General features: G+C 44.6%; 3 protein-coding genes and 1 pseudogene across 3 annotated transcripts; 2 read left to right on the top strand and 2 right to left on the bottom strand.

The window, feature by feature from the left end:
* Positions 1–9,642: 9,642 nt before the first annotated feature.
* On the bottom strand, positions 9,643–14,015 carry LOC136454749 (uncharacterized; annotated as a pseudogene).
* A 4,229-nt stretch (positions 14,016–18,244) lies between these two features.
* On the top strand, positions 18,245–22,078 carry LOC136452315 (mitochondrial carrier protein CoAc1). Its single transcript, XM_066452932.1, has 7 exons — positions 18,245–19,401; positions 19,494–19,579; positions 19,665–19,875; positions 20,170–20,299; positions 20,750–20,934; positions 21,024–21,155; positions 21,690–22,078. Exons 1-7 carry the CDS (start codon positions 19,051–19,053, stop codon positions 21,792–21,794), a joined length of 1,200 nt encoding a protein of 399 aa, XP_066309029.1. The 5' UTR covers positions 18,245–19,050; the 3' UTR covers positions 21,795–22,078.
* Positions 22,079–22,335: 257 nt separating this feature from the next.
* On the bottom strand, positions 22,336–27,516 carry LOC136452316 (DEK domain-containing chromatin-associated protein 4-like). Its single transcript, XM_066452933.1, has 5 exons — positions 27,383–27,516; positions 26,692–26,817; positions 25,970–26,110; positions 23,067–23,261; positions 22,336–22,972 (listed from the first exon to the last, which is right to left on the bottom strand). Exons 2-5 carry the CDS (start codon positions 26,792–26,794, stop codon positions 22,611–22,613), a joined length of 801 nt encoding a protein of 266 aa, XP_066309030.1. The 5' UTR covers positions 26,795–26,817; positions 27,383–27,516; the 3' UTR covers positions 22,336–22,610.
* Positions 27,517–33,663: 6,147 nt separating this feature from the next.
* LOC136452317 (uncharacterized) lies at positions 33,664–35,936 on the top strand. The gene is made up of 3 exons (XM_066452934.1): positions 33,664–34,024; positions 35,341–35,440; positions 35,674–35,936. The coding sequence occupies exons 1-3, from the start codon at positions 33,778–33,780 to the stop codon at positions 35,744–35,746; spliced, it is 420 nt and encodes a 139-aa protein (XP_066309031.1). The 5' UTR covers positions 33,664–33,777; the 3' UTR covers positions 35,747–35,936.
* The last annotated feature ends 35,959 nt before the right edge of the window (positions 35,937–71,895 follow it).

A 71,895-nucleotide genomic window follows, 5' to 3' on the forward strand; every position in this document is an offset into this window, starting at 1 on the left:
TTGATCAGTAATTTAAGGTGGAACTTGCTGGTTGTAACAACCTAGGTTTTCATGCATCCAATAATATGAGCTTTTTAAAAAATTTCCTGCAATGTGTGAAGCATGTAGTCGCTAGGTCAAACCTAAGTCAAACCTAGGAGAGTTTAACCAATAAATTGTTGCACTGATATAGAATTGATTGTAGGATTGTGCCGTTGTTCTTGAGTTGGGTTTTGAGTTTGAGTTTTGTTTAGAGTTGGAGTGCACAAATCCATAGCAAATTTCCTCTCAATCTCTTTTAAATCCATCTCATAACCTTTTGAATCACTCTCAAATTCCATGGATCAAAATTCATAAAAGGAAAAATCCTTTTTCCTTTTTCCTACTCATCTAACCCAGCTAGCCCACCATTTCCCCTCCTCTTTTTCCTAGCGGCCCAAGCGGCCAGGCCAAGCCTAGCTCACAGCTACAACCTAGCCAGCCTAGCACCCCTCCTCCTTTTCCCATGGCCCAAGCCACCACTAGGCCCACATCTGTGGCCCATGTCGCTTCCTGCAGCAGCTCGCACCAAGCCTAGTAGCCTCATAGGCCCCACTCACATGCGCATAGAAGTCATAACCTAGCTTGCCCCTTTGGCATGTTTGCGTAGCTTTGCTGAGGCCAACAGCGCTGGCCCCCGTAGGCCCAAGCACCAACCCCCATAGGCCCATCCATGCCCCTGCATCCTGAACCCTAGGACGCTTGTGACCGCACACCACCGCCACTGCCTAATGCGAAGCCACACCTCAGGGCCTCAACATTTGTACCACATGTTGTAGGATAGCCACCACGTGTCCCACCACTGGAACAGACACTGAATATTCCCGTTGTTTCCTCTAAACCCTAGCAGCACCTCCTATAAATGTAGTCGTAGTTGATGCCCTCCTCGTTTTCTCCTATAGCCACTGCCACCATTGCTCTCCCTACTTCCCCTTCGTAGTGCCGAGCCCTAGCAAGCCATGGCCACTGCTCCACCCATCGCTATCGACAACCACAGAGTCATAGCCATGCCACCACACCACCTCCCCTATGAGCCACCTCGCCACTCTATGGGCTCGCCATGACCATGTCATCCACCACCACCTTGATGCAGTGCCTTGACATTGAGCACCTCCAACAGACCAACCCTAGAAACCTCAATGCTGACTGCACCCAATCGTTCCACCACCATGAGCTGCCTCTGCCACACCACCGCGACACCAGACTCCCTCACTAGCAACGCACCTTCCTTTTCGCCAACCAAGTCACATCCATTGCCCTTCTTCGCCGAGCTATGAAGCCCTCACCATGACCTACCTCGTCAAGCTAGAACACACCACGCTCTGCCTAACCATAGCCTCACCAAGGCTGAGCCATGCCACCCACCTTAAGCTCCTTCTCATGCTTCCCTGCTGAGCTAGTCACCACTAATGCCATGCTCTGCCTCAACCTCACCACGTCCACCATGATGTCGCACTTCCCTATCCATGAGCACCTCACAGCACCGGACCTAGAGTATCTTGATCCTATCCCCATGCCAAGCCACGATGCTAGGCAGCCAGAGCTCCACCTCACTGTGCCTTCCTCTTCCTAATCGAGCAGCGAAGCATGACCATGACCTGGAGCAGCAGCACCCCTGTAGTGCCCTACTCCTCCCCGTCCTAGCCTCCGGCAATAGCCACCGCCGTCCACCGATGAGAGGTTTGGTTTTGGTGAATTGATGAAACCCTTAGTGCTAACCTAGTTTATCAAAGTGATCATGAGATAGGTAGCATATTTCAAGTGGTGAAACAAATAAAGACTATGACATGATGATGATGGTGATGCCATGGTGATGATCAAGTGCTTGGACTTGAAAAGAAGAAAGAGAAAAACAAAAGGCTCAAGGCAAAGGTATAAATGGTAGGAGTCAATTTGTTTTGGTGATCAAGATACTTAGTGAGTGTGATCACATTTAGGATCGATAGCCGTACTATTAAGAGGGGTGAAACTCGTATCGAAATGCGGTTATCAAAGTGCCACTAGATGCTTTAACTCATTGCATATGCATTTAGGATCTAGTGGAGTACTAACACCTTTGAAAATATTTGTGAAAATATGCTAACACATGTGCACAAGGTGATACACTTGGTGGTTGGCACATTTGAGCAAGGGTTAGGAACTTCACCAGCAGAGTGTCCGCCCATAGAGTGTGGACAGTCTGACGGTGTCACCGGCGCCCTATATAGAAAAGACAGAGGTCACTGTAAGTTACCGGACGCTGGCCTCAGTTGGACTAGCGTGCCCGATCAGTAGAAGCTGCAAAGACACTGACGTTAGTCTCCGATCGGATGCTGGGTCACTTAGTGACCGAATGCTGGAGGGTTATGTCTGGTCCTGCTGACGTGGTAGCACATAGGGGAGACACCGTGTGACTGGATGCTGGGTGAGTCTGGTCGAGCATGACCGGACGCTTCCGGTCGTGATTTTGCATGAATGGAACCTTACTGGAAACGACCGGACGCTGAGGCCCAGCGTCTGGTCACTTTGCAGCAGCGCATCCGGTCATCACTTGACCGTTGAGATCAAGCGGCTCTAGTTGAACGCAGAGGGACATGTGGCATGCATCACATGACCGAACGCTGGGGTCCAGTGTCCGGTCACCCCATGTTGTGCCCAGTGAAGGGGTACAACGGCTCTATTTCATAGGGCTTCTATTTAAGCCCCATAGCTGGCTCAAGCCCACTCTCTTGGCCATTTGCATTGACATAGCAACCTTGTGAGCTTAGCAAAAGCCCTTCCACTCATCTCCATCATTGATTCATCATCTTTGTGAGATTGGGAGAGAATCCAAGTGCATTGCTTGAGTGATTGCATCTAGAGGCACTTGGTGTTCGTGTTTTGCTACGGGATTCGCTTGTTGCTCTTGGTGGTTGCCACCACCTAGATAGCTTGGAGCAATGGAGGAGGATTGGCATGAGTTGGTGATTGTTCGTGGCCATCTCCAATGATTGTGGGGGGTTTGTACCTTCCCCAGCAGAGCGCTAAAAGGTAACTCTAGTGGATTGTTTGTTCCATAGAGTTACCTCACTTGTGGGTAGGTTCTTGTGGTGTCCAATTGTGTGGACAAGGTTCGTGCAACACCTCTTAGCCGCCGAACCACCAAGTGTTGGTCGACACAACAGGAATGTAGCGTGTTAGCAAGCACATGAACCTCTAGAGAAAATTGGTTGTCTCTTGCCCTTTGGTATTCTTCCGATGATTGATAAAGTATTCATCTTGTGATTGGTTCACTTCTCTACACGGCGGTATAATCACCTCACTTACTCATTTACATTTTCACAAACTAGCTATAACAACCTCAAAAGTGTAGCTAGAATTAAGAGCTTGCTTTGTGGATTAAGTTCATCTAGTGGAGCTCTTTAGTGTAGCAATTGTGAGAGCTCTTAGTAAGTAGTGACCTACTAAATTGTGTGCCTAATGATCATAACAACTAGAATTGGTGGATAGGTGGCTTGCAACCCTTGTAGAGTTAGAGCAAGTTTTCATTTCGCTATTTGTTATACTAATCAAATTGCTCTAGTCGGATTGTAGATTTTTAAATAGGCTCTTCACCCCCCCTCTAGCCATATTAGGATCTTTCAAGTGGTATTAGAGCCATGGTCACCATTTGATTGAAGGCTTAACAACCTCGGTGTCAAATTATGGCTCAAGTTGTGTTCAACCATGTGGGGGGTAAACCACCGTTCTTTGATGGCACATGATATGATTATTGGAAGAGAAAGATGAGGATGTATCTTGGTTCAATCAATGATCAAGTATGGGATGTGACCGAGAATGATTATGCTATCATTGATCCCGACAATCCCACCAACCTAGACAAGACCAACAAGCAATGCAATACAATGGCTCTCAACACTATATACAATGCCATTGATTCCAAGGTGTTTGAGCAAATCAAGGATTGTGAAAGAGCTAATGAGGTATGGAGGCGATTGGAGGAAACAAATGAGGGCACACCGACGGTGAAGAGTGCCAAGTTGTACATCCTCAAGGATAAGTTGACAAGCTTCAAGATGAAGGATGATGAGAGCATTCTGGAGATGTTCCATCGGTTGCAATTAATTATCAATGACTTGAAGGCTTTGGGAGAGAAGATCAAGGATGATGATGTCTCTCATCAGTTCTTGATGTGCCTACCTCCAAGATTTGAGATGTTGAGATTGCTTATCATAAGAGGAGGATTGAAGGAGATTACCCCTAACTAAGTACTAGGTGATGTCATGACACAAGAGACATACCATATGGAAAGGAAAGGGGTTGACAAGGATGATAAGAAGGAAGACAAAGACAAGAAGAAGAAGAGTGTAGCATTCAAGGCTAGCTCATCATCCAAGAACAAGGGCAAGTCCAAGAAAGAATCAAGTGATGATGAGGATCTTAGTGACTGATGATGAAGCCATGGATCTATTTGTGCACAAGATGGGTAAATTCATGAAAAAGAAGGGCTATGGTGCAAGAAAGAGAAGATATCACACCAAAAGCAAAGAATATGTGAGAAGATGCTACAATTGCAAGAGCCCCAATCACATTGTAGAGGATTATCCCTACAATAGTGACAATGATGAGGATGAGAAGAAGAAGCACAAGAAGGACAAGAAAGAAAAGAAGGAAAAGAAGAAGAAGAGGATGACCTTTCAAAAGAAGAAGAAGGGTGGAGGCTATGTGGTCACTTGGGATAGTGATGGCTCTTTAGATAGTGATGACTCTAGTGATGATGGCAAGCAATCTATCAAGAAAGCACTAGCAAGCATCGCCATCAACAACAAACCCTCCATCTTCAACACTCCATCGACATGCCTCATGGCAAAGCCTACCAAGGTAAAATATGATGTGAGTGATGATGATCAATGTGAAAGTGATGCTTGTAGGAGTGATGATGAGGAGGAGGAGTACTCTAAGGAGCTTATGGACATGTGTGAGCAAGTGCATACTTGCTTTGAGATGAAGAGAAAGGAGTACAAGGAATTGAACAAGAAAGTCAAATTTCTTGAGCAATCCCTTGATGAGCTCAATGCCACTCATGAGAGGCTCATGGAAGCCCATGAGAAGCTTAGCAAAGCTCACTCTAAGCTTGAGAAAGCTCACTCCTCCCTCATCGAGCAAGTCAAGAAGGAGGAGGCCAAGAAAGAGCAAGTGATCATGTCTTGTGATATGGGACTAACATGTGATCTTATTGATGAATCTTTTTATAAGCCCATTGTAGTTGCTCCCACTAACACTTCTTGTAGCACTACTACTTCTACTTCACCTTTGAGTGATGGTCTCACTTGTGATGCCTCACTAATGGTAGAAAATGAGACCCTCCAGAAGAAGGTGAATGAGCTCACTCGTGCCTTAGGCAATGTCTATGGTGGAGATGCCCGCTTGCTAAAGTGCTTGGGTAGCCAAAGGTTTTCTCTCAACAAAGAGGGATTAGGCTACATCCCCAAGAAAGGCAAGGCGGCCTTTGTCACTCCTAAAGTTAGCTTTGTGAAGGGCAATGGTCAGTTTTGCAATAGATGCAAGAAAGTTGGGCATGTAGAGCAATATTGCAAGATTAACAAGAACAAGCTACCTAATGTATCCTCAATTAAATTTGATTTTTGTTACATACTTTTTAAGGGTGCCAATGGTGTGAAGGCTAAGTTTATTGGTATACCAATTGTGGGCCCAAAGAAGAAGGACATTAGGGTACCAAAGACCATGGTAACTAACCTACAAGGACCCAAGACAGAGGTCACTGTAAGTGACTGGACGCTGGCCTCGGTTGGACCGGTGCGTCCGGTCAGTAGAAGCTGCAAAGACGCTGGCGTCGGTCTTTGACCGGATGTTGGGTCACTTAGTGACCAGACACTGGAGGGTTGTGTCCGGTCCTGCTGATGTGGTAGCGCACAGGGGAGACATCATGTGACCGGACGCTAGGTGAGCCCGGTCGAGCATGACCGAACGCGTCCTGTCATGATTTTGCGTGAATGGAACCTTACTGGAAACGACCAGACGCTGAGGCCCAGCGTCCGGTCACTTCGTAGCAGCGCATCTGGTCATCACTTGACCGTTGAGATCGGGTGGCTCCGGTTGAATGCAGAGGGACACGTGGAATGCATCGCGTGACCGGACACTAGGGTCTAGCGCCCGGTCGATTTGACCAGAGCATCCGGTCACCCCGTGTTGTGCCCAGTGAAGGGATACAATGGATCTATTTCATGGGGGCTTCTATTTAAGCCCCATGGCCAGCTCAAGCTCACTCTCTTGGCCATTTGCATTGACATAGCAACCTTGTGAGCTTAGCAAAAGCCCTCCCACTCATCTCCATCATTGATTCATCATCTTTATGAGATTGGGAGAGAATCCAAGTGCATTGCTTGAGTGATTGCATCTAGAGGCACTTGATGTTTGTGTTTTGCTGCGGGCACTGTGCTTAGTATTCTCCTTTAATTTATCTTTATATGCGTGTAATTAATTCCCAGGCACACACATATGGTTTGTATCCAATTTTGTCTTTAAGATTGGGTATGACATACTTATTAAATTTTCTCCTCTAATTTTTTGTCCCACCTACCACTAGAATAGTAGAGAGTTAATTCCGTCCCACATTTTTAACTTCCAAAAAAACTCCACTCGTGTCCTCCGTATTTTGTGTATGACCTGGACGCATGACTTATACTCCTAGACAAGTTAGAACAACTCACGTCTAGTGATGATGGACACGGAGCGTGATTTCAATACATATTAGGTTGCATTCTACGTATCCCATACATGAACCGCGCTGATATAAGTTAGATCTAACTCGCATCTAGCAATGATACGGAGTTTGATTCCATTACACATCTAATGATGATACGTGGTCCGATTTATATACATATTTGGTTTCGTTGCAACCAACGGACATGTTTGCTAGTAATATTAAAATTGTGCAAGCAAATATTGTGAATGTACTTAGAGATTCAGCTCTAAAGTGGTTTTTTAGACGAAGAGTTTATAGATCGATTTAGGTAAAAGACGTTTAACAATGAGTTTCCAAACAATCGGTTTTAAGTTGTAATTAGTTTCAGTTCATGTGCTTATCAAAAATCTTGCTTTGTAAAAAGCGATCTTTGTTTTATGCTCACATAAACAAACAACATTTTTAGTGGTTAGATTAGAAGAAAAGTTAATCTAATGAAACTGTTTTCCTAATCTATGTAGGAGTATCAAGCATCCTCTGGAAATTTATAACAAAATTTATATATAGCAAATTGTAAATCTATATCTAATATATTAAAAAACCAAAAAATTTCTCCGTCTATTTTATCGTCTACTCTACTCGGATAGTGGAGACTTATAACAACTCGTGTCTAGCGGTGATAAATACAGAATCTTGTTCCAATAGTCACGGTCTACATATCTCTGCTCATAATATTGGGTCCATTACGATGCTACTAGAATCTATTACCTAATAATAAAGATCTAAAATTTCTTCACTGTTTTTTGTTTGACATTTTTTGGTTTGGCCCTCTAACTAATTTTGTGAATGAAAGTCTTAATTTGTGTGCACACATGTCCTATTTAATATGAAATAGATAGGGCTTATTGAGAGGTAAATTGAATAGGAATCCTAATCTAAATAGATTTCTCTATTTAAAATGTACTCCTCTTTTCTAATTTAATTGCGTGGTTTTTTTTCCAAAATCTGGAATAGTATAAGAGTCCAGGTGGAGTCCATCGCTATTTCTTTTCTATTTCTACTCATTTCTTTCCTACTAGGTAAATGCACGTACGTTGCAATGAGAACACATAATACCACGATAATATATGTATGAGCGTGTGTTATACTGTTATCTAAAATAGATACGGTAATCATAATGTTCCAATCAATATTACATAAGTCTTCATGAAAGATAGATAGTTAAAATATAACTCTAAATTTGAATGCAAAACTAAAACATCAACTTCAATTGTCGCATCACTTCATGCCTACGATACGCGAAAGATAAGCTTGCACTTCTTTAGGAATCAAGTGCTATGGAAAGATAATCATAACAAGTTTATGTTTCACAATATGTGTTTTAGAATCTATTCTACAATTAAGAATCTAATCTCTTAATAGTTCGACTAAGAGAACGTGCTTTGCACGAATACCAAGCTGCAGTTGGTCACCAATCAATGATGATCTAGAAGATTTTCTAGTTCAAGATGCGGCGTCTGACTTCTTGTAGCTGAAGCATGCAGATGGCTGAAGCTGTAGTTAGAAGTATCCTGCATATAAGTTGTTTGTTAATTTTTAAAGTTAAAGTACCATTTGATATCCTAAAAAAATATGTATCGACGTGTGATGCATTACCTCTTTTATGGAGTTAGAACATCTTTATATATGATATTCTTTGTGAATATATCCTTTGTCACTTTCTTCTTCCCATTCCCTTTCCCTTTCGCTTTCCCCTTGTTCACGTCCTTCTCAGCAGCCGATATGGCTAGGATCCTAATGTTCGATCTTGCCGTAGCTTTTGATAGCGCCACATACAATTGGCCATGCGAGAACACTGGTTTTGGCAAGTATACCCTGATGTTAGGGATAGTCTGCCCCTGCGACTTGTTAACGGTCATCGCGAAGCTGAGCCGGATAGGGAACTGCTCTCACTTAAATTGGAAAGGGAACATCTCATCGTCTGACGAGCATAAGGGTATACGAGGCGGAAAAACCCGCTTTCTAGCGTATTGTCCCAACACAATTTCTGCGTCTATGGTATTCTTTTGAAACCCCCATATGATAAACCTGGTACCATTACAAAGTCTATTTGCAGGGTCAATGTTCCTAAGCAATATAACCGGACAACCAATCTTCAGCTTCAACACATGTGGAGGTAGACCATTGGGTGTCAAAGTGTTAAGGAATTCCTCAGGGTAGTAGTTGTGCAGATCATCCACCGCACAGTCAAAACTATGGTACACCATCTCTTTCCCGTGGAAATGACCTATCATCTTCATATTAATCATATCAACCTAGTCGTTCCGCGTAGATAAGATCGCTCGAGAGGTGATATAATCTTTGCTTGACATATTTGCATTGAGGTTAGGGAATATGCAGTCAATTAGAGTATCAAGGTCACTATCTTCCCCAGTGTGCGGTATGCATATATCATGAGGAAGACGGATTTCATCATCAACAGTCACCTCCTTAGATCCTCCACCGATGCGCAACAAGTAGTCTGCAAACCATGGGTCGCTCTTTGCCCTCATGTTGCGCACCAGTTTTAGATATCGCATGGAATCCCAAAGGTACGACATACGCAGCGAGGCACCAACCACCTGAGCCCTCGACCCTCTCCAAACAATGGGAAGAACCTATCTGAAATCTCCACCGAACACCACGGTCTTCCCACCGAATGATAGCTCTGGTTGGTCCATTATATCACGGAGACTGTTGTCCAGCGCCTCGACAGACTACCTCTTTGTCATGCTAGCCTCGTCCCAAATAATGAGAGATGATGCTCGAACCAGCTAGGTAGTACCACTCTATTTTGTAAAGGTACAAAAGGCCCCATTATCAATGGTGAGGGGAATCTTGAAGTGCGAGTGGGAGGTTCTACCACCAGGCATTATTGAGGCTATGACACCAGATGTAGTTGTTGCCACAGCAATCTTTTTCTAACTACGTATAGTAGCGACAAGTGCTCTATATAGATAAGTCTTTCCGATCCCGCTAGGACCATCCACAAAGAAGAGACCCCCATCCTTGGTATCAACCGAGGACATGATCTCATCGTATGTAGCCCGCTGCTCCTCGTTAAGGGTGTCTGACAGAGCCACACCATCCTCGTTAGCCTCAATGCTAGCCTCCTCAAAAATCTCTCTAGGAATATCATGAGAGGCATCATATGTGTCGTCGATATCAGAAAGTGGGTACATCTTTATATCCTTCTGCATTGACTATAGCAATTTTTGAATATCCATGAGGACCATCTGCTCTACCATGAAGATGCATTGACTGTAGCAATTTTTGAATATCCATGAGGACATTGCCTCCTTGTGTTTCTCCCACAGTCCAAACACATCACTAGGCTCACAAAATACCAATATTGTTGCAAAGAGCCTTTACAGCGCATATGGCATCATCCACCCGATTGCCTCAGCGAAACTCTCGTTCAGCATGTTGTCCTCTTCGATTAAGCCCCTTCTTTCTACAGCTTCATGGAAGGTCGATAGGATTTTGCCATCCATGGTCCTTAGACACTCAAAGGAGGTTGCACCTACCATGTGATTTAGGAGAACCCTAAGATAGTAACACTCCCCCTCGACTGGATTGGCAGACATAATTCTTCCAATCTGTCGTAATGTATGATGACGCACATTATTTTGCCAAACTTTTCCCTATGCTTGCCACGTATAGAACTCAGGAAAGTCCTGGTACAATATACCTCGAGCTATTTCATCTGTCCTGTTCTTCTCGAAGTATGTTGTAAGCATTGACTTGTCAGCACCTGGACAATCAAGCACTCGTCGAATCCCCTGGCGCCAGTGAAATGACACCATGTGCATGTTTGGAAGATGTAGTTGTAAGGACAAAACAAAAGGGTACCTATCACTCAAATCAAACCCGTATATCCTCCACAAGGCTTCTAGGGGGGTTACCCATCTAGCATCTCTGTACTGCTTGATCTCATCAATGTTCCCTTCGCTATCCTCCTTGTTAGCCTCTCTCATAGCCACAGACGCCTGGTCATGACCCATGTAAATGTACTTAAACTGATACTTAATAGCCTTGATGCTCCCACATGCCTCAACATTAATGTGGTAGTTGAATAGACAGAGGAGATACAGGTTGTAAGGCATGACCCATCTGTTGTCAAGCTTGTGTCCATGAACTTTTTCTTTTTGGCCATATTCACGCCATCTGTAAACTAGATATGAATCCTTGCCTTGTACTGTGACATCGTAGAAAGGTCTAGGGTAATAGTTCTTGTAGGAATCACGACCCTTTGTGCATGGACAATCATGATTAAGCAGTCCGCAAGGGCCATGCATCATATGTTTGGTAACCATCTTGTACAAGACTAGGTACTTCTTCTTGTTCAGGAGCTCAGCTGAGATGAGGCGATCATACTGCTCTGGACACATGATCTTGTACTTCAAATCCATGATTAGCAAAAAATGTGCATGCAAACCCATCTTTTGGAACTCCACAACATAAACATGTGCTCGCACCTTTCCAAGGATATCATTTTTTAGTAGTCTATCCTTCAGCTCTTGTAGTTTTGCTCTAAAGACCCAAACAACGAGATCTGGACGATCCTATGGTGTCTGGCCAAGGTAGAGTTCACGCTTGATCTCATCCTAGTTTGGGTTACATGTCATACCAAACCTCCATACCAGAGCCATGGCGTCCATGTACCAATGCCTCATGTCACGTGGGCCTCCAATAAATGATGAAGGCATCACTGTCCGTTTTCCAACAGCTTCTGCTCTACCTTCACCGGCATGTAGGCTATTAACCAATCCTTGGTAGAGGTCGGCCCTAATATCATCTTGATGGTTGCATATATATAATCTAATTGAGAACTCTTAATCTTGATGTACGTGTCGACTACAAACTGCTAGAATAGACGCTTGTCATACAGTATGGGGTTAAATATTCCTAGACGCATCTAAAACTTGTAGCAGTAGTAGTCACGCGTAGACATGCATAGTCTACTAGGGGAGTCTACAAAAAATAGCCATGAATTAGAGTTGTTTGTAGAATAACCATTGAGGTACATGTATGCAAAGTATTTAAATAAGAAGAATAACAAACCTATTTCTTCTTCTGACCCACTATGAGCCTTCTGTAGGGCACGATACTCGATGACTTCTTCCATACTAACTCCTTTCTTTGGAATATCCATGTGCCACCCAAGCTCACCATTAGGGAAGAATAGAGGGTATGAAAGAGCATCATAGCATCCATGATATGAGCGGATGTCGTGTCTGCTTCTATCTTTCCCATGTAGGACAACACTATTCTAGAACTGACTAAGGAGTTCGCTTCCCTCGATCCAAACAACAACCACCTCTGAAGTTGATGGTACATTATATGTTCTCTGGTCTAGCCTCTGGTCAAGGTTTAGTTTGACATGATAGTCCTTGAGGTGGTGAGCCTGGCCCACACTCCTAAGATGTTGTCGAGTATGGGTTGTCACGAAGGATGGCCACAAGCCTCTTAATGACCTCCTTGTCTTTTTGGCACTTCTCTTCACGACATCGTCGTTAGCGGTGCTCAAGGCTTGGATCATCGTCGTAGAAATAAAGCTTGAGATGTCTTGGCTCCTTACCCTCTTCTCTACCAAATGACCTTATGTTGTGATAGATCTGGCCATGTGCACGAAAGATGTATATGCCACTGTTCTTCTAGCTTGCAGTAGTGATGTCGAGGTGACAATATAGAGAAGTGAAAGAGAAATGGCCATTGAAAAACCTAATGTTGTTACGAAAGTGCCTAGCATCTACGTCATTACTTGACCAAAGCCTCATCAGCTCATTAGATATGTTCAGTTCATTGAGCTCGACCTTTCCGCCGCAACAACAGAACCCACGTGGTTCATGCTCAAACCTTTTCGCATCACAGTGCTTGCAATTTGCAACAGGTTTTAACATATGGGTATCTGTAGGCATGTTACTATACACCTCATCGTATCAGTCAGGTACTTTAGGGACAAAAGTCGTGTCTTCCTCAAGGTCATTGTCTTGGACATCATCATCATCTTCCTCTTCTGAAATAACATTTAAGCCGTAATAGTTTAGATAAAGTAGTAGAAGATTTGATTTATATTCAGTCTTTCATACAAATACCTTGTTCGGCAAATAGGTATCCCTCATCCTCTTCATCATCTTCTTCAAATATATCTCCCTCATCATCATCTATGGCCATCAAAGATACGTGAGTTAGTAGAACTACGGGTAAAAATAAATAAAGGAGTTCAAATAGTTTATAGAATGTTACAAAATAGTGTAAATTACCATTGTCATCAAATAGTGGTGTCATCGGTGCATCTGATGCAGGTTGAGGGCTAGGTCCTATCCTTTCTGATAATCATGTAATGACCATGGTTGACTTGGTATAATATGGTATACAATATAGGTCACCTAAATGGGGTCATGAGGCATTAGTATTTACCGTTGTTGGTCAGGACTGATTGAGGCAAGGGTGTGTTATCATTCGGGTATTCTTTAGCCATGCATTCACAATCATCAAACAGTGGTGCCGTCGGTGTGGATGATGTAGCCTGAATTTTGGGTCCTGCCCTTTCTGTTAATCACGAAATTACCATGGATCGGTTAGGTATAATATGGTATATAGGTCCCCTAAATGGGATAATGAGGCATCAGTATATACCATTGTTGGTCACGACTGATTGAGTCAAGGGTGTGTTAGCACCCACTCGGTCTTCAGCCATGCAGTTACCATCTTTATTAGATGCCCTTGTGTTTGAGCCAATGCGACGCTCAAACATCATGTTACGACGCGTTAACAACGCATGTCTTTGTCCAGATGGAACATGTGATCTTTGTGTCATATGGCCAGACAGCAACTCATCGCATCCTTCATCATCGGCCTCCTCATGAGGTGGAGGAATATAAAGAGGTGTTGCACTAGACTCTAGGATAACCCAATTAATGGATTTCACCATGGATCTATGAGCTCCAGATGCGCTTACAGTGGGCCACACAAGTTCAGGAACAAATAACGGGTTCTCCATGGCGATAGAATCCCGGTGTAGGGTGTCCTTTTGCACCTCCCTTCGTCTTTTATTACCCGCTACTTTGACCTCCTTTCGCCCAGGCGCTCTATAACTTTTTCATTGCTGTTCACGTCTAGCCTCCCTCTATTCTGGTGTCATATTTACAAATCGTTCCCTAAAGTACTGTTGACGAGATTTATCTAAAGTAGCAGGGGTACCACAATCATGACTCAAATTGGTGTCCACACAGTCTTTTATACATGGTATTTTATTCAAGTCAATGATGCTACTATTATCTACACTCATCACCGAGCATTCACCTACATAAGAAATTTTGTTCATTATTATGAGGTGACACCATTATCCTAGACAACGCATGCACGCGCGCGCGCGCGCGCGCGCGCACACACACACACACACACACACACACATATATATATATATATATATATATATATATATATATATATATATATATATATATATATATATATATATATATATATTGCAATGTTGTGTTCTCCTTACCAATTCACACAGGTTGGTACGACTGGTTAATATGAAGCCAATCATTATTCTCGGTGTCAACTGTGTTTTCAATGTCGGTTGCAATGTCACCATCTACAAACAAGTTGCATGCTATTTTAGATTATTAATATTAAACGCACGGGCATTACAGGTAGTGTGATATAATAAAGCTAAGAATGCCACCTATAGATAGTTTCTCGTTTTTAGAATTGGCTTTTTTCTTGTGATATGCTTCACGTCGCTTTCTATTAATTTCGCTCCGTTGTTCTTCAGTCATTGTCGTACGATGCTCCACAAGCCTTACTCTGTCCCTTTGCCTTTTAAGTTCCCGAGGATCGAAGACTTGTGTAAGTGTATTTGATCCACTTTCAACGCCTGCTTTTTTAGAAGACAGACTTAACATCATTAATTATCAGATGTTAAAATTTTCACATACATATACACATCGACATCAGTATTTACCTTCATTTATCTAGTTTGACAAGTCTCTCAATGGCATGCGACAACTGTGATTTTCATTAGTCTCCATGCAGGAAAGAGGTCTAAAAATACATGAAGACAGTTTTTTAAAGAAAATAGTCTTTTAGATATAGAAATAATGATCTTCTAAAAATGTGATCGGTTCTTATAGTTGTAAATAATAAACTGTGAAACCAAAGCGGCTATAAATTATTTCATGCTAGCAAGTTAAACAAAATGATGACATATTTTCTTAAACGATAAACAAAATGATGATATACCCTATTTTGCTAATTTAGAAATAATATTTTATGCATGTACCTATGCACTCATATGTACATGTAATCTGAGAATTGTCTAATACTCATAGGTTTAATATTGTACCTCTACACATTTGAAACACGTAATTTCTGATTTCGGTTAGATTGAAAGAAAGTTGGTAAAAGTATAAATATGTGCAGTTATTACATTAAAATGGTCAAAAGATGAATGGATCATATATCGAGAACATTTTTTATCTTCAGGATAAACTCCCTCTGTTTATTAGGTTTAGGAGGGTTAGGGGCAGAGAATCGAACTTCCTTGTCTTCGAAACAAAGTAACTTTAGCACCTAAAAAATTTGACAAAAATTTGAGGTTCTAAACAACACCATAGAGTTTAAACCTACCCATCCCTAACCATAGAAAAGCATGGCTAAATCTTTTGTTTTTTAGAGGTGGTTGCAACAGCCGGGGTAGATGAGTTATATTAACAACTACCAATTTGTCAGTGATCACAAGTTTGAATTAAAATCAATTTCAGTCGAGAAGACTTATTGCAGTCATTGGAGCATTTCCCTAAGGGGAGGCCTCAATAACTAGTTTCCCATCGTGCTTCGATCATTAGGTGTTGTCTGTGGCCGCTATCCTAACGGACCTATTAAGATGACACGAGCGATCCGTATTTGCATATCATCAAGGCAACTCTATGAACTTGCAAGTAAATAGCAACAGGTGTTCACGAAAAAAAGTTTTGTTCCACTTAGTTTTTTCATGCCCAATACCTATGTACGAGCAAATTTTGTGGGCAAAAGAAATGAAATGTGGTTTGCATGGCAGGATGAGGACTGAATTAGCGATCATCAGGTAGTGCAAAAAGCTCAAAATTCCAACCAAAATGGATGGACTAAAATCAAACAAACTCACTGCAAATTACCTAAATAGCACGACATATGTTCTTGTTCAAATAAATAAGCTCACTCTGAACTATCCAAAATGCACTAAATCTAAAGCATTGCCATATTGCAGAGATAGAAAAAGAAAGAAAAGAAGCACATTTAGCTTCCAGTTGAGTAGTTGACCATGGTGTAATGAAAAATATAATTATAAACATTATGGTCTCGATAATCGATCATGTAAAGGGAGACTATTCTAGTTTCATAAACATCCTCAGAAAATTGTCAACAACTAACAGGATGTTTATTAGAATGTCCACATAAAAAATAAAACCTGACAGGGCCATGAACCATGGATCGGCAGTGTGGTGTGTGAGCGGTCCACCATGGACCGAGCCATGCAGAAGGGTATGGGTCCTTGAATTTCCAATATATTTCCTCTTTTATTCTTCTAAAGGAAAACAGCAAGAAAGTGTGGACATGTCATCCTGAGATCATCAAGCTAACAAGCTAGGAACGCTCGTGCAAAGCAGAGCACGGAATAGAGCACGACCGGTGCTCGGCGGCCATTTCCCAGCAACGCGAGCTTGTAGTTGCGCAGTGTGCCTTGCGCACGCGCGTGCGTGGAGAAGGAGCGCAGGTGTGCAGGGAAGCTCACCTGTGGCTTACCAAGGGCGGAGGAGTAAGGCCGGGACTGGTTGTTCCCCCGGAGCGAGCTCACGCCTGGCAATGGCGATGCGGCGTAGGAGTTCACGGGCGTGATAGTTGTGCTACCCAGCTGGTAGTGGTCGGCTGGTGGTTCACGCTAAGGAGCTCGGTCGCTCGCCATGATCATCGATCTATTGTAGGCTCCGCGGACTGCAAGTGGTGAGATCAGCGATCTGTTGCAACGGACATCGGAGCAGCGTCCTGATTCCGCGTGCCTGGCGTGTGTCAGCGGCAGTGGAGACCTGAGCCCGTGGCGGCGCAAAGCAGCAGCGTCAGTGGGGAGGGCGTGGCGCCACGGAGACTTGAGCGGGGCGATTCGGTGATGGCTCCGCTGGTTGTCGTCGTCCGTGTGCTTCTGCTAGGATTAGTCGTGGTCGTCTTCGCCCACGTGTTGCTGTTAGGATTTGGGTTTGGGTGTTCCGTTTCGCATAGCTGGAAGGGAAGACAAATGGGGATAAAGGGTCCTTGTGATGTACCTGGTGGTTGCTCATTGCTAGCTTGGTGTCGTGACAGGGTATGCCAGCGTCAGCGGGCAGGACGGCGAGGCGACGGGCGCTCTAGCGGTGTTGAGGCGATGGGGACAAGACGGGGTGTCAGACGGGGTCGGTATGGGGCAGGACGTGGACAAGGCGCGATTGAACGATGGCATTGATTGGCGAACGACGTGTGCGATGGCGAAGGTGGCGCGAGGGCCAGGCACGAGAAGATGAGGACACGGTGCCGTGCGACTGTAGAGTGCCAGGGAGGTCACGGTGCAGGTGACGGTGCGGTCTCTTGTGATTGGCGGCGTGGGGTGATCGCGGAATTATTCACGATTGTTACGGGAATTGATTTTTACCTTCCTAATTTGTTGCGGCTGTTATGGGGATTGAGCTAATCGCATAGAGCGAGTGCGCGTTGTCTTCCTAATCTGATCACATGGAGCAGCTTTGGTGTCGCACCTGTGGACAAAATAGTTATAAATGTTCTAGTCGTAGAGATAGAGATACACTTACGAGTGGACCCAAGGAGTCGTGATTGAGTCCGTAACTATTCTTTTTTCTATTCTATGCTGCTGTTCTCTTTTTATATTGTTTTTCCACTCGGGTTAGTTTTTGTCTTTCTTTAAAAAAAAATTTGCAGCACATCTAATCTGATTTTTGTTCCGCTTTTTTTTACCCGCGCTGTTTTTTATTGTTCGTGTCCCTTTTATCGGTCGGTCGCTTGGGTCTGATTTTATATTTCTTTTAGTTTTTTCCACCCAAATATTTCAATCAGCATTTGCCTGTGGGTCTGATTTTGTATTTCAAAGTTTTTTCCAACATGAATTTTTTCATTACATTCTAATATATACCTCATATTAAAGAATGAAGGGATTTTTCCATCCTATTTTTTTCCTTCTCAAACTGTTCTCGAACCCCATGTATCGTACGTGACATATGCTTATGACCGACTCATATGAGTTAGACGTGCCTCCAATGTGATTTAGACTTATAAACCGTACTCATATGATTTTGAACAACCTATAATTTCATTCTTAGACGTATTGATTTGTGTTGTGAGGCATGGACACGTTTCCTAGTAAAATACTATAAAATAGAGTAGAATTACGTGGTGTAAACCAGACACTACGGGACGGCGCACGGTGCTATCACCGTTTCGCACGTGGTGCTCAACTCTTGAGCTCTTGGCTTTCCATTGCCATCGCCAGCAGGAGGCTGCTGCAGCAGACCAACCGCCAATCGTGTGACGCCACCACCGCCGCCGCCCCCTTGACTCTTCCTCCTCGGGAAAGCACATCACCTGATCAACCTCAACCCTCCCCTTCCGGCAATCCCGCTAGAGCAGACGCCACACGAGTCGCTATTCTTCCACGGGTCCGGCCGGATCCAATCCGCGGCCGCCCAGCCGCCGCCACGGCTCCTCGATCGGGGTCTTCCTCCCCCTTCGCCTTTCGCCCCCCGCAAATCCCGCGCGATTGATGAGTATTTTTCTCCCCGTCCCTTGGAGCGACTCGGTGGATGCGAGGGACCTGCCCGCGCTCGACCCGCCTTCGCCCCTATCTCGCCGCCTCGCCGCCCGGCGGGCAGGCTCCTGCTCTCACCTTCCGTCCCCGGAGCTAGCCGCAGGCCCATGGGCTAGCGAGTCGCCGTTCGCCCTCCTGCGATCGCGAGCGGAGGGGCGGCCTGCGGGATCCGCCCGTCACCTCCTCGCGCTTTCGGAATAATCCAAATAACTCCTTGGTCTCGATTTCGGAGTTGCTGGCCTGCGTGTAAATCGGTTCCTGCTGATGCGAGTGTTGTGCTTTCCAGTAACAAGAGTGTACAGTTGTTGTTGCGTCTTGGGGATGTGAATCCTGTCCTGGGTGGGGATCCAGCTCACGCTAGATTTTCCCCCCTTTTGCCTTTCACTTTTTTCACTCGGGAGGGGAAAGATTGGTTTCCTGGGTGACTAACATCCGATCGCCGTGCAGGATTCTACCTTATCTTCTAATTTCTATTTCCGTACTCTTAATGCAAGTAGTGGGGAGGCAAAGTAAAGATTGTATTGCCGGTTTTGGGGACGTATTCTTGGGGATATTCCACCCTGTACAAAGATATCCCTTACCCTTAATTAGTTTGATGCTCAAATCAGTAGTGGTAGGGAGTGCACATATGACAAATCCTGATTATACTCAGCCCGTTCGGGAGATGGGTTCCTCACAAGAATCCACCTTCTCCTCGGCCTCAGCGGCTGCACAAGTGAATGCTTCCACTCTGGACTTGCTCCCGGTCTATGCCAAGGAGCTTATCGCCGGCGGCGCTGCTGGTGCATTTGCAAAGACTGCGGTAGCACCACTGGAGAGGGTCAAGATCTTATTGCAGGTCCCAGGCTGCCCATTCTATCAATTTCAGTATTTGTGGTGACTGTGTTGATGTTTAGCTCACTTGCTGCACATTTTCTGTTTGCTTTGTAGACAAGAACTGAAGGTTTCCAGTCCCTTGGGATCCTCCAGTCCTTGAGGAAGCTGTGGCAATACGAGGGAATTCGAGGCTTCTACAAGTGAGTACCATGGCAGAAATGCCTCAAGCTTTTTTACTTCTGAATTAAGTATAGTGATCTGAATTCACTGTTATTATCCACGCAGAGGGAACGGTGCAAGCGTGCTTCGGATTGTTCCATATGCAGCATTACATTACATGACATATGAGCAGTATAGGTGCTGGATATTGAACAATTTTGCTCCATCAATAGGTACAGGGCCTGTCGTTGATCTTTTAGCTGGCTCTGCTGCTGGTGGTACTGCAGTTTTGTGTACATACCCATTAGACTTGGCTAGGACCAAGCTGGCATACCAGGTATTGTACTACCTTGTTCACTGATGCATTTTTTTTTCATTTTGTTCCTTTGATTATAGTGAAGTCTCCATCAATAGATGTATGGCTGGAACAACTCTCTGAGCAAATATTAGTTGTTTATTTTTTTTCATTTTGTTCCTTTGATTGTAGTGAAGAGTCTCCATCAATAGATGTATTGCTGGAACAACTCTCTGAGCAAATATTAGTTGTTTACGCCATGTCGGCTTTTGATGTATTGTTATTACCAATGTTGGCTCAAGGCTGTAACACTAATTTCTTCACGGTTGCTCCAAGGTTTCAAATGTTGGCCAGCTTGGCAATGCTTTCAGAAATTCTGGTCAACAACAAACATATAATGGCATAAAAGATGTCTTCAAGACTGTCTACAAGGAAGGAGGCGCACGATCTTTATATCGTGGAGTAGGTATGTTCTTATCCTCAGTCTCATTTCATTCGCTTAGATTTGTAGTATCGTTTATGGCTCATCAGTGTGAGGCTAGCAATTTATTGCGTTTCTTTCCAGCATTGCCATGCCCGCTAATGTTCCACACTTGCACACCTTTGTTTCTAATGTAACATGATGCTAAGTATCAATTTAGGTTGATACCAAATATGCATATTCAGTTCTTTCTTGGTTTTTCCTGAAAACATGATGGCATTACTGTTAGTTACTTTAAATCCTAAGTACTGGTTCCATAGGTGACCAGAAACACTATTGCCAGGGCTTAAACATATTAGTTTAACATGAGTTACCATATGAATATCCTAAAATTTTTAGTTTAAATTACATTACTTGAGATTGTCTGTATTATTTATTTAGATTATATTATTACAACAAGAGAGGAGGGTTCAAGATTCTTTTAATCAATTACAGGCCCAACTCTTATTGGTATTCTTCCATACGCTGGCTTAAAATTTTACATATATGAAGATCTGAAATCTCAAGTTCCAGAAGATTACAAGAATTCTGTTATATTGAAGCTCTCTTGCGGAGCTTTAGCTGGTCTATTTGGACAAACCCTCACTTATCCACTGGATGTCGTCCGAAGACAAATGCAGGTACAATTCTTGTATTCCATGCATTGATAATCTGCTAAATCTCATCTGCGATGCCTACGGTCACCACTCACAAGACTTTCTGTCTTCAGGTTCAGAGCAAGCAGACTCAAAATTCAAGTGATGGTTTCCGTATAAGAGGAACTTTCCAGGGTCTCTTGTTGATCATTCGGTGCCAAGGTTGGAGACAACTCTTCGCTGGTCTGAGCCTTAACTATGTCAAGGTAATAAGCCAGGACAAAATTAAAGAAAGACAAATTTTGAAAAATGAGAATCAGTATTGCAAAATATGCGTCATGGAAAAATAACTTGGTATATTGGGTTGCTCTTTGTTTTCCTTTGCTTAGTTACAATTATTACTCATGTTGTGTTGCTCCTTGTTTTCTTTTGCCTAGTTCCAATTACTCCCTGCTTTCGTTAATATAAGCCATATAGTTTTTAGCACCAATATTAACGCACGGCTTGGGGAAGGATGTGAGACCGAGGAAAAAAAGGAAAATCAGGCCATCTTCTCTCTCCCAATCAGATTGCTTCCTAAATCTAAGGGATTGGTTGGGGCATGTGCTATGTACGGTGAGAAGGTTTCCAAACTAATCGGCGTGGGAGTTGATACGTACCTATATTTTGGAATTTTCTTTAGAAATCTATATGGCTTATATTAAGGAACGGAGGGAGTATTAGACATCTACAACTGGGATGTTCATTTTTTACAATAATGTCAATATCAAGTTTTATTTCTTGACACATGGACTTTTCAGGTTGTCCCTTCAGTAGCTATCGGTTTCACAACATATGACATGATGAAGACATTGCTAGGGGTTCCTCCACGAGAGAGAGTCCATGTGTCAGGTGGTAACAAATGAAGCAATGTTGGCCATCCTTGTGTTATGACTGATGAACTGAAGAAACTCTAGGCTGTGGCACTGTTGTTCTTGTTATGAATCCTATTGCTATCACCCTATGTTGCATATGATGGAGAGTATTGTATATTGGTCAAATAGTTCTGTGTCTGTAACATTCGGTCGAGTTGCTTGTACATCCATTATGCTACCTGTAATTGGTAAACATGAATGCAATGACGGTACCAGAGATTGCCCTACATTAACTATACAAGATTAGTAGTGCCCTTATTGGAGATTCTGGTGTTTATGTCAGAATATCAAATGTGCCTGAAGATGTTTTATATATCAAATGTTAGCAAAGACGAAGATGAAGCCTTGATGGTTTCTATCAATAGAATCCCCAACGCTTCATTGGGGACTACTTATTGACCCCTTTTCTTAGTAAAAATCGACTCTTCTCATGCAACTTGATTACAAATAGAACCAACCTAAAAAAATGGAAAATTGATGCCTGAGTTGGGCTAAAATTTTGTTCAGCATTAGCAAAATTGGTTCTCACATGTTTATACACACACTCACTGTATTATCTTAAGCAAAAATAAACCAATTGTTCACATAAATTTAATCAATCCACAAGGGTGACAATAATTACATCAAGTAAAATGTAGCCATTGCCCCGTCATCACAGAAGATAGTAAAAACCACTAGAGATTTTTCTTAAGAGAACACAGCCGCAGACTGTACACCACCCAGGCACCCACAATCCCATGCACTCCCCATGTAATTTCCAAGTCCAAGATCACAAAACGAGAAATCACAAGCTGGACCTGCAATCAGTTAATCTTTCTTCTTGTTGCCCGGGGAGCAGAACCTCTCAAACAGCATGGCGAAGAACCCAGCGAAATCGAGCCGCTTCTTCGGGTCATCTTTCTCCACCTCCCCCCTGTTTGTTTCTTCAGGTTTGTCTCCTTCAGCTGAAGTTTCAGCAGCAGCAGCAGTCTCAACTGGAATTTCAGTTTCAGCTTCAGCTGCTGGGGCTGTCTGCTGCAAAGCTGCGGCGACAGCCTGAATCTCTTCTACGGCTTTCTCCAACACATTAGGTTCTTCAGTCTTGTCAGCAGAGGCACCCTCGTCGACGCTCTGCGCTGCCTCACCTTCTTCTGCCTTCTCTTCAGACTCAGGTTCTTTATCTTTCGATCCTGTTCAAGGTAAGGATGATGCAAATGTTTAACGATCAGGCTGTGGATGGGCAGGAGTCACCAATGAAATCCCCAGAAACAATGCATGTTTTACCATGTCTCCGCAGATGGAGAGCGTCAGCAAGGCTCTTCACCTCGTTCTTGACCTTTTCCACCACTTCTGGGTGGCTCTTCACCTTGTCCATCACTGCACTGACCTTTTCCATCACTTCTGGGTGGCTCTTCACCTTGTCCATCACTGCACTGAAAGCATCCATGTCCTTGTTTCCCTGTTCTTCGCTTCCTTGCTCTACAATATCGACATGCATGATTCTTCTCAGAGAAAATAATTTGGTTTCAAGAGAGAAAGAAATAGAAGAAAAAAGGGGATCTAATTTAGATTGTTCATTCAGAGGCATACAGAAGTTTGGGTTCAATAGTTTCTTACAGGTCAGCAAATGGGGCGGGCGCAGTTCAATTCAAGCATCACCACAAGAAATACTGATAGGATTGTACTAATAATGATGATAATTTATGGTGACCTAGATCCACTAGTTAATTACACTTTCTCCACCTTCGAATAAACCCCTTGTTACTGTATGCATCCAGCATACCCCGATTAGTGCAGAATTATCAGTAACTCAAACGAAAAACAGTGGGGCGAAATTACCCGCTGACTGATCAACTTAGACAGGAAAGGATTCTTCTAGACAATAGACATGATGCCAAATCCCCATACAAAAACATTCAGACAAACGGTGAAAGAAACGAAGAAAGAGTAAAACCTGCGATCCTAGGTATTGGCTGAATCGAAACATAGAGTGAAGAAGAGACCCTTACAAGCTGAACCGGACTGCAGATTTGCTGAAGGGCAGTGAAGAAATAAGCAAATAAATGGGGAAAGCTTAACTGACGAAAACTGAGAGGGGAAGTGCCTTTCAGTGTGAAGCTTTAGAACCGTGGGGTATATGGCTCTAACTGAGCCCCTTGATATGGGCTAATGACAAATGTCAAGCTAATGTTTTATGTATTATATACACAGATAAAGCTTAACTGGAGCACCATGGTAGGACACAGTGCAGGAGAGTGACAGCGAAATGGACGCAGGCAAACTGCAGGCATTCATAGTGGTTGGTCGAGGATGATCCTGCATCGTGGATTGCAAGGCGTAGCAGCCTGTGTCATACAGAGTGTGACCCCGTTCGCGTGTCCTTAAACCCGGCTTAATCCGCTTCTTTTTTCATCCGGAACAATGTTTTCCTCTCACAGATTCATCCAGATTCCTCCAAAATTCAAATTTCCTGTCACTTGCTCCAGCTGGGCCAATCAAACCCTACTTTATTTATTCTCAAACAGTGCTTTAATTTTATTCCCTATACTTGCCTGCATTGATCCTGGAAGCGATATATACTAGGAAATAACAATTGGATTCTTTGTTGTCTAGCTTTAGTTTGTGAATTCTGGTTGGACAAATGGCGTTGGATTATGGGATTTGGTTTGTCTGGTACGCATGTATTAGGCTCAACTAATAACGATCTCGCACATGCAGGTCCACTAAGAGGACAAACGAACATGGTGCTTGAGCTGTAACTGTCTTTCCAAAAAATTCAGATAATTGCTGTATTCATCTCACAATGATCTCTGATAGGATAGTTTCCTTGCTTCTTCTTTTTTTAAGATTATTAGGAATGGTTCATGCCAAAAAAAAAAATCTGAAAAATGGTATCTGGTACACCTTCAATCAGACAATCACACATGCCCAACATCCTAACAGAATCATTGCGTACAGAAAGCTGCTTTTACTTGGAAGTAAAGCAAGAAAGCCTATAGGCCAGGAGACATAATCCAAGGAGGGTAGTCCGCTTCAAAAATGAAGTATGAAAATTGAAATGTTCACTAAGCACAAGGCATTTTTTCTGTACCATTTTCCAACTTTTATTTACCCTGATAATTACATTGCTTAGCACATCATCTAGAATATGGCTTGGCATCATTAGAGAAAAGTTGGCTTATTTTCAACATCATGTGTGATTTTTCTTCAAAAGGACGTCAAAAACTTTGCCGCAAGTTTTATTACAAGGATAAATAAGAAAGCACAAGTCCTCGCCTAGTTTTTTGAGTGAAAATCAGATCCAAAGAAAACCACATGATTAGGGTACAATCACCAAACAACTCCGGTACCAAGACCTACCCAAACAACATCGAGTGTGATATTTCTGTTGCAGAAGTGCAGATGGTTTGTTTCACTGTCATGATACAAATCGACCTACTCCAAGATCATGACTAAAATCAAATTGAACCTTCTCCATGCGCCATGTGTTACATCACTGTTTTCTCAATCACATAGCCCGTGGGTATTTCCTCTAAAAAAGAATCATATCCGAGAAGGATAGCTCACCTAATTAGAACAGGTTCCAATTGCTTAATAGTCCAGATGCATCCATGTTCAAATAACATTTAGAGTGGCATCCTAAGTATGTTAGGATAAACATTGGTCCCTGTTTTCTATTATATATATAAAGGGCAGACTCAATGCCAGAGGCTCCCACATGAGTGTGGTCTGGGGAAGGGAAAAACCGAGGCAAGCCTTCCCCCGCAAAATCTGCGAAGAGACTGATTCGAACCCGCGACCTAGTGACTTAGTGAAACAGCTCCCACCACTGCACCAAGTCTGCCCTTCTTTCTATTATATATATACAATGTATAATCGCAGTTTATTGCATAAGTGTTACTTATGGTCTTATGGATGCCCATACTGAAGAAAACATTTTTTGGTAGCATGTAGGGATTGATTGACTTTATATATAACTTTATGATCTAATTTGGACCGTGAAAAAAATATATCAAATGCAAACGTTGAACTGCACTAACAAAAAATGCAGACAAAAGTTACTTTTCCTGAAACAAAACATCACGAGGACCGTGTGATCAACTCAATGCAAGAAGATTGATGGAATGTTGCAATTTGCAGCCTCTTTTTGTTTTCATTTGAAGCCACTCTAAATGAGTGCAGCTTACCTAGTTCCTTTGAACGGCTGGCGTCAGAGTGACTTCCGAGTTCTTCTTTCCCTTTCTCAAGGAGGCCTGAGCCCTTGTGCAAGATCGTTTCAATGCCTGACTTCACATCCCCTTGAAGCTTCTCAGTCGCCATTTTGGCATCTATAGATTAATCCCAAAGGTCAGGGAGCAGGAAAAACATTAAAAGTACATCGTGGTTACCTGTCTAATATTAGATATTAGGGCTTAAGACAACAAATGTGCAAGCAATATGCAAGGCACGATCTGGTATTACATTTAAATTCAGCTCTGAAACCTTCCGGCAAATAGATCGAATTACTTCTCTTTGTGCTTTCCAGAATCTAGTATATCTGCCACTTATCAGAACTAGCAGTTCTATACATTTTCTTGACTTTGACCAAAACGTGTGCCATGAAAACGTAAACCTTTGAGGTCCATATCAAGGCAATTTCAAAGCCATTTAGGTGGGCAATTGTAAGTGTATCTGCAACGATCAACCATCTATTTGCCGTGTTATTATCTAATAACGACAGCTTGAAATCCAAACCATTTGGACTTTGTGTTAATCACTAATCAGTGAGCATGCTACTAGTTACTTCGTATCATGGCAAGTACATGAGAGATGCTGAAATAACTCCCTATTTTACTTCTGAAGCTAGCAGATAGCATTTCTTCAATCTGCATACAAAACTTTAGGCTAAACATGAGGGCAAATAGCTAACCGTTCTTGGCTGACTGGAGGTCCTTCCCACTGCCATGTTTTCCCTTCTTCTGCGATCCTTCAGAGCCTTTGACTTTCTTTGAGTTCTTCCTCTGAAAGAACATCTTGTCCCGTCCCTACTCTTACACTGCGATAATATAATCACATGTAATTAAGGAAGAAGCTTAAGCAGTCTACCACGGAAGATTCGAGGAGGGTAAATGCAAATTTCAGCTACTTTTGAAAACAATCTGCCATATCAGTATCTTCTGCCTCATCAGAGGCTGTTTATACTTGACTTACATGTTCTAATTCGTGGTGTTTGGCACAAAAAAAAGGGCCATGGTGAACCATAAATGGCTTTCTAGAGGATGATCCTTGTTGTCCAACCCTCGGACATACATTAACCCGCTCGTTGGCATAGAAATCCAATAGCAAATCCAAACAAAATGTGTTGGAGCTTGTTGGCAGCAAAGGGATAAGAGCATAATCACGCAAGGTAGCAGCAGGAGAGAAGATCTAACGCAGTGAATGAATAAGAACAACCTTATGTCGACTAAACTAGTTTCTAATTAACAAGAACAACCTACTTCAATGACGATCTGCTGACAAAATTAACACCATTCAAGTACACAGCTACATAGCTACCTACCAAAAGGAATGATAGATAGCAGAAGCATGCATGTAAAGCATCGGATGTGCTTGCATCTTACCTATCTTCCTTGAAATGAAGAGTAGAGTTGTTTCAATAGAAAGAATTGTAGAGGAGGAGGAGAACAAGCGTATTCAGGGGTAGTGGGGGACATGTCATGCAACGTGGCCCTGCTTTTATGGAACCAATCTCTTAGTCGCTGCCACAATTTAAGCATGTCTTCTATAGTTGGCCTCCGCCCTCCGGTAACCCAATCCGCAACCATTAGCTTCCAATTTTTAATTTTTTATTCTGTTTTTCTTCTGTTCAATTTATTTTACTGCGCATTAAATTTCGTTATTGGCCGAACAACAGAAAAACAAATAAAACTATCGGTTTCTGTCCTTCCGATACGGCACTAGTAGTAGACATATATATCTTCTTGGGTTTGACTTAACCAGCGCAATGACGACACATATGCTTCTCCGAGAAGAGGTTGTTGCAAGAAGAAAGGTACAAATTGCAGGCATGAATAATACTAAAATTGAGTAACTAGTTTTAAACTGGATCTGAAGTGTTAGACAAGGAGTAGGGAGCCTCCTTGGCCTTTCTTGTACACTTTCTATTGCTTATTGCAGCAGCACAGCTTAATGCAAACTCAACACACAATACCAAACATTGCCATCCATGTTTCCGAAAGTTTGTTATGCCTTATTTATTCAATCTCCCTACATCAACTAATGATACTTGGAGACTTGCCACGATATTTAAACTCAGCTAGCCTTTTCATCTTTCAGATGAGAGGTAACACATCAAGGAAACTTTTGTCCTCTTTCTAGAAACAAGTTAACTCAGTATCTGAATTTTGTAGATAAGAAATTGAGCCTTGCGAGATTTGTAAAATATGTTTGTTGAGAACAGTCTTTGACTCTTTGTTCACCAAAGTAGTTCGTTTGGGTGGTGGGATGCAACCCCTCTAGTTGTATGATTTTTGGGCTTCATTTCCGCTAAAAACTAGGTCATTTCTTGATTTTATTTTTCTTCTAATAAATTTTATAGAAAAGCTTTTATCTAGCATCTCCAAGAGATTAGCCAAAAAGACTAGCCAAATTTACTGATTTAGCTACTCTTTAAAATAGATTTGACACAAAAATACTAGAGTACTCCAACAGACTCTGTAAAACCAAGAGTCTAGATGGCTAGTGAGGTATGCTATCCAAAAGTAGAGAGCGAATGAGGTTTGATGGAGAGCTACTAAATTTGAAGAGTCATTTACAGAGACTCTTGGAGACATTTTTTCCATTAATAATAGTCAAATTTACCTTTAGAAAATGATTTGACTAATCTCTTGAAGATGCTCTTAGAAAAAAGAATATGCAAGTTTTTTACCGTCAAATATGAACCGTTTGTAAATAGAGAAGCTGGAAGCGTATACTACTATACTATCTTTTCTTTTTGGCAGAATATGGTTAGAAGCAAATCCTCTCACATACACACAAGTGCATTTAATTAGCCATTTACCCTTATGAGCACGCGCATGCACAGCCTACCCTATGATCATCCGGCGGTGGGTCATAAGATTGATGAGAGTCACCGGCTTCGTGCCACTAAATAATAGCACCATTTCTTTCAAAACATAAATCATAAAAATACAAATACTCGTGCCAAATCTAGGTGGACATATTACCTAACCAACTGAGTTCAATTTAGTTAGATTATACTATTATAAAATGAAGACTCTTTTTGGAGCCTCCATATTAATACTCATTTCTTTCAAAACTAAATCATAACAATACGAGTACTCATGCAAGTTTAAAACTTGAACCTAGATGAACAGATTACCTAACCAACTGAGTTCAATTTAGTTAAATTATACTACTACTAAATGAAGACTCCTTTTTGGAGCCTCCCTATTAATCCATAGAAAAATACACCATATGGTAGTAGTTGAAGAATCTATTTCGAGCCTACACATTACTCCCTCTGTCCTATAATATAATATAGTGCACTCTAGAAATTTTTAGATAAATTAAGAGAGAACGTAAAAGACACATGGGACGCTATCATCAACTTAATCAATGGTGATTGGTTGATAAATAGAAAGTATTTAATGCAAAACTGATTTTTGTCTTCTAGAATCCCTTATATTTAAAGACAAATTTTGAATGCTAGAATGCACTATATCACGTGACTGAGTGAGTAATACTCATGGGATGTGCTAAAAAGGACTGATCATAAATGTCATCACAAAAACATAAACATCCACTCATAGGTTCGATATTTTACAAAAGAATTATATTACTACACTCAATTCTTTAATAGTGGATTTTTCACATCTTGTGTCGGTGTAGAAAGTGATCAACACGTAAATATTTATAGTTTTACCGTACGTTGTGATCGGATGTGGCCTAGCACTCAATGACACAGGGTTTATACTGGTTCAGGCAACGTGCCCTACGTCCAGTTTGAGTCGGTTGATGACTTTATTCCTGAGCCTAGGTGCTCAAAGTTTGTTGTGGAGTTACAAACGAAAAGGAGTAAGATGGGGGTGCAAGAGGTCCGGTCGGACTCCGGATTGAAGGGCCGAGAGTGACGAGAGCTCCTACGTGCACTAAGTATTTGAGCGTGTGCTCTGTGTAGCTTTAGAGTGTCTAAAGCTAGCAGAGAGTGAATCAATCGTTGGTTGTTCGAATCGTTCGTGAGTCCTTGGAGTCCTCTGAAATCGATCCTCCTTGTTGTGAGAGAGCGCATCCTCTTTTATAGATGAAGGGGACGGCCTTACAAGCGAAAGAGAGAGAGAGTACGTATGCTACTAAGTTTTGTCGCCCACGCCGTTGGGTACAAGATGATGGTAGGCGCCTACAATACTGTTTGTGTTAGACGCATATGGAAGGTTTTACCGCATTCACCAAGTATGGCAAATGACGGCGCCCACAACACTGTCGATGCCCAGAGGCATGTGGGGGTTTTACCTTGTTCGTCTGGTATGGGAATTGATGGCGCCCACAACACTGTAGGGCAAACATCGACGCCCACAACACTGCTTGGGTTCTGTCATGCCTGAAAGGTGGCAAGGCACCCTTCTGACATGTCCTGTCGGTACTGTGCTGCAGGTGTACAGGGTACGGTTCTTGGTATTACGGTTGACTGGAGCGCCCTTCCTTACTTGCTCTGCCTGTTTCCTGGGTCCTCACTGAGCGGGCGTCCCCGATCGGTTGGTCCCAGTCGGCTCCGACTGTGCCAGTCGGATAAGAGCCATAAGCAGAGGTTCGGCGCATCCCCGGTCAGAGAGGCGGATCGGAGTCGGAAACGAGCGACGTTCCTCCTTGGCCAGGCCTTCCGGTCGGAGAGGTGGGTCGGAGTCGGAAGCGAGCGTTGTTCCTCCTCGGCCAGGCCTTCCGGTCGGAGAGGTGGGCTGAAGTCGGAAGCGAGGCCTTCCGGTCAGAGATTGGATCGTCCTTATGGCCTATCGTTAGGCTTTTGGGCTGGCCCAGGAGTTGCACGTCGTTCGCAATCATCGTCTGCTGGGCCGAGCTTTTGCTGAGAAGCAGGTCCATGAGGGACCCCGGATTTATGAACCCGACATCTTGAGTATTGTGTTGCATGTAAAAATGCATGTTTTTGCTGTTCTAGTATTTAGGAGTATAACGTACGACCTATAACCCATATTTTCAATAAAATACAAAAATAGAGTTTTGCATACGTGGTACAATAATACACCCTGGAGTTTCAACTTAACATATACATAGAACAAAATTGGAGTAGCTAGTATATTCAAACTTGGAAAGCCATAATAGATTGCACAAATAAATGAATTGCATCTAGATTGCAACAACAGTCACGGCAAATGGATTGCAACAACGGTTGGAATAACTCTAGCTAATATTTCAACTAAACATAGATTGGAGAATCACGAAGATGCGATTCAAAAAGAACACCATGGCCCTATTTGGAGGAGCTTCTGGCAGCTTTTGCTTCTCCAGATAGCCCGAAAAGCTAGAAGATCGCCAAACATTGTAGCTTCTTCAAGCTGACAAAAGCTCCAAAAGCTACACTTTTTACTAAAAGTAAAGAAGCTCCACTCACCCTCAGACCAGCTTCGGATAGCTTCTCTAGTAGGTGCTTTTAGAAAAAGCTCTAGCTCCCTCAGACAGGGCCTATAAATATGGATGGAAAATCATATATAGTAATTGGTAACTGAAGTTTATCAAAATTGAGATCAAAGAGCATATGTATGGGTATTGTATAAGATAATGAACAGAGAGAGAGAGAGAGAGAGAGAGAGAGAGAGAGAGAGAGAGAGAGAGAGAGAGAGAGAGAGAGAGAGAGAGAGAGAGAGCAAAGGTATTGCCATTTAGAGTAGTTGCAAGTCCTAATTTTATCCATATAACTTCTAATGTTTATGTCTCATAAGATTTTAGCCAATACAGAGATGTGAGCTAGTCATCCATTTAACATATCACGAAATATAAAAAATCAAAATCCCTCTCCTTTCATATATCCGCAGGAATATGTTTGGGGATTTAGGCCATGCATTTATGAAGGACAAATACGAACATTCCTATATTTTTCTTAAGGAGAACATTCTTTATACTTTTCTATCTCAACAATTCACTTTGTACTCTCAACCCTGTTTTTTTTTTTAAAAAATATTTGCTTATTCTACTTCCTAGACTATCTAAATTAGATCAATTTAATCCAAAATTATTTTGCTTATATTTGTACAAGTTAGGTTTTATGTTCAAAGTATATAAGATGCCATCATAACATATAGCAATTAATTTTAGATTATTTTCTTTACTTTTTTATGAATTTTCATATTTTGAGGGTTATATTATTATTTTGTAGATACTCCCAACTATGCAAACAATCATGAATAAAGTTCCTAATTATTTCACAACACCGGGAATAATGGTAGCTATAATTCTGCAGAAGCTTGAACATTAAACATAAGTTGTATGACTAAAAACAAAAAGAAAAAATCATTAGGTTATAATTCAGTTGGACCAGTTAATTAAATACTAGTCTAAATTAAAGCAATTAAATAAGTCGAGTTTGATATGAGGGTTGCGTGGACATATTGAATAGTTTTGGGTAGTAGTAAAATTATTTCCCCTTTTGTTCTTTTTTTTTGGAGCAGCCTTTTGTTCGATCAGTTAGCCCGTGCTGTAGCCAGCTTATGGCATCGCTTGACCACGGCTATTGATGATTTAGCTTCATGCATCTGCCTGCACAGCATGACAGTACAAATCGGTTACTGCTGATTATATTAATACCCAACCGGAGGCGTCTTCACTGGCTCTTTCAGGCATTGAATTGAACCAGCATTTGCAGGTCATCGAGGGCATGTTTTGTATCAAGGATGGGATTGGCAGCGACGTCCATCCCTGGCCAGGTTGTAGTTCATTTTTCCCCGTCCATGTGGCCAAATCGGGGCGGCTGTTTGGGCTGCCGAAGTTTGGTCGGGTGCCAAGTTTGGCAGAGTGTATGAGCCTGATTGGTTGATGGCTAAATTTTGATTCAAAATTTAGTCAAGCCAAGATTGCCGCCATTTAGTTTGGTATCAAAATTTGCCAACAACTTACAATTGTCAAATATTTTTGTTCAAGTTTCAATAATTTCTCCTGCCAAATCTTTGACATATGGTAAATTTAGTAACCAACAAAACAGACCCTATATGTTGAAACCAAACGTGTCCTAAATCTAAAGGCAAAAAACGAGCCTGCATGGAGAGAAAAGAAAAACACTGCCTATCACATAATTGCTAGTTGAAAAGACCCACTGATTTTTGTTTTTGTTTTTGTTTTAAACTTTTGTAGACCTCGTGTGTCCTAATAATATATAGAGATCAGAAGCACTTTTAAAAAGTTGTATCAAACCATCTTGAATTTTAATAAAATCATTGCCTATTGCGGGAAAGAAAAAAAATCATCCCTTACGGACTTTATCCATCCACCACATGATGAGAAGCTAGGTAATCCTGTGAGTAACCATTATTTGCATCATTATTCATGTGACGAACTAAACCATTGCAAGTTGAAGATGATGGTTGACGGGCATGGTAATCCTGTGAGTAACAGATGTTGCACGTGACGTGGTAGCTATTTAAACGGATAATCATCAGATAGGAGTGTACCGTATCCATGAAGCTTCTTGGATGCACGTTTCCGGAATATGCCGTGCCTCCACGCACGTTGACCGTTAACACCGTCCACGATCAAGTCAGCAGCACGCCAGCTGGCAGGCCCCGCACGGCCGCACCAACATCTCGTGCCCCGCCGACGAATTTTGCACTGCCTGGAGGCTCTCTCAGCAAAACGCCACAAGCAAAGAAACCCGATCGTCTGTCGCTTGAAACGGGCCTTGTCAGCATCGTCGTTCGGCCCATTCGAGGCCCACAGCGTTCAGCATAGCTCGCCGCCCCCAAGTGCGGCGAACGGAGCACTGTGAGGAGGCTAGGGTTTAAGGTACTCGGCGATGGCGTCGGCGGCGAAGACACTGGCGCGGGCTGGATCATCCCTCTTCGGCCGCATCCTCGCGTCCCCGTCCCCTTCCATACTCCGCGCCGGGCTGCCGCTCGCCAGGCTGCAGCCGCACGTCCCGCCGCCGGCACCGGCGGGGGTGGACGCTTACGAGGCGGAGACCGTCGCCAGGCTGAGCTCGCTCCCCGGCGAGATCTCCTTCCCCTGCGGCCTCCCGTCGCTCCGCTTCTTCATCGAAGACGGTACCGCTTCTCTCTCTCTCTCACACACACGCACTCATGAATGAATTGGGCCGCGATGGAGTTTTACAGTTGGGCTCGGATCGCTAGTTACTGCTTGGTTCAGAAATGGGGAAAAGGGGGGGACTGGGAGCAATGTTGCCATAGCGTACATTGTATATAGAGATTGTTGCGTGTGACCTCTTGAAACTCGCATGATTTCTGATCTACTGCGCAATTTCTGTGATTTGCAGTTATACCATTACACTGTTAACCCTTGCTTTGTGCGGGATTGGGAAGAATTGCCATGATTTCGCACAGTATGCTTCATTCGTTCATTCCGGGGACATTGTTTTCTGAAATCTCATGGTTGTCTTCCTCAATGGCGATGTGCTACTATTACCTGTGTTATACTGTTATGTGTCAGCGCTTGTTTTATTAGCTAGTTGTAGCTCGAGGGGGTCTGCAGATGTTCCCTGACTTTCATGTCCTCTAGTAACTCTAAGTGGTGCTGTATTGCTGCAATATTCTGAAGAAGCACAAAAGTGATGATTTGTGGATGTGTCTGGCCCATTAATGAGTGTGTGCTTGACAAATAAATCTTTAGTGCCTGTGCTGTCTTTATGATTCACAAGCGTTAGGGCTTCAAAATCTGTGTTGTTTGGTTTGTGTTGAAAGTTAACAATTGGTTGATCAACCTTGAGAAAAGCCATGTATGTAGTGTGATTGATACTCTTATGCATAGAAGAGCACGTTGCTTGCAATACATTATGCACTATTTAATGTCCCCTGTATGCCCTTTTCTACCTTGAATAGGTAGTAGAATCCAAAGCTTGATACGCTGCATTATTGTGTGTGTGATCATTTGAAAGCCTAAAACTGAGATTGCGTGGAGCTTGGGGAGGTCTCCCACTTATAAACATATGATTTCTATTAAGTCCTACATTTGGTAGAAAGTGCACTAGAAATACTCAACTACACATGTTTCTTTTTGCTATCCTAAGATTGTTTACTTGCATGGTGCCAAATGGTGACCGTGGCTTGTTCCATCTGCTGCTGATTGTCCTGAAATTGGGTAGAAAGTGTCTGACAAGTGACAAATACTCAAGTACATGCGGAGTTCATCTTGCTGTTCCTGGATTGTTTACTTGCATGGTCCCAAACAGTTACTATTCCTTGCTACGTCTGATGCTGAAAATATTCATAGTTATTAGGTGAATGATACAGTCTTGGTTATGACTTGTAGGCTTTTGATTATGACTTCGGAGCTAGGATCAAATTATTATTTTTGTGAGTTTGATGTCTTTGCTAATCCGTTGCTTGTGTTCTGCTATTTGTAGTTGAGGATCCTGTTGCTAATGACCCCCTTCAGTTGCTTCCGAAAAGAACTTACCAGCCCAGTACCATCAAGCGGAAAAGAACCCATGGATTTCTTACACGGTCTGTCTCTCTAGCTTCCCTTAACCTGTTATTCAGTTCAACCGGGTGCTACTATTTTGCTTCCCTCATCCCTCATCCAGAAAGGAAGATGGGTTTCAAGTTGGAATTATCAAGTTTTGTATATGCGTTTCCGTTCATGTTCACTTTTCGCACCTCATTTAGATTAGGAAATTAGTTTACCTGGCATGATCGTGGTTCAGTGCCCTGATGTCCTTGTCACATTGGTTCTGTAGTAAATCGACCAAGGGTGGGCGCAAGGTGATTGCCCGGAGAATCGCCAAAGGCAGGCACAGAATTTCAGTTTAGCAACCCTGGATGTTTTCTGTACCACAGATTCGTATTGTGTTCGTTGTATGAACACCTAGTAGCTTTTATTATGCTTACTGCCGAAGGTGAGCCCCGCACAAGCAGCAGACTATGTATGGATTTTGATTGTGAAACAACTCTTCCGTGAAATAAACAAGTCAAAGAACTGGGAATTTTGCGCGGCGAATGAGTTCAGTTTGAGCAGCTGCGTGCTGCGGTTGCTGCATTTGTTTGTTTGTAATTGTTATTACCACGTATAAGATGTGTGCGTGATACGCCTGATGAGTGTGTTGTGTTGTGCTGGTTCTTGTGTTAGCCACTTGGGCTTGTTTCAGTCCTTTGTTTGGTGGGTTCAGCGGTCCTAGCGTAGTAGGATATACCTGCTGCCATTTTGTTTTGCGACATTGTGGTGTATACTATCGTGATAGCCTGATACGGGTTGGACGCGTTGCCTTTGCTTGCCCTGTTCGGTGTGGTGCGGTGGCGGCCGCTGGCTTGGTCACGCTCCTACCAACTGCTACGCGGTTCGGCCCTCGTGCTACGTGGATTTGCCCATGCTCTATCCTGCCACCACGGCTCTGAAGCTGAGAGCATGAGGTATACCATGCCTTAAAACTATGTGCTGGAGAAAGGAAGCAAGGCGTTCATGACTCATCAGTCGTGTATGCCTTTGGATGGATGTGGCACTTGGCACCCAGCGCTGGAGCTGAGGCCGTGAGCTCGCACGTGTTGCGGTTAGGTCCCAACTCGGTGCTGGATTCAGTCTGCAGCGTGGGCATCTTAGCTGAATTTTCGTGTGCACTGGTACTTCCTTCAACCAAAATACTGATGTTCTAGGAAAACGGCATGGTCCTCAAAAGTTCAAACACACACCGCAAGTTTCATCTGGCACATGCCAAGGGAATTTTGGTTGAAGTTCGGTGTCTAATATGTACTCCTCATGCTAAAAGCACTCACATTTTAGATAACGTAAAAATGTGTGTTTTTTAATCAAAATACAGTAAGACATCTAAAAAAATTATGATACTCGTAACATAGAACTGAATTCTGCAGACACGATTTTTTTTTTGCATGTTTTTAATCTATATGTTTGAAGACATTTGACGATCCACATTTTTATATGCTTGACTAGAAGCATGACAGAAACATCATTTTCCGTGGCTAGAGGTCCTCGAATAGTCATAGAAATTAATCACATTTTTGCAGGGCAAAAGCCCTCCTGTGATTTACTAGTTTGGCCCTTTCCGTGGGGTGATTGCATACACACACAAAAACGCATGAATAAACGGTGTACAAAGAATTCGAGCACATATTTTAGGGTTTCTCCATGATAACGCAGCAGGAAGAGTCTTTCTGTAACTCATTCTCGAAGTCATTTTTTAAGAATCATTTGGATAGAAATAGTTTTCTACATTTTTTCACTTTTCAACAATTTTTATGTATCTTGTGAGCACTCTAGAGAGTCATCATCGTTCTACATCTTTGACTAGCGAAATAGAGGATGACTATATTTGGATAACTAATTAAAAAATGTTAGAGGATATTTTCTTTTACCAAAATCTCTATTACTAAAAATTTAGAAGGATATAGAGAGTCTGTTGGAATTTGTCAGAGATAGCTAATAGCTTTTTAGAAGTTAGATGGTTGAATACTTTAAAATAGTCTTAAGCTAGATGATAAGCCGAATTATTTGGATAATTCATGCTTATCCAAACATGGCTTGTAGCAATTTAGAGACGCGTTCAAAATGCAGTTGTTTTTTAATGACCACATAAGAAAAAGTAAAGTTTCAAATGGTCCTGTTTTTTAAAACTTCTTCAATTTGCATCCCTTAAGACCTTGGCCGCTTATGCAGTTGTTTATTTAAAGGAGTGTTCGGCTGTCATTATAGGCTGACTTATAAGCCATTATTTAATATTTTTCTCTTCCAATACATCATCAGTACAAATTAGCACGTACGCCTTTACGAGCAGCCGAACGTAGCCTAAAATGCCGAAACCTCATACCCCCGAGCACCTCACCGCACCGCGCAGCCAGATGGCCTCCTCCTCGTGCCCGCTCTCCCTCGGGCCAAGCGGCTCCAAGCCCAGGACGACGCGGGCCAGCGGCATTGAAGTTCGGAGGCGTAATGGCGCGGACCGTGGTGGCAGTAAAGCTGGAGCCGAAGCCGGAGCCATGGGCGGCGGGCGCAGAGGAGGGGTCGGCAGTGGTCCCGCGGTCGATGGAGGGGCCGCCGCTCCCGGCGCCGTTCGTGGCGATGATGATGAGGACATGACACACATGCATATGACCATGTTTGACACATTATATGGAGGAGTAGGAGGCCAGCAAGGGTGTCCAAGTAAGAAGGAGGTCCGAGGCTAATTCGGTTTGAATCCTCGAGGTGGAGGCCCAAAACAACTCAAGTTCGAGTCTGTCTTGGCCTCCAGGACCAGTCTGCCTTAAACTGGTCACCCAGGACGCATCCGGACTCCGTTTTCGACGATCCATATATGGTTGGAAAACTAATTTGATAAGGAAGCCAATCCAAGTGGTCTCATGTCAAAAGACCTTCTGAATCAACGGGAATCATCGAAACAAGTCAGCATCCAGAATCTGCCAGGGTGCTGCAACACCGTCTTTTGGTCCGTTGGACCGTGTATCGTATTTGGGCCCATTAGGGGACGCGTCCAAGGGGGTGACGCCCAAGACTCTATAAATAGCACCCGTCGCTCTCCTTAGGGTTTGGGTTTAGTTTAGTTCTTGATTTTCTCGTGAAACAGACATCGTTTTGCTGCAACTATGCCGCCAAGGCTGCTTGCTGTGAACCAGGGCCTCAGTTCTTGATCTTGTTCGCCTGTGGCAATTAGTCATTTCGAATAAAGACTTGAACTCCTTCTTGTTATCATAAGCCTCATATTTATTTGTAATTTTAGATTGCGTTCATCCCGTTCTTGCTTGTGTTCTTGATTCGCTTGCAGGAAAGCCTTCTCGGCGAGGTCAATCGCGTTCGCGTGGTTAATAACCAATGGAGCAGTGGTGTAACGGTTGCGGGGATCCGAATCAGTCTTGGTTCGAAGCCTAGATCATCAACGTCGAGTCTCCACCAATCGACGCTATCATACCTTTTGAAAGATCGGGCCTAGTCTACATCAAGCGGTATTAGAGACCTTGTTGCCTGTTAAGTATAACTTTGTTTTTCCCTTTGGATTGTTACTGTTTTTGCATTACCTATAGTCCAAAAAAGGCAAAAAAATATATACACTATCACATATCTCTAGTCCTATAGCCCCGCTGTGCCTTTGCAATTTTTTTAATTTCAGTTTGCTTTATTGAACTGTCGTCCCGCGTCTTAGTTTTCGTTGTGTTCTGATCTTGTTCTTGGTCTAGTGTCAAGTCTTGTCTTCCAGTGTGGTGATAGTTTGTTCCTTTTTGCCAAATCTTGCATCCCTATTGGTTGTTACGTGAGCAAATTGAGGGAAAAGAATAAGTCAAGTTGAGAGAGACATATAGTACAAATCTTTATCATGATCCTTATTTCCACGTTTAAAAAGAATATCTCATCTGATCTCCACGGTTGTAGCTGGTGGATTATTCTTGCGCACAGTTAGAAAGAAAGGAAAACATTAATTGACAGTTATAGTCTCCTTTAGAAATAATATGCACACAAGATTTTCTACTATTGGTTAGTTGTGATCCTTGTTGGGCATCTCTTTGGTTTTTCCTTGCGCTAATCCAAAAGGAAAGTTCCTGTCAGGGTGTCCACGCCTAGGCAGTCCTACTGCTGATATTGCTTTGCTGGTCGAGAGTTTAGATCACGCTATAGTGTAGCTTCTTGATATTTTTATTTACAATTATTTTTGCAGCACTTTTCTAAGTAAAAAAAGAAAGAGTTAAAGGCAAAGAGGTGCAAAAACCAAAAAAAAGGAAAAAACCGCACATAAAAAAAGAGAGAAAAAATAAAGAAGGAAAGAAAAAGAAAGTGAAAAAAAAGTTCAGAAGTGCTTGTATCCTTTTGAGTCCTTGTGCTGAGTTGTATTGTATTGCTTGCTTGAACTAGGTCCAGGACGAGTTTAGGCCAGCGACATAGACTAGCTTAGGACTACTTTTCAATCTTGCAATTTCTGAATTAAATTATTGTTATGCCTTGCTACTATATTATGTCTGTCCAAGCTCTACTTTCTTCTAATCAAGTACAGGCTCGCCTTGCAACTGTTACACTCAAGCTACAACGGTATCACAGTCACCGACCGATTGCACCACCTGTTGCTTTGGTAAGAACACTTGTAAGACCGTGTTAAGACGCTTGAGAGTTGAGTGCCTTGTTTTTCCTTGTCCACAACCTAAGTAGTTGATAGGGATAATACTTTTGTGTTGTCTTTTGCTGTCTTCTAACAATGATAGGTTGTTCGTATCCACCGATTTATGATGGTATAGGTGTTGATGAGTACATGGAGTGGGAAATTGCCATAGATAACATATTTGCTACTCGCTTTATGTGTCCAAGGAGGAAGGTAACAAATGCAGCCAGTGTTTTGCGATATTCTGTTTTTATCTTGGTGGGAGTCTTTAGATCCTTCTGATAAACCTCAAACTTAGAATGATATGAAACTCCTTATGCGAGAAACCTTTGTTAATCCACCTCCTGTTTTGACTTCATATGCTAAGGTGCACCATTTAGAGGAAGAGACTGTTGTTATTCCTCTTGCTATGACTAACCTTCTGCAGGATAATGTACATAAGCGAGAGGATGACATGAAAGAAAATGAGGAGCTCACAACCTCATATGCAAATTCAGAACCATCACTACACAATGCACCTATTACTCCTACTAAAAATATAGGTAATACCCATGGTGCTACACTCACGGAAGGTGAGATTATTTTAATGTACTAAATTCTTCCATAAACCATGCTATTATAGAGCAACTGTTAGTGGAACCCTCTCTTGATTTATCTTTGTCCCATGATAATTTGCTTGATGTTCCTTGTGATAAAGATGAATTGGTTGATGATGCTTCAGGTTTACATGTTTTGGAATCAGTCACTTGTGCTAAAAATAAACATATTATTTATATTACTACTAAAACTGATGAGTTCAAACTGTTGTCTTCTTTACATACTTTGGGTTACATTGAATTTGATGTTTTGTGTAACCTAGATTGTTTAGAGGGCAGCCATAATAATACAAACATTTTCTCATGTTCCTCAAAAAAACAAGTTCACTTCTAAGAAGGGGAGCATTGTTGGTTGCTACCTATGTCTGCTAGACCATCTATTCTTGCATTGTCTTTGGTTAGTTCTAATCTTTTGCAGGATAGTGTTGACATACATCGTGTGCATTCGGATCATGGAGTCTACATGCTTGCTGAAATTTTTATGCGAGATGACATGCTAGAAACTTGGAAACATGGTCACATTCCTTCTCATAATTATTTTAGTTCCCTTTGTCTTCGCAACCCCGTTCTCCTTTATGTTGTGCAGGATCAGTTCCAAACACAATTGATGCCGAGGACGGCTTTTCGGCAAGAATGGGGGGATGATGAGGACATGACACCCATGCATATGACCATGTTTGGCGCATGGTATGGAGGGGTAGGAGTCCAGCAAGGGTGTTCAAGTCAAGAAGGAGGTCCGAGGCTAATTTGGTTCGAATCCCTGAGGTGGAGGCCCAAAGCAACTCAAGTTCGAGTCTGCCTCGACCTCCAGGACCAGTCTGCCTTAAATTGGTCACCCAGGATGCATCTAGACTCCGTTTTTTGACGATCCACATATGGTTGGAAAGATAATTTGATAAGGAATCTAATCCAAGTGATCTCATGTCAAAATACCTTCATAATCAATGGAAATCATCGAAATAAGTTAGCGTCTAGAATCTACCAGGGTGCTGCGACACCGTCTTTTGGTCCGTTGGACCGTGTATCGTATTTGGGCCCATTAGGGGGTGCGTCCAGGGGGTGACGCCCAAGACTCTATAAATAGCACCCGTTGCTCTCCTTAGGGTTTGGGTTTTGTTTAGTTCTTGATTTCCTCGTAAAACAGACATCATTTTGCTGCAACTGTACCGCCAAGGCTGCTTGCTATGAACCAGGGCCTCAGTTCTTGATCTTGTTCGCCTATGGCGATTAGTCCTTTCAAATAAAGACTTGAACTCCTTGTTATCATAAGCCTCATATTTATTTGCAATTTCAGATTGCGTTCATCCCGTTCTTGCTTGTGTTCTCGATTCGCCTGCAGGAAAGCCTTCTCGGCGAGGTCAATCGCGTTCGCGTGGTTGATAACCAACGGAACAGTGGTGTAACGGTTGCGAGGGTCCGAATCAGTCTTGGTTCGAAGCCTAGATCATGAGCGTTGAGTCTCCACCAATCAATGCTATCATACCTTTCGGAAGATTGGGCCTAGTCTACATCAGAAGACATATGAGATGGTGGTGGACGCAGCCATGGACGTCGTAGTGTCGTGGGCGCCCGACAGCGCGGGGAATAGCTTCATGGTGTGGGACCCATAGGAGCTCACTACCGGCATCCTCCCACGCTTCTTCAAGCATGCCAACTTCGCGTCCTTCATCAGCAGCTCAACATCTACGTACGTACGGTATCTCCCACTCCCGCACAGCCGCACCCACGCGCACATGCCCTTTCAACAGAGGACACCCGCTCGCTCGAACTGCTTGGTGTGTGATTTTGATACTACTACTAGTTGCTGCTTCGTGCTTAGATGAATGGCATTGTTGCGGCTACTGCTTTAGTTATCTCATATGCTTTGTGTCCCTTGCTAACAATGGTGGATGTAGAACAGGATTGAAGGGGCCGGTCTCTTCTTCTTCTTCCTCTCTCTCCATTTTTTTCTTTCCTCCACCTCTTCTTCTTCCTCACCCTCTCTGTATTTCCATTGATGCACCAGCTGTAGGGGGGCTAGAGCCCCCCTGTAGATCCGCCCCTGCTTGCATAAGCTGTTGCCAGTGATTCTTGGATGTCAATTGCTTCCCTGTTACCCATTGTTGTCTGATCAATGTTGGTCATAGTTGTCTGTGTTGCGAAAGGCAGGGATATGGGGAATCTGATTCAGATGAGTTCATGTTATTATGAGGCTACGAGCTGCCTCAATTTTGCTGCTAATGTGTACACATCATGGTATCCTGGCATTTTAGCATTCTATTTAGTTAGAATTGGTGGCGAGACTAACGTGGGAGGGTGTTCTAGTGTTCCTGGATTGTGAAGAATTTGAATTTACAGCCATGGGTAACTTTGTAGAGATAACAACTGAATAGTGTACAACTGGCCCCAGTCCCAAGTCCCCAACTGCTTATTATGCCGATCCATTTGCCTGTAATTTGGATTGTTGGGTATAGCAGTTAACTAGTTACTTTGTTTCAGTGTTATCATGGAATCTAAAAATTGTTGGCAACATAAACAACAGAAATTCAATGGTGATGTAGCTGTGTTTGTGCACCAGCCAAAATGTTCAATCATGCTACTCAATTGTGTTTATCCACAATCTTGAAAAAGGTTTTGAACTTTTGTGATGAATTAGATGTGCTTAGATTTCCTCTGCTCCATCCACTATGTTGTGTGTAACACTAATTCTAGTTTCTTCCTGTTATGGATTGACTAGGGTAGCAGGAGGAACCCTTTCATCCATAGACTACTTCTTAGGTTCTCCTTGCTTGCCTCTAATTGATATATAATGGTCCCATTTATAGAGACAACTTACTTTACCCCTAAGTAATATCCTAACTAAATCAATCTACCTTTGTCGGTGTTTTTGGACCACCAACGAGTAAATTTGTATTTGCGCGTCTGGCTCGGATGGTGTGCTTGGAGGACACAAGGGTTTATACTGGTTCAGACAGAACATCCCTACGTCCAGTTTGTTGTAGCTCGTGTTACGGACACTTGGTTTATAGTAGGGGTTACAAACAGGCGTGAAAGGGAGAGGATCCCAAGTCTCTGGTGGAAGGAGTGAACGGGTGCTGATAGCTCGCTTGCCGCTCAGTCGTGTGCTCGTGTCATGCTCTTGTGTCAAAGATCCTCCCTTTTTCATGGAGCGCCCTGCTTCCCCTTTTATAGGTGAAGGGAAAGCACGGGTTACAGAGGAGGAAAAGGAGAAGAACGAGAGAGAGAAGAAGGCTTTCAGAGTTGTTGGGTCCTTCTTCTCCTTCATGCGGGTCATGTCGATCCTGTAGATGTCAACAGGGATGGCTCCATGTCACGGCCCTGTTCGTCACTAGCGCCATGCACAGGCGTCATCTGTCGGTCATGGCGTTCCACTCCATCTTGGCGGACGTCATGGTGAATTGACGCGCCTATCAGCGTCCGTACGAGGATTAGGCAGAATAGCATCGGCACGCCCAACACTATTTTTGATGTGAATCCATAGGTATAGCCCATCATGGCCACGAGTTACATCAAGGCGCACCAGCCTCTTCCCTGGCATTAGAGTTTTGACCCAATCCCATACGCTTGGACCTATAGTGGTTGGCGGTGGTATGGGTCCTCGTCGGACAAGATGGAACCTACATCCTCGAGGTCGGGCGAGACGGAGCCCGTGACCTTGGGCAAGACAGAAACCGTGTCCTTGGGGTCAGGCGAGACAGAGCCCGCAGCCTCGAGGTCGGGCAAGATGGAGCCTGTGACCTCGAGGTCGGGTGAGACAAAGCTCGCGGCCTTGGGCGAGATGGAACCCGTGTCCTTAGGGTCAGGCAAGACAGAGCCCGCACCCAAGGGGTCAGGCGAGACGCAGCCCGCGGCCTCGAGATCAGGCGAGACGGAGCCCGTGGCCTTCGGGTCGGGCGAGACCTTTTAATACATCTCAAGCCATCCGGGTAAGTTAGCGTGGTTGCTAACTTCCTTGCTTTGGGTATCCCTAATATCGATACCCGATAGTAGCCCCCGAGCCTACGGAGGAGTAGAATACTCCTTTGAAGGCTTTTCTAGATGGGAGGACTCTGAGAGCCTTGGCCTCCTTTTTATAGCCCACAACGTGTCCTGGTAGGACGACGATTCTCTTTTGTCGTGATCGGTCTTCTTGGGGGCATGTAGCCATAGGATTCAGGAGGTCGAAAAGATTTTTCTTGATTCTGGTCCCCTATGATACGATCGGTCCGCCGCCATACTACGACCGCGTGTTCGGTGTCTGTAGGGGTATTAACCCCTATACCCTTACGGCTAAGCTTGGGCCGGCCCGGATCGATGGGTTTGGTCCACCTGAAAGACGACGTGCGGCCCAGCCAACCTGATTGGAGTCCCGCACAAGGAGTCAAGGCAGATTTGGCGATCAAGCAGGATCCTGGTCGGTTAGAATAGGAATCCTTATCCAGCCATATATGGCAATTGTAACTGACTAGGATTAGTTTCCAGATCTATAACCCTGCCCCCCGGACTATATAAGGTGGGCAGGGGATCCCTCTAAAAAACATCTCTCATTAACATACAACAATACAAACCAGACGCAGGACGTAGGTATTACGCCTTCTTGGCGGCCGAACCTGGATAAAACCTCATGTCTGTCTTGCGTCACCGTCTTGTTTGTGGCTTGCGCATCTGTCTGCCGACAATCTACTACCTTGGGCATACCCCTAGGTAGATTGCCAACCATATTTCGTCGATAGTGGCACGCCAGGTAGGGGGTGTGCGTACTGCTCTCCAAGCAAACAAGATGGTCATCGTCTCCGGCTCCATGGCTATGCCGAATGGCCTCACATTCATCGTTGGTCAGATCACCTGGACCACCAGCTCCGACGACTTCATCGCCATGAGCACGAAGGAGGCGTGGATTCAGTCCACGCTGACCACTGCTTCACCTGCATCGGCTATGGCTCCGACCACGACGGGTACGGCTCCGACCACGATGGATCTGGCTCCGACCATGGTACATCTGGCTTTGACCATGCCTGCATCATCTTTAGCCACACCGACAACTCATCATCTGCTTCCCCGCTACAAAGGGAAGCAGATCGACAACACCGACCTACTCGATTCCATCGATCGGGTCGGCACCAAACTCGCTAAAACCCTAGCTCTGGTAAGTACGATTCAAAGTCAACCTAACGAGCAAGTAACCGCTCCCCACAATAGATCTACCCGACCAGCTCGGACCAATCATCCTGCACGACTTGGTACAGATCTCGTGGTCATATCTACTCCTGAAGGGCACTCCGCTCGTCGCCGGCCAGCCTCCGCGATGGGTCTCCGACCCTCTGAGTATGAAGCCTCAACGAAGAACCACTAGGTTTGGTCCTACGGCCTGTGAAACGCTGCCTCCAGCTACGCGTATAACCTACAACACCGCTTGGATCTATGTTTTATGCACCGACCTCGGCCGAAGCCGCGCAACTTCGTCAACATGATCCGGACTGAAGATGGATCCATCCACACAGTCCAAGAGGGCGACTCCAGCTCCTTGTCTAGCATCGCATCTAATGCATCTGTCCACACCGAGCTTCAGCATCACGAAGACGACGGCGCCAAGTACGATCTGGATCTGCCAGACCATGCCCCAGGGTTTTCTCAGTTCCTGTCTTTCCTGCCAAGATGAGGGGATTTGATCCATGTTGTCAGCAATGACGAACCGCCAGCGGTTGGTGAAACAGAGCAAGAAAGGACTACGCACGAAGCACGCAATATTGACCGGTTTAATCGCCGACAAATCGAAGCCAAAGCAGACCAGGAGGTGCGACACATAAGGGTCTAGCCACGCGACCTCAATGATGCTTTCGACAGGGTGGGGGACAAATAGGTCTTCAGGACTCCAAGTGCCAACGTAGCCGTCGCCATGGCGACAATGCAACGGCTACCCAACACCCCGAAAACCCAAGCGGTTCGCGATGAAATACAAGCCTATCTAACGGCAGCCATGGCCTAGACCGCAGAGATTGTAAATCAAGTCCGGGCTCCATCTGTCTCAGTTGAGTCAAGCCACAGCCGCCAGCTCCCAAGTCGCTCACAGCCACTCAACCCACGTGGCTCACGCAACAACGACCCATCAGACAACCGTCAGGGCGGAAACGGTAGCCACAATGGTGGTCAGGATGACAACCGCCATCGGGAGGACAACCGTCGTGACGTCCGGGACGATAATCGCCGAGACAACCGCGATAATCACCGTGATAACCACGGACGCAGGGCTAATCCAGATGGCAATTGAGATCGCCGTGATGGCAATAACGATCTCCGCCATTACCTCGGTGGACGCGATCTGCGCGCTCGCATCAACCAGAGAGCCGACGATCGAGCATCCTATGAAAGCTATCGCCGTATGGAGTATGACACTGCCCACGGCCCACCGGGTTTGAAGCAGTTTACTCCACACCTTTGCCAAGTCATATGGCCCAAGAATTTCAAGCTTGAGAAGCTTCAGAAGTACGACGGCAAGGAAAACCCCGAATTATGGATCATGCTCTACGAAACCGCGTGCAGATTAGCCATGGCTGACGAGCACATTATGTCTAACTACTTCCCAGTCGCTGTTGGCCATGTAGGTCACCAATGGCTGGTCAGCTTGTCGACAAACTGCTTTGATTCTTGGCAGGAGCTCAGGCAAGCCTTCATCGACAATTTTATCGCTACTTGTGAACAACCGGGCAACAAGTACGATCTACAACGGATCCGAGATCGGAAAGATGAGCCACTGCGCGAGTATGTCTGGTGTTTCTCGGAGATGCGCATCAAGGTCCCATTAATCTCCGACAACGAGGCCATCGAGGCTTTCATCACTAGCCTCCGCTTCCACGACACCCTAAGAGACAAGCTCCTCTGGAAAAGACCTGAATCGGTCACAGCGCTCCTAGCCACCGCTAAGAAATATGCGGACGCTGACGACGCTAAGAAGATAATTATTGAAGAAGCAGCAAGGGTTCTACGCTCCGACCACCCCCCACACCGCGACGACTACCATGGCAACCATGGTTGGAACAACAATTTTGACCGCCGCAACCAGCGCAACGACTCCCATGACCACCGCGGCCAACGTAATCAGCGGCATAACCGCCGTGATGATTATAGGAGCAAGCGTGCTCGGGAAGACGACGGCGAGGTCAATACCGTTAAAAAGGGTGGCGGACATCGTAATTACGAGGACGACTAAGCCAAAGCATTGAAAGGGCCCTGCCAGCTCCATCCTAAGTCAAACCACACCATGGAGAATTACCGCGTTCTCAAGTCTATCTATACGCGTCAACAGGCTTCGGATACATCCGACAAGCCTAATGACGCAGGGGAACAGCGCAACGAGGATAACGACGACGACGATGCAGACCCTCATCACAAGTACGTCAAGCCAACCGATCGCGTGCACACCATCATCGGAGGCAAAGTGTCCATCGAGACCAAGCGGGAACGCAAGCTGCTCGCCCGTGCTTGCTTGAATGTGGCCAATGCCGACAACCTCCTCGCCGATCTGCGACTCCCTCCGTGGTCTCACCGTGAAATCTCTTTCAGCAAAAAGGACCAATGGGCTGCAATACTTGAGCCCGGACGTTTTCCCCTGGTCCTCGATCCTTGTATCAACAACGTCCAGTTCGACAGGGTACTGATCAACGGCGGCAGCTCCATCGATATACTGTTCAAGAACAGTCTGCCCGCCCTGAAGATAGCTCCGGCGGATCTCAAGCCATACGAGGCACAGTTCTGGGTTGTTCTCCCCGGACAGAGCTCTACACCTCTCGGGCAGATCACGCTACCTGTGCAGTTTGGGACCCTTGACCACTTCCGCACCGACTACGTCAACTTTGTGGTCGCTGACTTCGACGGCACCTACCATGCTATTCTTGGTCGACCGTCGCTCACCAAGTTCATGGCCGTACCTCATTATAGGTATTTGGTGCTCAAGATGCCTACCGAAAAAGGAGTCCTAACCCTCGGAGGCAACATGTACGCCACTTATACCTGCGAGGACGACAGTTTCAAAATAGCAAAGGCTCACAACCTCTCTATTCGCATGGCCGAGACCATGCTTGACGCTAAGAAGACCTCAGCCGACCACCTGGAGATCCCAGAGCTCGAGGCTCCACGCAAGAACATCAAGTCAAAGGAGCACAAGGTGATCCAGCTGGTCGACGGCGATCCCAGCAAAATGGCCCTTATCGGGGCCAACCTGGATCCCAGATAGGAAGACGCGCTCATCAGGTTCTTGAGGAGCAACGTGGATGTGTTCGCATGGAAACCTGCTGACATGCCCGGTGTACCTCGAAACTTGATCGAGCACTCCTTGAATGTCAACAGCAAGGCCAAACCTATCAAACAGAAGCTACGACGGTTCTCTCGCGACAAAAAGGAGGTGATTAGGGTAGAAGTTACATGGCTTTTGGCAGCCGGATTTATCAAAGAAGTGTATCATCCGGAGTGGTTAGCCAACTCGGTTCTTGTACGCAAAAAGAATAATGTATGGAGAATGTGCACTGATCTCAACAAACACTGCCCTAAGGACCCCTTCGGCTTACCTTGCATAGATGAGGTCATAGATTCAACCGCCGGTTGTGAGCTCCTTTCCTTTCTCGATTGCTACTCTGGTTATCACTAGATCGCTCTCAAAAAGGACGATCAGATCAAGACGTCTTTCATCACGCCCTTCGGCGCCTACTGCTACACGACTATGTCGTTCGGGCTCAAGAACACCGGGGCTACATACCAACGAGCCATTCAGGCCTACCTCACAGACGAGATAAAAGATGACCTTGTAGAAGCCTATGTGGATGATGTAGTTGTCAAAACCAAGGAAGCACATACCCTTGTTGACAACCTAAAACGCACCTTTGCAGCCCTCAATACATCCCAATGGAAGTTAAACCCAAAGAAGTGCATCTTTGGTGTTCCTTCTGGTATATTGCTAGGCAACGTCATCAGTTACGACGGCATATGCCCCAATCCGAAGAAAGTCAAAGCTGTCTTAGACATGAAGCCCCCTAAAAAGGTGAAGGATGTCCAGAAGCTTACCAGATGCATGGCTGCTCTCAGCCGTTTCATATCAAGATTGGGAGAAAAAGGACTACCGTTTTTCAAACTACTCAAAGCATCCAAGAAGTTTGAGTGGTCGGATGAAGCAGACGCTGCCTTCACGCAGCTAAAACAATACCTTATGTCACCTCTGGTCCTCACTGCTCCCAGAGAAGATGAAACTCTCCTACTTTACATCGCGGCAACCAATCGGGTGGTCTCCACTGCCATGGTGGTCGAGCGCGATGAGCTGGGCCACGCCTATAAGGTACAGTGGCCAATTTATTTCATCAGTGAGGTACTCAACGAATCCAAGACTAGGTACCCACAGATTCAAAAACTGCTCTACGCCATACTGATAACATCCCGAAAGTTAAGACATTACTTCGACGGATATCGGGTGGTGGTCATGACCGAGAAACCTTTGGGGGACATCATTCGCAATAAGGATGCGAATGGGCGCATCGTCAAATGGGCAATGGAGCTATGCCCCTTCTCCTTGGAATTTGCAAGCCGTACTACGATCAAGTCTCAGGCACTCGTCGATTTCATCGTCGAGTGGATAGACTTAAGCACGCCTGCATCCCCAGAATTCGATGAGTATTGGATGATGTACTTCGACAGCTCTCTCAACATTGGCGGTGCGGGAGCAGGAGTCCTCTTCATATCACCATCCAAGGAGCAGCTCCGGTACGTCCTCAGGATTTATTTCCCAGCATCTAATAACGCCACCGAGTATGAAGCATGCCTGCATGGTTTACGCATTGCGGTCAAGCTCGGTGTTAAATGTCTCTATGTCTACGGAGACTCGGCTCTGGTCATCAGCCAACTCAACAAGGACTGGGACACGACCAGCGAAAAGATGGACGCATACTGCAAATCGATAAGAAAGCTGGAAGGCAGGTTCTATGGCATCGAGTACATACACATGGTCCGGGACAAGAATCAAGCAGCAGATGCACTATCAAAGTTAGGATCATCCCGAGCCAAAATCCCACATGGCATATTCGTCCAAGACCTGCTCACACCATCCATCGAAGAGGATGATTCCATGGCAGGCAAGCCTCCAGACTAGCAATTGGTGGCTATGGTTCCGGCGTTGAGCACCATCAAGCCGTCTCCGACCACTCATGAGCCTGACTGGAGAATACCTTTCATCAAGTACTTAACAGATGACAGTGGTTATACTGATCGGACAGAAAACGAGTGCCTGATACGTCGCAGTAAGTAGTATCTGCTCGTCAATGGCAAGTTATGGCGTAAGAACGCAAAAGAGGAAATCTTGATGAAGTGTATAACCCAGGAAGAAGGCGAACATCTCCTAGACCAAATCCACTCTAGCTCCTGCGGCAACCACGCGGCCTCAAGAACACTGGTCGACAAGGCTTTCCGGGCAGGGTTCTATTGGCCGTCAGCAGTAGCCGACGCAGAAAAGCTAGTCCGCCACTGTGAGGGTTGCCAGTTCTTCACCAAGAGAATCCACGTACCAGCACATGAGATCCAGACAATACCAGCCTCCTGGCCCTTCGCATGCTAGGGACTGGATATGATCGGGCCCTTCAAACTGGCTCCAGGGAAATTCACATGCGTCTTTGTGCTGATCGACAAATTTTCTAAGTGGATAGAATACATGCCTTTGGTACATCCTCAGAGAAGGCTGTCACGTTCCTCGACCAGGTCATCCACCGTTTCGACATACCCAACAGCATCATCACTGATCTGGGTACTCAGTTCACCGGGAACGCTTTTTGGGACTTCTGCGATGAAAGGAGCATAGTAGTAAAATACGTCTCGGTGGCGCACCCTAGAGCTAATGGACAAGTCGAGCGGGCAAATGGCATGATCTTGGATGCATTGAAGAAGAGGATGTACAGAGAAAACGACAAAGCTCCCGGAAGATGGCTCAAGGAGTTACCAGCCGTGGTCTGGGGCCTCAGAACTCAGCCTAGTCGTAACACCGGCGTCTCACCATACTTTATGGTTTACGGTGCTGAGGCAGTCCTCCCACCAGATATAGCTTTCAGATCAGCACGGGTAGAGGACTTCGATGAAGGCAAGGTCAATGAAGTACGAGAGCTAGAAGTGAACAGCGTAGAAGAGAAAATGCTCGATTCTTGTGTACGTATGGCCAAATACCTTATTGTTTTGTGCAGGTACTACAACAAGAACATTAAAGAGCAGTTCTTTGTGGTCGGGGATTTGGTCCTGAAGTGGAAGACGAACCAAGCTGGTGTTCACAAACTTGCAACCCCATGGGAGGGACCCTTCATGATCAAGGAAGTCACACGACCAACGTCTTATAGGTTAGCTCACCTGGATGGTACGGACATACCAAACTCGTGGCACATCGACAAGCTTAGACATTTCTATGCTTAACTACTGAGATATGTACTCCTCTTGTACTTTCGATTTGCTTCAATAAAGCAATTTTGATTTCTCCGACCACTCTAATGTGTCACTTCGAATTTTATGGTTATTTTAACTTAGCCAGTAAAAGCCAACCACCACTCCTTCTACGGTTTTCAGAGCAGGCCCTGTCTCTGATTCCTCCCAACACGTGCATGGGATCCGCTCTCTACATTACGGGTGATCGGCAGGTCCCTCTTGGTTTGACTTGTCCGCGTCTATGTGTGCACAGGTCACCGTACCTCACACTCTGACCACATGGCAAACTAGGGCCGCACAAACCTTTCGGGATGATGTGTCGAGCAAAATGGTACAACTAAACAGAACGTTAACATGTTCTCACTTAGTTACACCAACATAAAGTTTCAAGCTTAAATACGTTTTATACAAAGCAAACAAGCTTACAATGATATACAGTTACGTTATTACAAGCTTGCCTGAAGAGGCTCAAGTTTACAATAACACAACTGTGTCCTCCTTCTACAGCTCTAAGCCTATTACATTGGCTGGTCGGGCCAAGTGGCACTTACCGCTCGCCGCTTCCGATATCCTACTCGAGTCTCAGGGACTCTTGTGCTAGTCGAGCTGAAGGGGATGGCCCCACCGATGCCTGGCTGGTCGAGACTGCAGGCTTCATTGGTTGGCTTGCAACTGATGGCGTTTCTAGCTGACTTGTCGATGGCGTACCCTGTACAGGTGCTGTCCCACCTCCACACAGGTTAATGTCGCCAATTATCTTTGACGACAAGTCCAGCTGAGCCGTCCAAAGCTCCTCCGCCTTGTCTGGGTCTACCTCCTTTGGGTACCTAGCCTCTAGGCGCTTGAGATCGATCAGGGGGTAGTGGGCGTGCACCATGCTTAGTACATGGGCACCCGTGTACTCACCCGCCTCCTTCACGAACTCTTGGAACCATCCCAACGCTTGTCTGCATCTCTCGACCAGTCCGAGCTGGGGCGTCCTTGGCTCTTCCTCTGTGAGCGCTGGGTCGATAAGGTCGAGGACGGGCACAATGCCAGTTGCCACTTCTTGGCATCGGTTCTTCCACGTGTCCCGCTCCTCGGTGGCCTCGAGGCATTGTGCTTTCCAGCTTTCACGCTCTTTGATCACGGCCTCTAGGTGCCTCTTGGCATTGACTTTTAAAATTGAACACCGTACAAGACATCAAATGTAATGACATGACAAGACAATGTGGGCAACAGGATGAGAAAGGTGGTCTGGAATACTTACTTTTCAGTTCCTCCTTCATTTTGGTGGTGTGGTCCTGGAGTTGAGACTGGCTACGTGCCAGTTTCTCGTTGTCCTCCTTCAGATGACCACACTCTGCGGTCATGCGGCTTTTCTCCTCTTGGAGGCAGGTTACTTCAGCTTCTAAGCCTGCATTACAGCTGTCACTACTAACAACACAACAATACGTGTTACACACCTGCTGTGATAAATTGACAACTTACTTATTTTTTCTCGCTCTTTGTTATTAAGCTGGTCGACTAGGTTCTGGTTCTGTGCCTCTAGCTCTGCCCTCTTCTGGTCGGCGGCTTCAAGTTGGCGGTGCAAGTGTTCCACCTCGGCCGCCAGTTCTTTATTATTCACCATGATTCCCTCAATCTGGTCGAAGCACCTCTTTCGGTACTTCGCGGTCTTCATCAAGTCCTGCATATAAACAAGCTAAGTCAGATAGATCAACTACATAACAGGGACAAGTGGCCAAGCCAAACACACCTGGACTTCTGTCACCAGACGCTTTGCCGCCCGTTCGACTCTTAGGGTCTCTTCGACCTCTAGGATTTCTTCGTGCATAACCCACTCGTCTTTCCCCAGCGCGACACATATACATGTTGTCGCTTATCTTGGGGATGGTCCAGGACCTCCTCTACTTCGTCCTCTTTAGCCTCCTATTCAGGGGGCGGCGCTGGTCTGGAGTCTGCAGTCTCCGCGACCACCATGGCTTTCCCATGAGCCGTTGCATCAGCAAGAGTGCTCTGTGCCAAATCCGGCTGCTGCTCCTCGGCTTGGTCTGGTTCCCTTGGTGCCAAGGTATCCACCTCAGCAGGGTTGGTGCTCGGAACACTTGTACTTAGCTCGGCTATCTTCTCGACCAGCTGCTCAGGGACTGTCGTCGGGCCGCTCGCCTGCTGAGGTTCTGGCGGAGTTTCTTCTATAGGTTCCGCCACGGCTAGCTGCTGGACAGTTTTTTCCGCCATTGCTGGCGAAGTCGTGCCACACCCGGCTAGCTGGTCGAGATTTTTGGTGGACGCCGACCTAATATATCAGAGAAAAGTTCAGAAGACAATAGTATTCAATACAAATTATGAGCTTACATCAAAGTTACAGATACTTACAACTTGGAAGCGTGGAATGATGTGGTGAAAGAGCGTCTCTTCGACCGCCCCTGCTCCACGTGCTCGGCAGGGTCAACCGGATCTTTTTCCACCACCAGTACAGGCGCCGGGGTTTGATGCTCGACATTTCCCTCGCTTGTCCTCTGTTCTGCAGTGGTCGGTGATGCGATCACTGCTGGCACAGAGGAGCCACCTTGCTCCGTCGACACCATTTGTCTCCTCCTCTTTCAAGGGACGAGCCAGAAGATGTTCGCATCCTCTGCTTCATCGTCTGAAAGGGGGAAGATGGCTTGGCGCCGTTTGTTGGCAGCCGGTCGCTTGCCAGCAGCTCTGGTCGATGCGTCCTTCGCAACCTTGAGTGCCGCCCAATGGATGTCTTCGGTCCTGGCACTGGTCTGGGTGGCTGGGCCGACAATTTGTGGCCAATCCACACCAGGGGGCGGAGACACGAACACTACTGCCTGGTCACGACCATTACTCTGAGGAACATAGAGGAGACAATAGTCAAATTCTTGTTACAACATGATTCTACAGGTACAAGGAAGTATCATTTACCTTTGAGGGAGGTCGGGCCAGCTTGAAGGCGTGCTCGATGTCGTTTAACTGAACATAATTGGGATCAGCTAGGTTGAATAGCTCCCCAATCCTGGCCTTGACTTCTATCTTGTCGAGCGCCTCTTTCCTAGTCCTCGTCGGATCTGCACTCCCCTAGTACTCGAAGCCAGGATGTACCCTCTTCTGGCAGGACTGGATCCTTCGGCTGATGAAGTTCCCGACCACTCTTGGGCCATCTAGCCTTCCCCATAGGATCATCCTGAGCAGTTCTGCGATCTGCTCCAAGTTCTCAGGCTTCTCCGACCAGCTGTTCTTCTTCTCTGGAATCAGCCCCACGTTGCACAGGGTGATTGTGTTTGGCTCTTCGCGGATGTAGAACCACTTCTTGTACCACTCGTCCAGTGAAGTATTCCAGGGACAGTGCAAGTATTGGGCTTTCATACCGTCACGCAGATTGAGGTAGACGCCTCCGGCTATCTTCGAGCCACCGCTCCCTTTCTTCCGCAGATAGAATAGGTGGCGAAAGAGGTCGAAATGGGGCTGGAAGCCACCATAGGCCTCGTAGAGATGGATGAAGGTGGAGACATGAAGAATCGAGTTGGGATGCAAATTGCAAATCCCAATCTCGTAATACAAGCAGAGACCCTGAAGGAAAGGGTGCACTGGAACCCCAAAACCCCGCTTGAAGAAATCTTCGAAAACCACAATCTCACCTGGTTGTGGATCGGGGAAGCTTTCTCCTTCCGGCGCACGCCATCCCGCGAGTGCCTTGTTGTGGAGCACTCCCATGGCGATGAGGTCTTCGATGGTCTGCTCATTGCTCCTTGACTTTCACCATTCCTTCGCCATGACTCCGCCTTTCTTCTGGGCGTCTCTCTTCACCATTAGTCTGACCTTACTAAGGGGGTGGATGCGGTGGCGAGGGGATTGGTGATGATTTCCGGAGGAATAGGGTTTCGGCAAGAGGAGGAAGAAGGTTGCGGCGGCGAAGGACAATGGGGATCGGTAAAAGTACCTTACTAGATCTATATTATAAATAACAAAGAGCTCCGTCGTTTCGTCCGCTTGAGATTCTTGGGAGACATGCGCACGTGCCGCAGACGGTTGTTCACACAACCTCAAGATCTACGCCAATAAACGCGCCCCATCGTTACCAGTGTACATGCCTCTTCGTTGATAGTGTAAGAGGGCCCACACTGACACACCTCCATACAGGTGCCAAGCGACTGTTTGCCAGAAAAGAGCAAGAAGACAGAGTGATGTACTATACCTGTCTGCTTTTTTGACCAGACATGTCAGACTGGACTTGGTAGAGGAAGGAGATAAATAAGTACACCAAATAATATACGAATGGCGTTCGTATTTTCGCTCCATGTCTTGTGCTCAAGGATGGATCAGACTACTACAATGCTCGGGGACTGCCCAGACCACTGCCGTGCTCGGGGACTGCCCAGACCAATGCCGTGCTCGTGGACTGCCAAGACCACTACCGTGCTCGGGGATTGCTCCGACCACTGCCGTGCTCGGGGATAGCTCTGAGCAATGCCGTGCTCGGGGACTGCTCCGACAACTGATGTGCTCAGGGACTGTCCCGACCATTGCTCGGAGAATGGTTCTCCTCGGCTACATGTGATTTGTACTCACATATAGTTGAGAGACATTTATTTAGACCTTGCTACAAGGCTCATACTTCGTCTTCCAGCAAGCTCGGGGACTACGTCGATACGATGCACCTGCCGGTGCATCTCGTATCGCATGTACAACGATTGGATTCTTAACTTCGGTGGAAATTCTTTTTTAGACCCTAGCACCACGTGCCTGCGTCACCTACTACCAAGCTCGGGGACTAAGTGGGCACACTTCACCTTGCGGTGAATGTGTTTTAATCGACCCCTGTGCTTTGAATGATTGTAAGGATTATCAATGTGCTCGGGGACTGTCCCGACCACTGCTCGGAGAATGGTTCTCCTCGGCTACATGTGGGTTGTACTCACATACAGTTGAGAGACATTTATTTAGACCTTGCTACAAGGTTCATACCTCGCCTTCCAGCAAGCTCAGGTACTACGTCGGTACAATGCACCTGCCGGTGCATCTCGTTTTTGTTTGTACAACAATTGGGTTCTCAACTAAACTGGGAATTCTTTTTAGACCCTGGCACCACGTGCCTACGTCACCTACTACCAGGCTCGGGGACTAAGTGGGCACACTTCACCTTGCGGTGAATGTGTTGGTTTTTTCGACCCCTACGCCTCTGACGATCAAGGACGCTATGCTTCAAGACCACTTACATTTCTTTCCAGAAATACAAGTGGGCACACTTCTCAGGACGGAAACCTTTTTCTTTTTTCTTAAGAGCACCATACATTCTTTGGACAACTTACTTCTCCGGCGATGACGGTGGTCAGAAATGTCAAGAACTCAAGCCTTACTTGTCGGAGAAGGTTAAAATGGCGTGTCGCAGCATAATACATGGTGCTCGGGGACTAGCTGTAGGGGTATTAACCCCTATACCCTTACGGCTAAGCTTGGGCCGGCCCGGATCGATGGGTTCGGTCCACCCAAAAGACGATGTGCGGCCCAGCCAACCTGATCGGAGTCCCGCACAAGGAGTCAAGGCGGATTTGGCGATCAAGCAGGATCCTGGTCGGTTAGAATAGGAATCCTTATCCGGCCATATATGGCAATTGTAACTGACTAGGATTAGTTTCCAGATCTGTAACCCTGCCCCCCGGACTATATAAGGCAGGCAGGGGATCCCTCTAAAAAATATCTCTCATTGACATACAGCAATACAAACCAGACGCAGGACGTAGGTATTACGCCTTCTTGGCGGCCGAACCTGGATAAAACCTCGTGTCTGTCTTGCGTCACCGTCTTGTTTGTGGCTTGCGCATCTGTCTGCCGACAATCTACTACCTTGGGCATACCCCTAGGTAGACTGCCGACCATATTTCGTCGACAGTGTCCTTGCGAGTCCAACTTCCCTCGAGCCCCCACGCGTTGCTAGGGTCTGGTCGAGGGGTCAGCTCGTCTTTGTGATCGTCATCCCTCAAGCATTTTTTTGAAAAAACGGAGGGGTTGAGCGGTGCCACGTTTTTCCTCGATGGACGAAATATGGTGCTCGGTGAGCTATTAACGGGCTAGTACGAGTGGGGCCCGGCTTCCTATTCATGGGGGTCCGGCATGGGTCAGTTGGTGATCGACTGTAGATTCTCAGTGGCCAATCCATATAGTTCTCAGGTCCGTTCGACTGGTCCCAAGGGCTCGTTGCCTTTCTTCGAGGAAAAACCATAGACTGAGAACCGACCAAGACTCAAACGTGGGCCAGGATGCCCGCGACGCTCGTGCGCCGGGGTACTTGTCGCTAGTGGGCCCATCCCCTTCCACTCCTCACTCTAAGGACAACCCGGAGCGACTGTGAACCCGTCGAAGGGCCAGCCTTCGAACTCCTGGGCCTAAATGGGTCGTATGAGCATTTTCAGCTCCGTATCCCTCCTTACATTTGATGGTTCTCGTGCCTGTCTACATCGACGCCGAGCTGGACGACATCGAGAAGGAGGTGGCCCCTCTGGCACATGGCTTACCTGCCGAGATAGAGGATGAAATCATCCCTCCAAGAAATTAGTTTGGTAGATAAGCCAGGCGACGAACTTGTAATATGTGGACAAGCTCTTAAATTTTGTTATGGCCAAACATATTTTTAGCTCTTCTCCCCTTTTTGTATAAAAAGGTTAATGCATTCTGACCCTTTCTATCGTTAAGGCTGTAAAGGTCAAGGTGCGGGTGAAAAAACTCTGATCACGTTGGTGAGCAAAAATGTCGTAGCCGCTGGGGCGTGGGTTTCTTTCAGTCCAACCAGTTTTACTCAGCGTTTGTTTCCGCAACCCTTGCTTCTAGATCTTAACGTGAGAAAGGGTTGAGCACAAAGAATGTTTGCCGGATAGATATACTCTTTAATGTGTTTTGACTCTTTCTGTAGTTAAGGCTAAAAAGCTTGGGGTGCGGGCAAAAAAACTCTGATCACGCTGGTGAGCAAAAACGCTGTAGCCGCTGGGGCATAGGTTTCTTGCGATCCGACCAGTTTTACTCAACGTTTGTTTCCGCAACCCTTGCTTCTAGATCTTAATGTGAGAAAGGGTCAGGCCTAGAGAATGTCTACCGAATAAATATACTCTTTAATGCGTTCTGACTCTTTTCGTAGTACGCCTGATGAGTGTGTTGTGTTGTGCTGGTTCTTGTGTTAGCCACTTGGGCTTGTTTCAGTCCTTTGTTTGGTGGGTCCAGCGGTCCTAGCGTAGTTAGGTCCCAACTCGGTGCTGGTTTCAGTCTGCAGCGTGGGCATCTTAGCTGAATTTTCGTGTGCACATGTACTTCCTTCAACCAAAATACTGATGTTCTAGGAAAACGGCATGGTCCTCAAAAGTTCAAACACACACCGCAAGTTTCATCTGGCACATGCCAAGGGAATTTTGGTTGAAGTTCGGTATCTAATATGTACTCCTCATGCTAAAAGTGCTCACATTTTAGATAACGAAAAAATGTGTGTGTTTTTTAATCAAAATACAGCAAGACATCTAAAAAAATTATGATACTCGTAACATAGAACTGAATTCTGCAGACACGATTTTTTTTGCATGTTTTTAATCTATATGTTTGAAGACATTTGACGATCCACATTTTTATATGCTTGACTAGAAGCATGACAGAAACATCATTTTCCGTGGCTAGAGGTCCTCGAATAGTCATAGAAATTAATCACATTTTTGCAGGGCAAAAGCCCTCCTGTGATTTACTAGTTTGGCCCTTTCCGTGGGGTGATTGCATACACACACAAAAACGCATGAATAAACGGTGTACAAAGAATTCGAGCACATATTTTAGGGATTCTCCATGATAACGCAGCAGGAGCATCGCCAAGAGTCTTTATGTAACTCATTCTCGTCATTTTTTAAGAGTCGTTTGGATAGAAATTGTTTTCTGTATTTTTTCACTCTTCAACAGTTTTTATGTATCTTGTGAGCACTCTAGAGAGTCATCATCGTTCTACATCTTTGACTAGCGAAATAGAGCATGGCTATATTTGGATAATTAATTAAAAAATGTTAGAGGATATTTTCTTTTACCAAAATCTCTATTACTAAAAATTTAGAAGGATATAGAGAGTATGTTGGAATTTGTCTAGAGAGACAGCTAATAGCTTTTTAGAAGTTAGATGGTTGAATACTTTAAAATAGTCTTAAGCTAGATGATAAGCCGAATTATTTGGATCAACTTTAATTCATGCTTATCCAAACATGGCTTGTAGCAATTTAGAGACGCGTTCAAAATGCAGTTGTTTTTTAAATGGTCCTGTTTTTTAATGACCACATAAGAAAAAGTAAAGTTTCAAATGGTCCTGTTTTTTAAAACTTCTTCAATTTCCATCCCTTAAGACCTTGGCCGCTTATGCAGTTGTTTATTTAAAGGAGTGTTCGGCTGTCGTTATTGGCCGACTTATAAGCCATGATACAGTATTTTTCTCTTCCAATACATCATCGGTACAAATTAGCACGTACGCCTTTACGAGCAGCCGAACGAAGCCTCAAATGCCGAAACCCCGTACCCCCGAGCACCTCACCGCATCGCGCAGCCAGATGGCTTCCTCCTCTTGCCCGCTCTCCTCGGGCCAAGCGGCTCCAAGCCTAGGACGACACGGGGCAGTGGCGTCGGGTTCGGAGGCGTAATGGCGCGGACCGTGGCGGCAGTGAAGCTGGAGCCGGAGCCGGAGCCATGGGCGGCGGGCGCAGAGGAGGGGTCGGCAGTGGTCCCGCGGTCAATGGAGGGGCCGCCGCCCCCGGTGCCGTTCGTGGCGAAGATGATGAGGACATGACACCCATGCATATGACCATGTTTGGCACATGGTATGGAGGGGTAGGAGGCCAGCAAGGGTGTCCAAGTAAGAAGGAGGTCCGAGGCTAATTTGGTTCGAATCCCCGAGGTGGAGGCCCAAAGCAACTCAAGTTCGAGTCTGTCTTGGCCTCCAGGACCAGTCTGCCTCAAACTGGTCACTCCGGACGCATCTGGACTCCATTTTCTACGATCCACATATGGTTGGAAAGCTAATTTGATAAGAAAGCCAATACAAGTGGTCTCACGTCAAAAGACCTTCGGAATCAACGGGAATCATCGAAACAAGTCAACATCCAGAATCTGCTAGGGTGTTGCAACACCGTCTTTTGGTTTGTTGGACCGTGTATCGTGTTTGGGCCCATTAGGGGGCGCGTCCAGGGGGTGACACCCAAGACTCTATAAATAGCACCCGTCGCTCTCCTTAGGGTTTAGATTTTGTTTAGTTCTTGACTTCCTCATGAAACAGACATCATTTTGCTGCAACTATGCCGCCAAGGCTGCTTGCTGTGAACCATGGCCCTAGTTCTTGATCTTGTTCACCTATGGCGATTAGTCCTTGAAAGCATCTAGGCCCCTAGTTGGGTTTCGGTGATTAATGACAATGCATGATTAGTATGACTAACGTGTGTTTTGCAGAGGCAATTAAGTTAGGTCATGGTAATGGAGATTGATTGGGCTATCATGGTGGTAATTTCCCTACGATGGAAATCGTTTCGGTTTTCAAAGGATGGACGACAAGGTTAAGGATGGACTAATTCTAAGTGTCGTTTGGTGTTGAAGAGACACTTAGAGTAGTTTAGGACTTTGTTTTTCCTTTGGCCGTACTATTAAGGGGGGTATGGACGGGTAGCTTGACCTAGGTGAGTCTAGTGGGTTAGGTGTGGTGCACACTTGCTAAACCTAGCACTAGGTAGCTCCTAAAAATCCCTTAGATCCATTGGAGCAAACTTCATTCACGTACGATCGAAAATTAAAAGTGAATGGAGGGTCAAATACTGACCGGACGCTGGCTTCGGTGTGACCAGACGGTGGCGCAGAGTCCGGTCAGTTCATTTGATCAAGGTGAAGTCGTCTGGAAGTGACCGGACGCTGAGAGGTGAAGTGACCGGACGCTGAGGGTCAGCGTCCGGTCAACTCCAGTAAGGTTCTAGAGAGGGAAAATCACGACCGGATGCGTCCGGTCACTACTTGATCACTGGAGTTCGGGGTGAACTGACCGGCGCGTCCGGTTAATATGACCGGAGCGTTCGGTCACCCCGTAGAGGCACATAACGGTTCATTTTTCAGCCCATGTTATAAATACTTCCTCCATTCGTGTGTGGGGGTACTTTTGCTCATTTCAACAGCCGAGAAACACCTTTGAGAGTGCCAAGAAGAGCAAGGTCCTAGTGAGGTGATTAAGATTTGAGAATCCCAAAGAGAGCCCTCATTAGTGAGATCAAGAGTCGCAAAGTGTGCATCCACCCTTCTCATTAGGCTTGTCATGGTCAAGTGAGAGTTCATGCTTGTTACTCTTGGTGATCACCATCACCTAGATGGTTTGGTGGTGATTGGGAGCTTGGTGATCATTCGGCGGAGCTTGTGGATGACCCAACTCAAGTTGTGAGCGGTTGTGGGTGATTCACTGCGACGGAGTGTCAAAGAATCAACCCGTAGAGAGCACTTGATCCTTGCACGGATCAAGGGGGAGCTACACCCTTGCGCGGGTGCTCCAACAAGGACTAGTGGGGAGTGGCGACTCTCTGATACCTCGGCAAAACATCACTGCGTTCCTCCTTCTCTCTTTACTTTGAGCAATTCAATACTTGTCTTTACATTCATAGAATTGCTATGCTAGAGTAGGATTGGAACTTAGGTTGTAAGACTTTTTATGTGGTAGAACATTAGAAACACTTTCTAGGCACAAGGGGTTAATTGGGCTAACCGTTGGATTTAATTATTGCAAAAAAATTTAGAATTAGTCCAATTCACCCCTCCTCTTAGGCATCTTGATCCTTTCAATTGGTATTAGAGCCTCGTGCTCACGTATTTAGGCTTAACCGTCTAGAGAAAGATGTCTCACGGGGATGGACCTCCTCCTATCTTTGAGGGGGATGATTTTCCATATTGGAAAATTCGTATGGAGGCATACTTAGAAGCTCTAGATGTTGGAATACTTAGAGCCACCTCACAAGGCTTCCCAAAACCTCAGGATGCTACTAACCTACAAGGCGATGAGGTGAATTACGAGAAATGGAATGCAAAGGCTCAAAACACCATCTTTAGAGGCCTTTGTAAAGATGTGTTTAACCGGGTGAGGAACCACAAAGACGCCCATGCACTATGGTTGGACATTTGTGCGCTCTATGAGGGAACAAAAGAGTTAGCGTGAGGAACGCTATCATCTTGTCATGAAAAGCTTAACTCTTTTGAGATGCTTCCTAAAGAATGTGCAAATGAGATGTACTCACGTTTGAATGTTCTTGTAGAGGAAGTCAATGGGCTTGGACTCACTCAAATGCAACCATCCGATGTTGTAAGAAAGATTTTGAGTGTCCTCCCCATTGACAAATATGGGCATATTGTGACCGTGCTTCATCAAGGTGATCTTTCCACCGCTACACCGACACAAATCTTGGGCAAGATCAATGCTCATGAGATGTACATGCACATCACACCTCAAAATGGCTCATCCTCTACAAAGAAGAAAGAAAAGGACTTAGCATTCAAAGCTAGCCAAGAGAAGGGCAAAGCAAGACTTGAGTATGAGAGCTCAAGTGATGATGAAGTTGATGATGCAAGTCTTGCTCTCATGGTGAGAAAAAATGCCAAGATGCTAAAGAAGCTCAACAAGAGTGGCATCAAGTTTGATGGCAAGAAGAAGTTCTTCACTAGCTCTAGAAGGAAGCCAATCTCCGAGATGGATTGCTATAATTGTGGAGAACTTGGTCATCTATGCACCAAGCCCAAGAAAGACAAGTTTAAGAACAAGTATAAGGGCAAGAAAAGATGACTCAAGTAATGGAGAAGAAGATGAGAAGAAGAAAAACAAGCCATACAAGAAGAGGGATGGCAAGAAGAAAGACTTCCACAAGAAGAAGAAGAGTGGAAAGGCATACATCATCGGTGATTGGCTCATAGACATTGATTCATCTAGTGGCTCATCCGATTATGATAGTGACAACGCGAAGGTGGCCACCATTGTTATTGACTCTTCATCATCTTCACCGCCACTACCACCATCATCCTCTACACACCTATGCCTTATGGCCAAAGGTGAACGCAAGGTATCAAATTATGATGATCTTGCTAGATTGCTAAAACAATACACTAAGATCATTATAAAGACTAGAGCTAAGAATGAAAAGCTAGAAGCTAAGAATGATTCACTTTTAGCAAAATGTGATATGGCAGAAAAGGCTAGTATTGAGCTTAGAGAAGCAAATGATGCTATATCATCCAAACTCAAGGAGCTCAAATCTTCTAAGAAAGAGCTTAGAGATAAACATGATAAACTTGAGAGGATACACAATGAGCTCATCACTAGCCATAACAAGCTAAAAGAAGAATATACAACTCTAAAGATCAATCATGATAATCTTGTTATTGTTCAAGAATTCTTATCCAATGAGCCACATGATGCTACTAACGATGTTGTTAAGATTGATATAGCTACATCATGTGATGATTTGATCACTGAGAGCATTGAACAAAGTTCTAGTAGCAAGGGCAAGCAAGTGGTTGAGGCCGATGATTATGATGAGTTTGTCAAGCTCAAGAATGGCAATGAAAAGGTCAAGAAAGATCTTGAAGAGATCAAAAGCCATAACACTATTGTTCAAGAAACTCTTGATCATGATGGTGACTTGATCCTTGAGAATGAGAAGCTCAAAGAAGAGAACAAGAAGCTCAAGGAAGAGAAAAACAATGATGCTCTTAAGGAAGAAAACAAGAAGCTCAAGTTGGAGAAAGAGCATCTCAAGATTGGATTGAGCAAGTTCACAAGAGGCAAGTATCTACAAAGTGAGCTACTTATGAACACCGTCGTGAAGATGGATAGAAGTGGCATTGGGTATTTGGTAAACCAAGAGAAGAAGGCTCAAGCTCAACAACAACACAAGTCAAAGCCAAAACCAAAGCCAAAGAGATGTTTTGAGTGTGGACAAGAAGGTCACTTTGCCCATGAGTGCCAAACTCCACCACCACAACCCTTGCCCAAGCATGCTAGACCTTTTGCCTTCAATGCTCACTATATGCTTAGAAAGGATTCTAGTGGGAAAATGAAAGTCATGTTCTTAGGACCTCCCAACAAGAATAGGCTTAAGAAAATTTGGGTTGCAAAGTCACTTGTTGAGAAGGTGAAGGGCCCTCAACAAGTTTGGGTTCCTAAAGCTTGATTTCTTGTGTGTAGGTGAACTATAAGACCGGTGGAAGTCATTGGGTTATTGATAGTGGTTGCACATAACATATGACAGGTGATCCTCGTATGTTCACCTCACTAGATGAAGAAGTAGATGGACAAGAAAGAAACACATTTGGAGATAATTCAAAGGGCAAGGTTAAAGGATTGGGCAAAGTGGCAATATCAAATGATCATTCTATCTCAAATGTGCTATATGTTGCTTCATTGAGCTTCAACTTGCTATCCGTTGGATAATTGTGTGATCTTGGCTTCCAATGCTTGTTCACCGAGAAGGAAGTTGTTGTATCTAATAAGGATGATGATCAAGTGATATTCAAAGGATTTAGATACAACAACCTATATTTATTGGATTTCACCTCCAAAGATGCAAATTTGAAGACTTGCCTATTCACCAAAACAACACTTGGGTGGCTATGGCATAGAAGACTTGCACATGTTGGGATGAGCTCACTCAAGAAGCTAATGAAGAATGATTTGGTGAGAGAGTTGAAGGATGTGAAGTTTGAGAAGGACAAGCTTTGTAGTGCATGTCAAGCCGGCAAGCAAGTTGCAAATACTCATCTAACCAAAGCTTTCATGTCAACCACAAGAGTGCTAGAACTCCTTCACATGGATTTATTTGGACCAACAACATACAAGAGTTTGGGAGGAAATCTTTATCGTCTTGTGATTGTTGATGACTATTCAAGATACACATAGGTATTCTTCCTTCATGACAAATCCGAAGTTGCATCTTGCTTCAAGAAGTTTGCCAAGAGAGCACAAAATGAATTTGAAGTGAAGCTCATGAAGATTAGAAGTGACAATGGGAAAGAATTTGACAACACAAACATAGAAGCCTATTGTTATGAAGTTGGGATCAAGCATGAGGTGTCTGCAACATATACTCCTCAACAAAATGGTGTAGTTGAGAGAAAGAACCAGACATTGATCACTCTTGCAAGAACAATGCTAGATGAGTACAACACCCCCAAAGCTCTATGGACGGAAGCTATCAACACTGTGTGCTATGCATCCAACCACCTATTCCTTCAAAAGTTCCTTGGCAAGACACCTTATGAGTTGCTCAATGGGAAGAAGTTGGACGTCTCCTTCTTTAGGGTGTTTGGTCGCAAATGATACATCTACAAGAAGCGATAACACCTAGGGAAATTTCAAAGGCATTGTGATATTGGTTTTCTTGTTGGTTACTCATCAAAGTCCAAAGCATATAGAGTATTTAATCATGCCACCAGCTTGGTTGAAGAAACATATGATGTGGAATTTGATGAATCTAATGGCTCCCAAGGAGCACATGAGAATCTTGATGATGTAGGTGATGAACCATTGAGGGAGGCTATGAAGAACATTCCGGTTGGAGACATCAAGCCTAAAGATGATGAAGATGATGTACAAGTGATTGATCCACCATCTTCATCAAGTGTGCCACAAGATGGTGATAAAGATGGGAGAGTAGAAAATGAAGATACTCATGTCTCCCATGATCAAATGGTGGTAAAGCACAAGATGTTGATGCTCCACAACCTCCTACTCAAGTGGTCAATAGAAGAAATACACCTCTACTATAAGATCATCCGCAAGATCTCATCATAGGGAGTCCATCAAAGGGTGTAATGACTCTCTCACAAAAACTTGCTTCATTTATTGCTCATCACTCTTTTGTCTCTTGCTATGAGCCTACCAAGGTAGAAGAAGCTCTTCAAGATCCAGATTGGATAAATGACATGCATGAAGAGTTGAACAACTTCACCCGCAATGAAGTTTGGACTCTTGAAGAGCGGCCAAAAGGTGCAAGAGTCATTGGAACAAAATGGGTGTTCCACAATAAGCAAGATGATCAAGGCATTGTTGTGAGGAACAATGCAAGACTAGTTGCAAAGGGGTTCTCTCAAGTTGAAGGTTTGGATTTTGGAGAGACCTTTGCACTCGTTGCAAGACTAGAAGCCATCTGTATCCTCCTTGCATATGTATCACATCATGAAATGAAACTATATCAAATGGATGTGAAAAGTGTTTTTATATGACTTTATTAATGAACTAGTCTATGTTGATCAACCTCTTGGGTTTGAAGACCCTAGATATCCTAATCATGTTTATAGGTTGTCCAAGGCATTATATGGGCTTAAGCAAGCCCCAAGAGCTTGGTATGAGCGCCTTCGGGACTTCCTCATTGAGAAGGGCTTCATCATTGGGAAGGTCGACACCACACTATTCACCAAGAAGCTTGATGGGCACATCTTCATTTGTCAAGTGTATGTTGATGATATCATCTTTGGATCATCAAATGAAGATTCTTGCAAAGAGTTTGGTGAATTGATGTTGAAGGAGTTTGAGATGTCAATGATTGGAGAGCTTACATTCTTTCTTGGTTTTCAAGTCAAGCAAATGAGAATGGATTTTCATCTCTCAAGAGAAATATACAAATGATCTTCTCAAGAGATTCAAGATGGATGAATGTAAGCCAATCAAGACACCAATGCCAACAAATGGACATCTCAACCTAGATGAGGGAGGTAACATGGTTGATCAAACTCTCTACCGCTCTATGATTAGTAGCTTGTTATATTTAACCGCATCTAGGCCCAACATCATGTTTAGTGTGTGTATGTGTGCTAGATTTCAAGCTAATCCTAAGGAAACTCATTTGATTGCCATTAAAAGAATCCTTGGGTATCTTAAGCACACACTAAGCATTTGATGGAGATGGGGGTCCTGATCTTCCATCAGGTGATGGTAACTATCGTTGTGGCGGAGAATGACACACCGATCCGGCTTCAGATCAAAAGATTGAACCCTGCAATCTTAGCACCACAGCTCCTCTGGTTATCAACCGAGTCATGGACCAGGTTGACCTCGCCAAGAAGGCTAATCCCTGCCTACACAACGAAGAATACAAGCAAGAACAAGAAAGATCGCAACCAAATTGCAGATGTATGATTAATCTCACGAGTTGGGGTCTCACAAACCGAAGAACGGCGAAACTGTTTCTTGACAGAATAATCTAAGCAAAACCTAAAACCTAATGACAGTGGCGACGTATGATTATAAAGGTCTTAGGGTCGTCGCCTACCCTGGACGCGCCCTCTAATGGGCCCGAACACGACACACGGCCCAACGGACCAAAAGAAGGTGTCGCAGCACCCAGGCAGATTCTGGATGCTAACTTGTTTCGACAATTCCTATTGATTCCGAAGAGCTTTTGATGTGAAACCACTTGGATTGGCTTCCTTATCAAATTATCTTTCCATCCATATGTGGATCATCGAAAACGGAGTCCAGATCGTCTTGGGTGTCCGTTTTATTGTAGACTGGTCCTAACGGCCGAGGCAGACTCGAACTAGGATTGGACTGGGCCTCTGGCTTTGCTTGGACGTCCTTGCTGGCCTCCTAAGGTGGTGGCCAAGGAGGAGGACGTCCAAGGCCATCTCTTAGGTGTTCTCCATCTTCTTGGGGCGTGCTCCAACTTGGGCCTGGGTCCCAAGGATGTCTAACAAGCCCATGACGACAGTGTAGCTCCCGCCAGAAATAGCGACAGAATATATTGGTGATTTGGAGGCCTTGCCAATGTAATATTGAGATGGGACCAGATCTATTTGAAAGCTTATCAAACAAGCTTTCTATCAAGTGCTCATTGACCTCGATCGCACTCTGGATGAATGAGTTATGGCCTTCCCAATGAGGCACTGTCGGGCTACCGACGAACCAAAAGTTCAACTTTGATGAACTTCCATTATGAAACACATTTGAACCTACAATCAAATAGTGACATGTACATGTGGAACCAAGTGAATTATAACCAAAGCCACTATGCAAATGTAGGAACGAGCGCACCTTATAATCATTGTTCGTATCCGAAGGTGCCATGTCCTCATCATCCTCCCCTTCTTGACAACCAACCGTCCTTGGTTTGGGATTAGCTGAAGGAAACGTTGTTGGTAGTAGCCAACATTGCTCCCCTTCTTGAAATTTAACATGTTTCTTTATAACAAAACTAGGGAAACTCGACATGACAAGATTATAGCAATTGGAATCCTTTGGTTGATCATACTTTTGCGCAATATTAGGAGATTTCAGAGTTGAACAAATATAGACACGATGCACCATATACTCTCCTTTACAATTATATTTTCCAATAAAATGATATGTACAAGTAGACAACCATGGCAATTCAACATATTTAAGTTTCTCTTCTAAACTACTAAGAGCATATAAAGTATCAAACTCAATATAACCCAAAGTATTTGAAGAATACAATAATTTCTTTTCTTTTTTTCGGTAGCAATGGGAAGCAAACGTTTATGTTCAGCATAAGTAATTGGTTCCAAAACATGGAAAACTGAAGCATCATTAACTAATTCATCTTTATCACAAGGAACATCAAGCAAATTATCATGGGACAAAGATAAATCAAGAGAGGGTTCCACTAACAATTGCTCTATGATAGCATGGTTTGTGGAAAAATTTAGTACATTAAGACAATTTTCACCTTCCGTGAGTGTAGCACCATGGGCATTACCTGTGTTCTCAGCAAGAGTAATAGGTGCATTGTGAAGTGATGGTTCTGAATTTGCATATGAGGTTGTGAGCTCCTCATTTTCTTCCATGTCATCCTCTCGCTTATGAATATTATCCTATAGAAGGTTAGTCATAGCAAGAGGAATAACAATAGATTCTTCCTCCAAATGGTGCACCTCATCATATGAAATCAAAACAGGAGGTGGATTAACAAAGGTTTCTCGCATGAGAAGTTTCATATCATTCCAAGTTTGAGGTTTATCAGAAGGATCTAAAGACTCCCACCAAGATAAAGCAGAATATCGCAAAACACTAGCTACATTTTTTACCTTCCTCCTTGGACACATAAAGCGAGTAGCAAATATATTGTCGATGGCAATTTCCCACTCCATGTACTAATCAGCACCTATACCATCATAAGTCGATGGATACGAACAACCTGTCATTGTTAGAAGACAGCAAAAGACAATACAAAAATATTATCCCTATCAAATGACTACGTGGTTGTAGTGGTGTCACTTTTGACAGCAAGTGGAAGCGTCTTACCAAGCTCTTACAAAGTTCTTACCAATGCAAGCAGTGGGCGGTACAACCGGCGGCTGGTTCGTGATACCTGTGAGGCAGTGGTACTAAGATTGCAAAGCCCTTTTTCTATACTGATCTGAAGAATTTGTGGAGCTTGGAAGGCAAACAAAGAGTAATATGTATATCTGGCACACAAGTCAGTAACAGACAACAATATTGAATAAATGTCTAGAGCACTTGTCCTAGTTGCTGGCCTATACGTGTTCCTATCACCAGTTGTGATAAACAAGAGAGGAAACAAGGATGAAAGAAAACAAGTATCAAAGGTAGCAACGGATGTAAACAAGGCAAAATGTATCACAAACAATAGAGCTATTGAGTGTTCCTTATGTGCTCCTTTTCGATATCTTCTATTCTCTTTTACTATTTTTTTTCTTTTATTTTTTTGTCTAATCTTTTTTTTCTTGCTTTTGCTCTTTTGATATTTTTTTCTCAGCAAGGAGCACACAAGAATAAACCACAAAAAAATTGAGCTCAATTGAATAAAAGATATGGCCTATAGAAAATTAGGACTGTGCTCTAAAAAGCATACCAAAACTTGTGGGCCCAGAAACTCAATTTTCCTAGTCGAATTTCGCAAATCTAATTTTTGCGAACCCAGTAATTCTGGGATGAAATAGATCTAAAATTTTCTGGCGTTCTCCGTAGATATAAAATTTTTCCCGTTTCGAGTTCGGATGCAAAAGTTATGACTGTTTTAAGGAAGCTGCTCGAATCAGGGATTTAGTGGACACAAGATGCAAACCGATGGTGATACGGAATAGCGGCGGGTGAAGGGATCAACACAAACTAGAAAAGAACATAATCTAAACCAGCAACAAGACTTTGACCTAGGACACAAACTCAACAAAGCAAACTCTAAAACTGAAATATGCAAAGGCTATGGCGCGAAAGGTTCTAGGACAGGAAAAACGAGTATGGCATTGGATATGGGACGAATGCGAAATACTCAAATGAGGGAATAAATGTGAACCTGATGGTATACCTTAGCTCTGATACCACTTGATGGAGACGGGGGTCCCGATCTTCCGTCAGGTGATGGTAACTATTGTTGTGGCGGAGAATGACACACCAATCCGGTTTTAGATCGAAAGATCGAACCCTGCAATCTTAGCACCACAGCTCCTCTGGTTATCAACCGAGTCATGGACCAGGTTGACCTCACCAAGAAGGCTAATCCCTACCTGCGCAACGAAGAACACAAGCAAGAACAAGAAAGATCGCAACCAAATTGCAGATGTATGATTAATCTCACGAGTTGGGGGTCTTAAACCGAAGAACGGCGAAATTGTTTCTTGACAGAATAATCTAAGAAAAACCCAAAACCTAATGACGGCGGCGGCGTATGATTATAAAGGTCTTAGGGTCGTCGCCTACCCTGGACGCGCCCTCTAATGGGCCCGAACACGACACACGGCCCAACGGACCAAAAGAAGGTGTCACAGCACCCTGGTAGATTCTGGATGCTGACTTGTTTCGACGATTCCCGTTGATTCCGAAGAGATTTTGATGTGAAACCACTTGGATTGGCTTCCTTATCAAATTATC

Source organism: Miscanthus floridulus, chromosome 5 (assembly GCF_019320115.1).
Source record: "Miscanthus floridulus cultivar M001 chromosome 5, ASM1932011v1, whole genome shotgun sequence".
Taxonomy (NCBI): Eukaryota; Viridiplantae; Streptophyta; class Magnoliopsida; order Poales; family Poaceae; genus Miscanthus; species Miscanthus floridulus.

Excerpts from the sequence above, each read along its gene's own strand:
- LOC136452315 (XM_066452932.1), top strand. The coding sequence starts at position 19,051 with ATGCAAGTAGTGGGGAGGCAAAGTAAAGATTGTATTGCCGGTTTTGGG. Across the intron at positions 19,580-19,664 it reads GGAATTCGAGGCTTCTACAA|AGGGAACGGTGCAAGCGTGC; the intron begins GTGAGTACCATG and ends TTATCCACGCAG. Across the intron at positions 20,300-20,749 it reads ATCTTTATATCGTGGAGTAG|GCCCAACTCTTATTGGTATT; the intron begins GTATGTTCTTAT and ends AATCAATTACAG.
- LOC136452316 (XM_066452933.1), bottom strand. The coding sequence starts at position 26,794 with ATGTTCTTTCAGAGGAAGAACTCAAAGAAAGTCAAAGGCTCTGAAGGA. Across the intron at positions 26,111-26,691 it reads CCTCCAGTCAGCCAAGAACG|ATGCCAAAATGGCGACTGAG; the intron begins GTTAGCTATTTG and ends ATTAATCTATAG. Across the intron at positions 22,973-23,066 it reads TCTCCATCTGCGGAGACATG|GATCGAAAGATAAAGAACCT; the intron begins GTAAAACATGCA and ends TACCTTGAACAG.
- LOC136452317 (XM_066452934.1), top strand. The coding sequence starts at position 33,778 with ATGGCGTCGGCGGCGAAGACACTGGCGCGGGCTGGATCATCCCTCTTC. Across the intron at positions 34,025-35,340 it reads CCGCTTCTTCATCGAAGACG|TTGAGGATCCTGTTGCTAAT; the intron begins GTACCGCTTCTC and ends TGCTATTTGTAG. Across the intron at positions 35,441-35,673 it reads ACCCATGGATTTCTTACACG|TAAATCGACCAAGGGTGGGC; the intron begins GTCTGTCTCTCT and ends TTGGTTCTGTAG.